Below are 70,557 nucleotides of genomic sequence, written 5' to 3' on the forward strand. Positions count from 1 at the left end.
TATACACACGTCGCATTAAACACTATGGAGCTACTCCAACTTCCAAAATTCCATTCCGACCCTCGGATCAAAATCTCTTTATCGAATCAGAAACATTAAAAATTCAACTTTCGGCATTTCAAGCCTAAATTAGCTACGGACCTCCAAACACAATCCGAACACGTCCCTAAGCCCAAAATCACCCAACGGAGCTAACGGAACCATCGGATTTCTATTTCGAGGCCGTCTTCATACTGTTCCGACTACAGTCAACTTTCCAACACTTAAGCTCTCATTTAGGGACTAAGTGTCCCAAAACTCTCCGAAACTCAAAACCCAACATCCCGACAAATCAAAATAGCAGAAATAAACTTGGGGAAAGTAGTTAATAGGGGATCGGGGTGTAAATTCTTAAGAAAGCCGGTCGGGTCATCACAGTATGACACTAACAGAAAAGAAGTCACGCCAGCGTGCACTTTCCAGAATATGAGAAGAGAAGGGTTTCGCAACAGTTTATATACAATTCAAATAATATCAAAGCGACATTTAGCACATTAGGCCCAAACATGTAAAAATTAGATAATGAATAAAGCCAAGTATAACAGTTATTCTAAGCTCGAATTCTTGAACCCTGAACCAGAGATTCTGGGTTTTGGTCCCCAGCAGAGTCGTCAAAGCTGTCTCACCTCTCTTTTTACCACCCGAGGGGGTATAAGGGAGTTTTTTCAATTAGAGTGACATAAATTGATATGGAATTATTTTATTTAATTCAGAGTCGCCACTTGGGATAATTTATTTGGTGTCCTAAGTCACCGATTTATTTTAAAATCCCAAATCGAGGAAATTTGACTTTATTTAAAAGTCCGCGAACCAGAAATTCTAGATAAGAAATTCTGTTAACCCTGAAGAAGGTGTTAGGCATTCCTGGATTCCGTGGTTCGAGCATGGTCGCTTAAACTATTAATAATTGGCTTATTATCTGACTTACTACATGTTTTAAACCTATTGTGCATTTTAACTTTATAACCGCTTTTAATTATTTTAAACTGCTTTTTAGGATTTATGGATTTATTTCTTGAACAAGTTACGATTGTCGTACACTTACCGTTTTGGAATACACCGCAAATCATGCTACATGAAACGCACCCGCAATTTGCGACATGTTTATTTTATTTAACATTATTGGAAAGTGAAGTCGGGTCACATGAAATGTACACCCGGGTTTACAACTTGTTTATTTTTATTATTATTATTCAAAATTATGGCAGGTCACATGAAATGCACACCCGAGCCCCTTTAATCTAATTTGACGTAGTTCAGTTGATGAATGGCAAAATACATAAGTTGGCACCCGAACAATGGACCAAATCCCTGTTACACACTTTCTGTGGACAGAAATAATATTACATACTCAACCTTTTAAAAGTGTGTCTAATACACACCGCTTTTGACCAGGACTCAGTATGTGTAAAACACCACGATAGAAGCGCGTCTACTAATAAAAATACTGTCTAATTATTTATTTAATGCCACATGTCTGCAATTTCCTCATCTTCCCCACCCTTCCTCTATCTCTCTCTTCCGCCAGCCAACACCTCCCCCCCCCCCCACCACCAAATCCCTTCTTTTTCTTTTTCTTTCTGATTTCCTCTTAAATATACATATTTTGCATTAATCTCAAGCTTCCAATCTATTTCCGTCTCCAGCCTCCTTTTTATATGTTTGATTTCATTCATATTTAATAAAATTTTGTCATCGTCGCCAATTTTTCAATTAATATAGCATTTTTTTCCTTGTGAGTAATTTCGGCTACATCTATCGCGTGCATCTGCCTTTTCCTTAAATTTTGCGGTTATTTATCTCAGATTTAAGATTCTTAGCTTCTCACGTTGAAGAGGAGGCTGAATTTTTTATTCTGAAAGTTGGTGGTGGCGATGACAGCCATGGAAATGACAAACAAAATTTTGGAAGAGAGCTATAAATGAAAATAGTCCGTTTATGTCTTTGTTGATGTAGATAAGCTTCAATAGATATGGCACCCAAGCAGTTGTAATTTTCCATCTACCTTTGCCATTGTTGCATTTTTTTAACAATGGCCTTGTTGTGGTAATGATACGGTGGTGTGAGCCATGGCTTATTGGCTTTTGATCTTTTTATTTCTTTCTGGGATTAAATCACTTGGGCTCCTAATTTTTGGATTGAATTGTGTGTTCTAGTTTTTTGGGTGGTCCACGGAAGAGGAGATGGAGGTGGAAGAGATGGGGTTGGAGAAGATAAGGGTATATGTGTAATTTTATATTTTCGTTTTATTTATTTATGTTAATGACACGTGTTACGACCTTATTGGTGCGTGACAATACCCATATTTAGGTAAAGTGGTCAAGAAAAAAGTGGGTGTATTAGACACACTTTTAAAAGGTTGAGTGTGTAATATTATTTGTGTCCACAGAAAGTGTGTAACAGAGATTTGGTCCATTGTTCGGGTGCCAACTTATGTATTTTGCCGTTGATGAATAGCAACCCAATTTCTATACTGTGACAAGATCATGTTTAGCTATAACCAATTCGAGTAAACATACGAGCAAAAAACTAAGTGAGCAAATTCAAAACTATGAAAAACAACTACACAAACAACGGGATCATATCACCAAACAAACATTTAACATTAAGCTTGAATAAAACAGATAGAGGATGATATAATTGGACCTCAATATAGTCGGAAAATTGGTTGTTTCAATGTTTAACACTCAAAATGTGACGAATTGCGGACGGAACCCAAATTAGCACCGGAAAGCTCGAAACCAAAATGACCTCAATCAAACTCGATCTTTAGAACCAAAATTCAACGGACAGTACAAACGGATTTGGACCTAATGTAGGGAACTATCCTCTAGTAAACCCAACTCTATGCGAAGTCTAAACTTGATGGACATGAACATTTTATAACGACACTAGGTAATAGATGCTTCTTGAGCGTCAACATCACAGCAGAATCAGAATAGCATTTGAAATCTTCTTTCTTTTTCTTTTGGTTTTGTTTAACTTTTGGATTCAGATCTGGAACCTTTTAATTTCAAAATCCAAAGCTGGTGGAAAGGGGCTGGGGCGCAGCAGATTTCTGGCGGTGATCTCCAACGATTTTGAGAGGTGAAGGAGTTTTTTTCGGGTGAGGGTGATGGTGACTGTGATGGCTCAAGGGTGGTCGTTGGGTTGGTTGCCGGTGGTTCAAGCCATGGCTACTGGTTTTGCGTGTGATGTGGCTGGTTTCTCCGGTGGGGTTAGTTTCTGGCAAGGTTCTTGGGAGATAAAGAAGATTAGGGTGGTGTCGGGTAGGTCTCTATGGTTTTTCTTATGAAGAAGAAGATAGGATATGGTTTTTGTGTCCAAAAATCTATTGGAACGACTGGTGTGTGTGGGGTGTGACGAAGAAGATGAAGTTCCAGAGGGAGTCAAAGAAGATGATCTTCAGGGAGGGTCCTAAGTCTGCGGCTGTTAGCTCTAGCTGCTGCAGCTTTTTAGATTTTTTTTCTGTGTATTGGTTAGTTCTTAGGAAGATGATGGAGTTCATGTACAGGGGGTAGGTCTATAGTGTAAAAATGGCGAATTCAAAAGTCTTTAGGTTCTAGGTCTATTGTCCCCTTGATTTTAGGAGTTAGCATTATTTTATAGGGGTAGAAATTAGGTTAAGTCAAATGGGAAATGGGTATGGGCTCAATGTTTTGGGCTTGAAGGGATTTGGGTCATGAATTTAGGCTAATTAACTTTGGGGTAGGAAGACTAAATCAAAATCTTTTTTTTTATTTTTCTTTTTCTTTGATTTTAAAATCTAATAAAATCCTAAATCAATCTAATTTGTAAAAATTAAATTTTTTTATCTATTAAAATAACTAATTGACTTAAAACTAAATAAAAATACTACTTTCTAAAGACTAAAAGCTAAATATGTAAAAATGACCATTTTTTGTGATTTTTCCTTATAAAATTAATTCCTACATGCAAATTAGACCTAAGATGACATGAAATTAAAATGTGACATTTTTTATCATTTTTCTATGATTTTAAAATATTAAAAATGCATGAAATGCAACTAAATAAAGAAAAACTTCTAAAATACCTTAAGAATCACTTTTGATTTATTTTTAGGAGTTATTTTCATGTAGGGCAAAAAGTAGGTGCTCACAAGGTTGTTAAGGTTAGCCAAGGCGCGAGAAAAGAAGGCTCGTGACTTTGACCAAGTGAAGTGCATCAAGGACGAAGAAGGTAGAGTTTTGTTGGATGAGGGAATTATCCGTCAAAGATGGCAGACCTACTTCCATAGCCTTTTCAATGAAGATGGGGACAGGAGCATTGTACTAGGTGATTTGGATCTCTCTGGGAGTCGTTATGACTTTGGGTATTGTAGGCGGATTAGAGTTGATGAAGTGGAGGGGGCTATGCGTAAGATGAGTAGGGACAAAGCAACCGGGCCGGATGAAATTCCGGTGCAGTTTTAAAAGAGTGCGGGCAAGGCAAGCTTAGAGTGGCTCATTAGGTTATTTAATGTCATTTTTAGAATGAAAAAGATGACCGAAGGATAGAGGTAGAGCACGATGGTTCATGCATACAAGAACAAGGGTGACATCCAAAATTGTAATAACTATTGGTGTATCAAGCTGCTTAGCCATACTATAAAAGTCTGGGAGAGAGTGGTAGAGCTAAGGGTGAGAAGAAGTGTATCTATTTTTGAGAACCAGTTCGGGTTTATGCCGAGGCATTCGACTATAGAATCCATCCACCTTGATAGGATATTGATGAAGCAGTATAGAGAGAGGAAGAAGGACTTGCATATAGTGTTCATCGACTTAGAAAAAGCATATGGTAAAGTTCCAATGGAGGTTTCATGGAGATGTTTGGAGGCTAGAGGTGTACCTGTTGCCTATGTTAAGGTGATTAAGGACATGTATGATGGAGCAAAGACTTGAGTGAGGACGGTGGGTGGGGAATCAGACCATTTTCAGGCTATGATGGGGTTGCATCAGGGGTCGGTACTAGCCTTTTTTTGTTTTCCCTGGCGATGGACGTACTAACGCACCACATCCAAGGGGAGGTGCAGTGGTGCATGCTCTTTGCAGATGATATTATATTGATTGATGAGACATGAGGCGGTGTGAACGCACAATTAGAGGTATGGAGGCAAACCTTAGAGTCTACAGGTTTCAAGTTGAGCAGGACCAAGACAGAATACTTGGAGTGTAAGTTTAGTGGTGAGACTCAAGGATGGGAAGGGGAGGTAAGTCTTGACTCGCAGATCATCCCTAGGAGAGGGAGTTTTAAGTACCTTGGGTCTATTATTCAAGGGGATGAGGAGATTGATGAAGATGTCACACATCGTATTAGGGCATGATGGATGAAATGGAGACTCGCTTCCGGTGTTTTGTGTGACAAGAAGGTGCCACCGAAACTTAACGGTAAGTTTTATAGAGTGGTGGTCAGACCGACAATGTTGTATGGGGTTGAGTGTTGTCCAATCAAGATCGCTCATGTCCAGAAGATAAAGGTAACAGAGATGGGGGTGTTGAGATGGATGTGCGGGCACACCAGGTTAGATATGATTAGAAACGTAATTCGCGACAAGGTGGGTGTGGCCCCTATTGAGGATATGATGCAGGAAGCGCGACTTAGGTGATTTGGTCATGTGAGGGGGAAGAGCACAAATGCCCCGGTGCGGAGGTGTGAGAGATTGACATTTGAGGATCTACGGAGAGGTAGAGGTAGGCCAAAAAAGAGGTGGGAAGAGGTGATTAGGAAAGATATGGCGCAGCTTCAACTGACAGAGGACATGACTCTTGATAGGAAGGTATGGAGGTCGAGGATTAGGATAGTAGAGTAGGTAGTATAGAGTGTTCATAACAGTGTATTGGCACGCAGTCTCGCTTTATGTTGGTAGTAGATTTTTATGACTAACCATTATTATCTTTCATTGTTGATCACCTTGCTCTTTTGTTGTTTTATTTTGCTTTTATATGGATTTTTGGTGTTGTCCCTTCTTGTCTATATTTTCATTAATGTGGTGCTTATACTTTCCTGAGCCGAGGGTCTATTGGAAACAACCTCTCTATCCTCCAAGGTAGGGGTAAGGTCTGCATACATACTGCCTTCCCCAAACCCCACGGTATGGGATAATACTCGGTATGTTATTGTTGTTGTTGTTGCTATTAGTGCACATAACATAAACACAAACAAAATGAAGTAGGATTGTGAGGGTATGAAGTACTAACTGGTTGTAAACAAATCGAACAAAGAATGAGAAACTCAAAATCTCAAAAATAGCGACGATTGCAGGAGTATAATGAAACCCCAAATCTCCAGTGCTTCAAAGTTCACACAAGCCTTGAAGTGGGCTCTGAGCAGTGCTTGCACTAAAGGAGGCTAATGAACAGATTCTGGTGGCCTTGGCTTCCAACCGGTCAAAATGAAAAGTCTTAGAATAGTATAGAATGAGTGAGAGTGAGAGAATAGTAGTAGTAACAGTAGTTTAGTAATCGTTCTTAAAACTTAGAAGGGGAATGTGGAAGGGGGTTTATATAGTAGTAACAATTGAAAGAACACAAGGAAACATAGCTAATGAAACACAAATAAGGAAAGAGAATCATGCAAATCAATTCAGAATCAATTTAGGAGAAAATCAGGTAAACCCTAGTTCCAGATGGAGAATAAAATAGTCGGAGGATCTCAGTGAATCGGACCCATATAACCTTGCTATAGATGTATATAAACGAAACACCGTCCAGATCTTGAAGATCTGGAAATGATTGTACTTGATTTAAGACCCGGTACTTACCAAAAATAGGCAAGTACTAGGTGATACCATAACCATGTAAGTAACAAAGAGACCGAGCATATATGAAAGGAAAATCACGAGGAGATTCTATATTAGGATCAGAGTTAGAGAGTATAAGGGAGGTGGCTGCTAGGGTTTCTCAGAAGAGAGAAAGGGAGAGTTGAGAGTGTTTGGGGGCGGCGGTTCAGAGGGAAATGTGTGTTAGGGTTTGGGGTTGGTTAATTACAGATGGTAGATGGTTTGTGTTTGTGCCGCCCTTTAAAGGAGCGGGCGCAGTGAACTGTAATTGTGAAAAGATTGGCAGATCTACCGTTGATCTCTGAGATCAACGACTGAGATAGAAGGAAAGAGTGGGGCAGGTCGCTTAAATGGTTACCGACCGGGATCATTAAAAGGGTCGTTTGGTTTGGGCTTGGGTCTAGGTTTTGGGTCCGAAATTAGCTCAAAAAATTGGGCCATAGTTTAAATACATGAAATTTATTAAAAATAATTTATAAAAGTAATTAGTAAATAATAAAAATATTATTGATGCAGTGAAATTCTTGAAAATAATAGCTTAATATTATAAAAAATATAAAAATACTATTTTGGCATAAATAATATAATAAATATAATTATATACAGAATATAGGCTATTATCAAAAATTATGTAAATAGCTAAAAACAATACAAATGTAATTATATGAAACGAATTAAAATACTACAAAATATACATGTGGGTGTAAATAATAAATTTTGATGATTAAGTCATCATAAAATAATTTGAAAGAATAATTAATAAATATTTGAACAAGTTAAATGCAAGAAAATTAATTTTTTAAAGCTTTAAAAATTATGCAAAAGTATAGAAAATACTTACATGACTCTTGTAAATTGGATAATAATGCGAAATGATATTTTGAAAAATATATATAATATTTTATAAAATGTGAGGCAAAATTGGATATCAACAATCGTAATCACGGAACGTGGGCTGCGTTCGCAAAAAGAGAAGACTTGGTGGACTTAGTCAACTTTGTTGACTTATGCAATAGCGAGGAGGAAGTCCATGGTCGTAGATAGGCTTGACCCAACTAGTCTCACGATCGCTAGAGGTTGCCATCATGGTGTGGGAGACCTAACCCACATAGTTTTTTGATAACGATAAAATGTGATGACCCAAAAAGTCATCACTTGTGTTGCAATAAAATTTTACGTTCCGAGACCTTAAAAACCTCCCTTAGAACAACCTCGATTTGCGTTCTCAGTCCGAGCGCGTAGCCGGAAAGCTTAAATGTGAAAATATGTGAAAAATACTAAGTTTTGACTGTAAAATGAATAAATTTGACTTCGGTCAATATTTTGGATAAACGGACCCGGACCCGTGATTTGACGGTCCTGGAGGATCCGTAGGAAAATACGGGACTTGGGCGTATGACCGGAATCGGATTCCAAGGTCCCAAGCCCGAGAAACAAATTTTTTAAAGAAAATTATTTTCTGAAATTGTTTAAAGAAATTTGAAATTAAATTTGCTTAGAACATGGTGGTATCGGGCCCGTATTTTAGTTCCCGTACCCGGTACAGGTCTTATATATGATTTAAGATGTTTTTGTGAAATTTGGTGAAAAACGGATGTCATATGATGTGATTCGGTCTTAAATCGCAAAGTTGATGTTTAAAAAAAAAGTTTTGAGAAAAAATCATTGATCTCAAGATTTATTTTGATGTTCTTGATGTTATTTTGATGATTTGATTACACGAATAAGTCCGTAGGATGTTTTTGAGGTCTCGTGTGCGCTTGGTCCGGAGTTCCGAGGGCTCGGGTGAGTTTCGGGTAGGTTCTGGGTGTCTTAGGCTTAAAAACTGAGCTGTTGCAGGCTCAGAGAGGTGGAGGGCCTCTGAACAGGCCAGTGCGGTCCGCACGATATGGACTGTGGCCGCGGAGAGGCCTGTGCGGCCGCACTAGTTTTGGTGCGGTCCGCGGTGAAGAACAATTCACTGGTCCGACTTCGGAAGCCTATATCTTTTGATCTACAAGGAATTTTAAGATGATTCAAAAACAAAGTTGTATCCCTTCATGTCTAGTTTCCAGAAAGGTAAAGAAATCACAATTTGGACATCTGTAGAGAACGTTATGGCCAAAATACTAAGACCTATCACTGCAGAACACAGGAAGCTTGTGCGGTCGCAGTTGATTTTGTGCGGTCCGCACAGGGCATCTGAGGGCAGTATATTTAGACGGGATTTTCAGTTATTTTTCATTTTTTTAAGACCCCAAAAACATAAGAGGCGATTTTTCAAACAACCTTTCTTCTCCAAACCAATTGTAAGTCGTTTTTAACTAGTTTTCTTCGATCATTAACATCTTTTAACATGATTTCAACTTCAAATCAATGATTTTCATGGGGGAAATTGGGTGTTTTGGGTAGATCCTAGGTTTTTCAAAAATTGGAGATTTGGACCTCGATTTGAGGTCCGATTTAAAAAAAATTACATATTTGAGATCATAGGGGAATGGGTAATCGGGTTTTGGTTCGAACCCCGGGTTTTGACCATGTGGGCCCGGAGCGATTTTGACTTTTTGGGTAAAACTTTGAAAAACTCATTTTCATGCATTCAAATTGATTCATTTAGCGTTTATTTATGTAATTAAGTAACTTATGGCTAGATACGAGCGAATTGGCGGAGGAATCAAGGGGTAAAGCTATAATTGAAACTTGAGTTGTGTTAGAGGCATCGAGGTAAGTGTTCGGTCTAACCTTAGCTTGAGGGATTAGGAGTTGAGTCCTATTTGTTAAGTGATTCTTGTTGAGTACGACATATAGGCATGGTGACGGCTATCTATACGTTGGAGTCGAGCATGACCGTGAGTCTTAAATTGATAGTTGTTGTGTTCTTAAATGTTACTACGGATGCTTTAATTCACGATTCTCGATATTGAGGAAAGATTTAGTTTACTCTCGTGGATTTTATTTATGATTGAGTATTGGTATTAATTGAGCTTATTAGAAGTTGAGTTAGGATTGGTTATAGTTGATTCTCCCTTACCGGGATGATTGTTTAAATATTGTTGCTCCCTTGTCGGGAAGTTATTGTATTGCTTTTGTTCCCTTGCCGGGATTCCTTGTGATTTTGTGCTGGCTTGTAAAGGGGAGCGAGTGGTACGTCTACCACAAGATATAATGAAATGGGAGCAGGTGGTACGTCTACCACAAGATATGATGAAATGGGAGTGGGTGGTATGCCTACCACAAGATATGATGAAATGGGAGCGGGTGGTACGTCTACCACAAGATAAGATGAAATGAGAGCGGGTGGTATGCCTACCACGAGGTTTGATAAAATGGGAGCGGGTGGTACTCATACCACGAGATTTAATGAAATGGGAGCTGGTGGTACGCCTACCACGAGGTTTGATGAAATGGGAGCGGGTGGTACACATACCACGAGATTTAATGAAATGGGAGCGGGTGGTACGCCTACCACAAGATATGAGAAATGGGATCGGGTTGCACGCCTGCAACAAGATGTAAACTGAAAGTGAAATTTGCCTTTATTTTCCTGTTCCTTGTTATAAGTTAAATTTTGGTTTCCTTATAATTTTATTGAGATTCTGCCTTATCTGTTATTTCCCGAAGCATGTTTCCCCTCCCCAGTTTTAATTGTTCGTTTCCATCTATCTTTCCGCTATATATATACATAACTACACAAGTTTATCTGGAGTCTGGTCCTAGCCTCGTCACTACCTCGCCGGGGTTAGGCCAGACACTTACCAGCACATGGGGTCGGTTGTGCTGATGCTACACTCTGCACTTATGTGCAGATACAGAAGCAGCGCTTGGTCAGCAGCGGTAGGGGAGCCAGCCTTCAGTCCACCGAGACACCGAGGTAGCCCTGCAGGCATCCGTAGGCCCAGCGTCTCTTCTATCCATTTAGATGTTCTGTTTTCTTTTGTATTCCAGACAGAGTATATTTCCTTTTTCAGACACTTGTATATATCATTCCTAGACAGTCCGTGAATGTTGTGACACCAGTTTCTGGGTAGAGATATATGTTGGATTTTTATTTGTATCAATTTTAGTAAAATATTTATCTAAGTCTTCCGCTTAAATTTCATATTTCGTCATTATTTAAATGTTGATTACCTGCTAATTTAATTGGTTAAAAAGTCTAAAATGAAAGTGGTTGAATTTTCCGCATTTCGTGGCTTGCCTACCTTCTATGAGTAGGCGTCATCACGACTCTCGAGGGTGGGAAATCCGGGTCGTGACAAGTTGGTATCAGAGCTCTAGGTTACATAGGTCTCACAAGTCATGGACAAGCTCAGTAGAGTCTGAGGGATCGATACGGAGACGGCTGTATTTATCCCCTAGAGGCTACATGGTTAGGAAAAACTTCATATTCGTTCTTTTTTGTCGTGCGATTTGTTTCTCAATGCTAATTAAATTTCTACTCTGTTCTTTTGCAGATGGCAAGAACATGCGCTTCCTCATCCACCGCTCGGCAGCCCGAGCCCCAGCAGCAGCTCCCACAAGGGGCAGAGGGCAAGGCCGAGGCCGTGCTAGAGGCTGAGGTAGGGGCAGAGCTCAGCCCCGAGAAACAACACCAGTGATGGAGCCTCAGGTTGATTTTGATGAGGAAGTTCCGGCCCCAGCAGTTTCGATAGGCCTAGCTCAGGTCCCAGAGGGGTTTATTGCTACCCCAGTTCTTCAGGATGCTCTGGTCCGATTAGTGGGCCTCATGGAGAGTGTCACCAAGACATGCTTGCTTCTTGTAGCACCAACCGTCTCTCAGGCTGGAGGAGGGGCCCAAACTCCTACTACTCGCACTCCGGAGCAGGTAGCTTCCCAGATTCAGACTCCAGCGGTTCAGCCAATTGGAGCAGTTCAGCCGGGTGTGGTAGCTCAGACCAGCAATGGAGCGGCTATGTCCGCTTATGCTTTGTGGAGGATGGATAGGTTCACCAAGCTCTTTACTTCTACTTTCAATGGTGTATCTACTGAGGATCCCCAGGATTACCTAGACAACTGCCACGAGGTTCTCAGGAACATGGGTATTTGTTGAGACCAATGTGGTCGATTTTGCTACGTTTCTCTTGACTGGATCCGCCAAGACTTGGTGTAGGTATTATTGCTTAGCTACACTAGTCGGATTGCCGGCCTTGACTTGGGAGAAGTTCACACAGCTATTTCTGGAGAAGTTTCTCCCCATTACTCAGAGAGAGGCCTATCGGAGGCAGTTTGAGCACCTCTAGCAGGGTTCCATGACTGTTCCCAATATGAGACCAGGTTCATCGACTTAGCTCGCCATGCTCTTGTCATACTTCCTACCAAGAGATAGAGAGGGTGAGGAGGTTTATTGATGGTTTTATTCAGCCGATTCGTCTTTAGATGGCTAGGGAGACTAGGAGTGAGATATCTTTCCAGGAGGCGGCCAATATGGCTAGGAGAGTGGAGATAGTCCTGTCACAGGAAGGTGGTCATGGGTCGGATAAGAGGCCCCGTCATTCAGGCAGATTCAGTGGTACCTCATCTGGAAGTAGAGATTCATATGGTAGAGGCCATCCCCCTAGGCCTTTCCAGTCAGCACTCCAGGTTTCTCACAGTGTATTAGGTAGCTGTGGTCCTCAGATGCAGTATTTTGATCAACAGTCCTACAGTGCGCCACCAGCACCTATCAGTGCACCACCACTTCAGAGTTTCTAGGGTCGTCAGTCCCAACAGCCGAGGGCTTGTTTTACTTGTGGAGACACGAGGCACATTGCTAGGTATTGCCCTCGAGCTTCGAGCAGTTCTCCGCATCAGGGTTTCCGTGCTATGGTTCAGGCACCAGGTGTCCCACAGGCCGCCCAGCCAGCTAGAAGTGGGGGTAGAGGTGCTAGAGGTGGACGTAGAGGTGTTAGAGGTGGAGCTCAGGCCGCTAGAGGTAGAGGCCAGCCAACTGCAGGTCGTCCTAGAGATCTAGTTCAGGGTGGTGGGGCCAAGCCCCGATGTTATGCTCTCCTAGCCAGGCCCAAGGCTGAGGCTTCAGATGTAGTTATTACAGGTACGGTTCTGGTTTGTGATAGAGATGCTTCAGTGTTGTTTGATCCAGGGTCTACATACTTATATGTGTCATCATATTTTGCATCGTATTTGATCATGCCTAGTGATTCATTAAGTGTTCTTGTTTATGTGTCTATACCGGTGGGTGATTCTATTGTGGTCGATCGAGTCCATCGTTCTTGTGTTGTGGTGATTGGAGATCTTGAGACTCGTGTAGATTTGTTGCTTTTAGACATGGTCGATTTCAATGTTATATTGGGGATGGACTGGTTATCACCTTACCACGCTATCTTGGACTGTCATACCAAGACTGTGACCTTAGCTTTACCGGTATGCCTCGTTTATAGTGGAGAAAGACTCCTGGTCATTCTACCAGCAGTGTTATCTCGTATGTGAAGGCTCAGCGTATGGTCGAGAAGGGGTGTTTGGCCTATTTGGCATATGTTCGCGATTCCAGTGCTGAGGTTTCATCTATTAATTCTGTGCCCATTATTCGTGAGTTCCCTAAGGTATTCCTTCAGACCTAGCGGGTATGCCACCCGATAGGGATGTTGACTTTTGCATTAATTTGGCTCCGGGCACTCAGCCCATTTTTATCCTGCCGTATTGTATGGCCCTGCCTGAGTTGAAAGAACAATTGCAAGACTTGCTTGAGAAGGGTTTCATTAGACCCAGTGTTTCGCCTTGGGGTGCGCCAGTGTTGTTTGTTAAGAAGAAGGATGGATCGATGAGAATGTGTATTGATTACCGGCAGTTGAACAAGGTTACGATCCAGAATAAGTATCCATTGCCGAGGATTGATGATTTGTTTGATCAACTTCAGGGTCCCAAGGTATTTTCAAAGATTGACTTGAGATCTGGCTACCATCAGTTGAGGATTAGGGACTTGAGATCTGGCTACCATCAGTTGAGGATTAGGGCATCTGATGTCCCTAATACAGTTTTCTGCACTCGGTACGAGCATTGTGAGTTCTTGGTTATGTCATTCGGGTTGACAAATGCCCCAGCAGCTTTTATGGATTTGATGAACCGAGTGTTCAAGCCTTATTTGGATTCGTTCGTGATAGTCTTAATTGATGATATTTTGATATATTCCCGTAGCCGGGAGGAGCACGAGCAACATCTCAGAGTTGTTCTTCAGACCCTGAGGGATAGTCAGTTATATGCTAAGTTCTCGAAGTGTGAGTTCTGGCTGAGTTCAGTTACATTCCTAGGTCATGTTGTATTAGTAGAGGGTATTCAGGTGGATTCGAAGAAGATTGAGGCAGTCAAGAACTGTCCTAGACCAGCATCAGCTATAGAGATTCGGAGTTTCTTGGGATTGGCAGGCTACTATTGTCGGTTCGTGGATGGGTTTTCATCTATTGCAGCCCGATGACCAGGTTGACCCAGAAGGGTGCCCAGTTCAGATGGTCGGACGAGTGTGAGGCGAGCTTTCAAAAGCTTAAGACAACTCTAGCTACGGCACCGGTGTTGGTTTTGCCCACAAGTTCAGGACATTATACAGTTTATTGTGATGCATCACGTATTGGACTTGGGGCAGTGTTGATGTAGGAGGGCAGGGTTATTGCCTATGCTTCGCGGCAGTTGAAGATTCATGAGAAGAACTATCCGGTTTATGATTTGGAGTTGGCAGCCATTGTTCACGTAATGAAGATTTGGAGGCATTATCTATATGGCATGGCATGTGAGGTGTTCACGGATCACAAGAGTCTTCAGTATTTGTTCAAACAAAAGGAGTTGAATTTGAGGCAGAGGAGGTGGTTGGAGTTGTTGAAGGATTATGATATCACTATCTTATATCACCCGGGAAAGGCCAATGTGGTGGCTGATGCCTTGAGTAGGAAGTCAGCTAGTATGGGCAGTCTTGTTTATATTCCGGTTAGTGAGAGGCAGCTTGCTTTGGATGTTTAGGCCTTGGCCAATCAGTTCGTGAGGTTGGATATTTCTGAGCCTAGTCGGGTATTAGCTTGCACGGTCGCTCGTTCTTCTTTATTGGAGCATATCCGTGATCGGCATTATGATGATCCCTATTTGTGTGTCCTTAGAGACACGGTGCAACGCGGAGGTGCCAAGCAGGTTACCTTAGATGATGATGGAGTTTTGAGATTGCAGGGTCGAGTGTGTGTGCCAAATGTGGATGGGCTTCGGGAGTTGATTTTAGAGGAGGCCCATAGCTCCCGGTACTCTATTCATCCGGGCGCCGCGAAGATGTATCAGGATTTGCGGCAGCATTATTGGTGGCGCAGAATGAAGAAGGATATTGTTGCATATATGGCTCAGTGTTTAAATTGTCAGCAGGTTAAATATGAGCATCAGAGGCCTGGTGGTTTATTTCAGAGGATTGAGCTTCACGAGTGGAAGTGGGAGCGGATCATTATGGACTTTGTTGTTAGACTCCCGCAGACTAGGAGGAAGTTTGACGTAGTATGGGTCATTGTTGATAGGTTGACCAAGTCAGCATATTTCATTACTGTGGCAATCTCCTATTCATCTGAGAGGTTAGCTGAGATCTATGTCTGGGAGACTGTTCGTCTTCATGGTGTGCCTGTGTCTATCATTTCAGACCGAGGTACGTAATTTACCTCACGTTTCTGGAGAGCAGTTCAATGAGAGTTGGGCACTCAGGTTGAGTTGAGTACAACATTTCATCCTCAGACGGACGGGCAGTTTGAGCAGACTATTCAGGTTTTGGAGAATATGCTCCGAGCTTGTGTCATTGACTTTGGGGGTTCGTGAGATCAGTTCTTGCCTTTAGTAGAGTTTGCCTACAACAGCTACCAGTCGAGTATCCAGATGGCTCCTTATGAGGCTTTATATGGTAGGCGGTGTCGATCTCCGATTGGATGGTTTGAGCCGGGAGAGACTCGGTTGTTGGGTACGGATCTGGTTCAGGAGGCCTTGGACAAGGTCAGGATTATTCAGGATAGGCTTCGCATAGCTCAGTCCAGGCAAAAGAGTTATGTAGACCGCAAGGTTCGAGATGTGGCTTTTATGGTCCGTGAGCGGGTATTGCTCCGAGTGTCGCCTATGAAGGGCGTGATGAGATTTGGGAAGAAGGGCAAGCTTAGCCCTAGGTTCATTGGCTCGTTTGAGATTCTTGATCGAGTGGGAGAGGTAACTTATAGACTTGCTTTGCCGCCGAGCTTATTAGCTGTGCATCCAGTGTTTCATGTGTCCATGCTTCGGAAGTATCACGGCGATCTACCCCACATGTTAGAATTTAGCACTGTCTAGTTGGACAAGGACTAATCTTATAAGGAAGAGCCGGTGGCTATTCTAGACTGGCAAGTTCGTCAGTTGAGATCAAAGAGTTTTCCTTCTATTCGTGTTCAGTGGAGAGGTCAGCCTCATGAGGCATCAACCTGGGAGTCTGAGTCCGATATGCGGAGCCGTTATCCCCATCTTTTCCCCGACTCAGGTACGTCCTTCTTCTGTCCGTTCGAGGACGAACGGTTGTTTTAGAGGCTGAGAATGTGATGACCCAAAAGGTCATCACTTGTGTTGCAAATGAAATTCTACGTTCCGAGGCCTTAAAAACCTCCCTTAGCACCACCTCGATTTGCATGCCCAGTCCGGGCGCGTAGCCGGAAAGCTTAAATGTGAAAATCTGTGAAAAATGATAAGTTTTGACTATAAAATGAATAAATTTGACTTCGGTCAACATTTTGGGTAAACGAACCCGGACCCGTAATTTGACGGTCCTGGAGGGTCCGTAGGAAAATATGGGACTTGGGCGTATGCCCGGAATCGGATTACGAGGTCCCAAGCCCGAGAAACGAATTTTTTAAAGAAAATTGTTTAAAGAAATTTGAAATGAAATTTGCTTAGAACATGGTGGTATCGGGCCCGTATATTGGTTCCGGTGCCCGGTACAGGTCTTATATATGATTTAAGACATTTCTGTGGAATTTGGTGAAAAACGGATGTCATATGACGTGATTCGGACTTAAATCGCAAAATTGATGTTTAAAAAAAAGTTTTGAGAAAATTTCATTGATCTCGAGATTTAATTTGATGTTCATGATGTTATTTTAATGATTTGATTACACGAATAAGTTCGTAGGATATTTTTGAGGTCTTGTATGCGCTTGGTTCGGAGTTCCGAGGGCTCGAGTGAGTTTCGGGTAGGTTCCGGGGAGTCTTAGGCTTAAAAACTGAGCTGTTGCAGGCTCAGAGAGGTGGAGGACCTCTGAACAGGCCAGTGCGGTCCGCACGATATGGACTGCGGCCGCACTAGTTTTGGTGCGGTCCGCGGTGAAGAGCAATTCACTAGTCCGATTTCGGAAGCCTATATCTTTTGATCTACAAGGAAATTTGAGATGATTCAAAAAAGAAAGTTGTAGTCCTTTGTGTCTAGTTTCCAGAAAAGTAAATAAATCACAATTTGGACATCTGTAGAGAAACTGATGGCCAAATTACTAAGACCTGTCACTGTAGAACACATGAAGCATGTTCGGCCGCAGTTGATTTTGTGCGGTCCGCGCACAGGGCATCTGAGGGCAGTATATTTAGACGAGATTTTCAGTTATTTTTTATTTTTTATTTTTTTTAAGACCCCAAAAACATAAGAGGCGATTTTTTAAACAACCTTTCTTCTCCAAATCAATTGTAAGTCGTTTTTAACTAGTTTTCTTCGATCATTAATATCTTTTAACATGATTTCAACTTCAAATCAATGATTTTCATAGGGGAAATTGGGTGTTTTGGGTAGAACTTAGGTTTTTCAAAAATTGGGAATTTGGACCTCGATTTGAGGTCCGATTTCAAAATAAATTACATATTTGAGCTCGTGGGGGAATGGGTAATCGGGTTTTGGTTCGAACCTTGGGTTTTGACCACGTGGGCCCGGGGGCAATTTTGACTTTTTGGGTAAACTTTGGAAAATTCATTTTCATGCATCCAAATTGATTCATTTAGCGTTTATTGATGTAATTAAGTAACTTGTGGCTAGATACGAGCGAATTGGCGGAGGAATCAAGGAGTAAAGCTATAATTGAAAGTTGAGTTGCGTTCGAAGCATCGAGGTAAGTGTTCGGTCTAACCTTAGCTTGAGGGATTAGGAGTTGAGTCAAATTTGTTAATTGCTTCTTGTTGAGTACGGCGTATAGGCATGGTGATGGGTATCTATACGTTGGAGTCGAGCATGACCCTGAGTCTTAAATTGATAGTTGTTGTGTTCTTAAATGTTACTACAGATGATTTAATTGACGATTCTTGATATCGAGCAAAGATGTAGTTTAATCTCGTGGATTTTATTTATGATTGAGTATAGGTATTAATTGAGCTGAGTAGAAGTTGAGTTAGGATTGGTTATAGCTGATTCTCCCTTGCCGGGATGATTGTTTCGCTATTGTTGCTCCGTTGCTGGGAAGTTATTGTATTGCTTTTATTCCCTTGCCGGGATTCCTTGTGATTTTGTGCTAGCTTGTAAATGGGAGTGGGTGGTACGCCTACCACAAGATATGATGAAATGGGAGCGGGTGGTATGCCTACCACAAGATATGAGAAATGGGAGCGGGTGGTACGCCTACAACAAGATAAGATGAAATGGGAGCGGGTGGTTCACCTACCACTAGGTTTGATAAAATGGGAGCGGATGGTATGCCTACCACGAGATTAAGTGAAATGGGAGTGGGTGGTATGCCTACCACGAGTTTTGATGAAATGGGAGCGGGTGGTACGCCTACCACGAGATTTAATGAAATGAGAGCGGGTGGTACGCCTATCACAAGATATTAAAAATGGGATCGGGTTGCACGCCTGCAACAAGAAGTAAACTGAAAGTGAAATTTGCCTTTATTTTCCTTATCCTTGTTAGAAGTTAAATTTTGGTTTCCTTATAATTTTATTGAGATTCTGCCTTATCTGTTATTCCCCGAAACATGTTTTCCCTCCCCAGTTTTAATTGTTCGTTTCCGTCTATCTTTCCGCTGTGTATATATACATAATTGCATAGGTTTAACTGGAGTATGGTCCTAGCCTCGTCACTACCTCGCCGGGGTTAGGCCAGACACTTACCAGCATATGGGTCGGTTGTGCTGATGCTATACTCTGCACTTATGTGCAGATACAGGAGTAGTGCTTGGTCAGCAACGGTAGGGGAGCCATCCTTCAGTCCACCGAGACACCGAGGTAGCCCTACAGGCATCCGCAGGCCCGACGTCTCTTCTATCAATTTAGATGTTCTGTTTTCTTTTGTATCCGAGACATACTGTATTTCCTTTTTCAGACACTTGTATGTAGTATTCCTAGACAGTCCGTGAATGTTGTGACACCAGTTTCTGGGTAGAGATATATGTTGGATTTTTATTCGTATCGGTTTTGGTAAAATATTTATCTAAGTCTTCCGCTTAAATTTCATCTTTCTTCATTATATAAATGCTGATTACCTGCTAATTTAATTGGTTAAAAAGGCTAAAATGAAAGAGGTTGAATTTTCCGCATTTCGTGGCTTGCCTAGCTTCTATGAGTAGGCGTCATCACGACTCCCGAGGGTGAGAAATCCGGGTCGTGACATAAAATGTATGTCTTATAATACCCCTTGATATGTAAAGGATATTATCAATTTTTAGAAGTGTGTTTTCAATTTTGGGCAAGGTAACTCACGAGTTTGAAGGTTTTAAGCAATGTACTCATAATTTAGACTAAGATAATGACTTTAAACCATTATTTAAGTTGATTACATATTTTTATATGGATTTTGCATTCAAAATATGAGATTAGAAATGGATAATTATTATTTTGAGCCCTAAATCCCCAGTTGAGAAAATTGAGGATTCGAGTCACTAATTGAACGCCGATTACTGAAGCCATTCATCTTATTAGGAGACTGGTGGAGCAGTATAAGGATAGGAAGAAGGACTTGCACATGGTATTATTTGACCTAGAAAAAGTTAACGACAAAGTCCAAGGGAGGTTCTATAGAAATATTTGGAGGTTAGAGGTGTGCTTGTAGCATATATTAGTGCGATTCAGGATATGTATGATGGTGCTAAGACCTATATTGGGACAGTGGGAGGGAACTTGGAACATTTTCGGCTCGTGATGGGTTTGCATCAGGGATTCGCTTTTAGCTCGTTTTTATTTGCCTTAGGAATGGATGTTTTAACGTAGCATATTCAAGGGGAGGTGACATGGTGTATGTTATTCGTGGATGATATAGTATTAATTGACGAGACGTGAGATGGTGGTCTGGAGACGAACCTTGGAGTCAAAAGGTATCAAGTTAGGCAAGACTAGAATAAAGTACTTGCAATGTAAGTTCAGCAGCGTGACTCATAAATAGGACGTGGAAGTGGGGCTAGATTTACAAGTCATCCCAATAAAGGGAGTCTCAAGTACCTCGGATCTATAATTTCTAGTAGTTGAGAGATAGACGAGGAAGCCACGCATCGGAACAGAGTGAAGTGAATGAAATAAAGGCTGGCTTCCAGAGTTTTGTGTAATAAGAAGGTGCCACCAAGACTCAAAAATAAATTATACAGAGTAATAGTTAGACCGACAATGTTGTATGGAGTGGATTATTGACCGGTCAAGAACACCCATGTCCAGTAGATGAAAGTAGCAGACATGAGGATGCTGAGATGGATGTATGGACATACCAGGCGAGATAAGATTAGAAATGAAGTTATTCGAGACAAGGTAGGAATGACTTCTATGGAGGATAAGATGTGAGAAGCTATGTTGAGATGGTACAGGCATGCGAAGAGGAGTATAGATGCCCTAGTGAGGAGGTGCAAGAGGTTGACCATGGTGGGGCTGATGAGAGGTAGAGATAGGCCCAAAAAATATTGGGAAAAGATGATTAGGCATGACATAGCGCTAGGGGTGTCAAATGGGAGGTTGGAGAGGTTTTGAGCGGGTCAAAATGGGTTGAAAAATAATTGGGCGGGTCAAATGACCCATCCAAAAGTCACTTGGGCTAAGATGGGTTGTGTCAAGATAGGCTAAATTTTGAGTTATAACCTAACCCGCCCAACTCTTATCAACATGTGCTTAATATGTATTGTTTTCTTATAAATTGTATAATTACTAAATAAGATTTTTTTTCTTTTGTTATAGTCATATGTAACATATCAAACAAAAAAAATATTTCTAAGATATTTTGACAAAGTTACTCATGGATCAATTTGGGATAAAAATCAACCCAGTTTTAAATGGGTTGAGATAGGTTGAGTTTAATAAATTGACAGGTCAATAACCAGTCCAACCTTGGGCGGGTCATTTAGGCTTGGGCCAAATTTGACAGCCTTACATAGTGCAACTTCAGCTTACTGAAGATATGACCTTTAATAGGGGTGTGAATGTTGGAAATTCGGGTAGAAGGTTAGTAAATAGGCGGGAGTGTCTCCTTTTCATGTCGGTAATATTAGTATTAATCTCTTATTTCCATACCTTATTATCCATAGGTTTCTTTTACTATATGTTGATTATTCTTACCCTGTCATATTATCACCTTATCGTATTGTTGTTACTACCTGTTGTGTATATTTTCTTTACTGTTACCTTGAGTCGGGGGTCTATCGAAAATATTCTCCCTACCTTAACAAGGTAGGGGTAAGATCTGCGTATACTTTATCCCTCCCAGACCCCAGTTTGTGGTATTACACTCAGTGGAGTTCATGATTCAGTTTGGATTGATTTTTCTCTAAAAGAAACCAAATCAGGTAAGCCGGTTTTCCAAATATTTATACCAAACTAGACCAATTAAGTCAGTTTTTATCGATTCGGTGTATGTCGATTTTTCGATTTTTTCGGTTATTTATCGATTTTTTCTTAAACATGAGACATACACAACCAAACACATATTCACTGACTACATTTTCAACATAACACTATCAAACCAATTGCTCTTTGAGAAATCTATCATTTATCAAGATATATTGATTATAATTGAACTAAATAGTGATGAATAAGTTTAGGGCTCAATTAAAAATAGATTATTTTTAACATGAAATAAATTCTTGTACTTAGCAAAAGAAAACTACCAATCAAACAAGAATGTAAAGGCGAAGAACTGGATTATTATAATAGCAAAGAACTAGAAAAATGAAAACTATTAAAATGTAACATAAAATTTTAGAAACTTTATATAAATATATATATATATATATATAGGTGTAATAATAAATTTTAAATAGCTACTTTGATATTCGGTTTGGTTCGATTTTTTTGGTTATTTTTTATTAAACGAAAACCAGACCAAATTTGATCGATTTTTAAAATTCAAAACTAAACCGAAAAAGTATCGATATTTTTAGTCGGTTTGGTTTGGTTTACGGTTTAATTCGATTTTTCGGTATTTTACGAACACCCCTAATTACATTGGATTTGTTGTTGTATATTCAGACGCCTGGTTAAGAGTACTAATTATGAAATGTACGGGGGCCAGAAATTTTACCTTGTTTGTCGAGAATTGCCTTTTTATTGTTGATTTCGACGTTAGCCAATGTCTAATTTTATGAGATGAGCCTAATGTGTATAATTAACCGTGAAAATTCATAATTTGCATTGATCGAAGGCATTTGAGCTAAATTAAATACAGTAAAGCTTTGTTTAGGGATGCCGTTATGTTATTTCTACATTTTAGATACTAGGAGGGATTAGTGGTGGCAAAATAGATAAATAAATAGTTATCCATCCATATTATCCACTAAAAAATGAATTGGATAATTAACCTTCTAAAAATGGATCAAATATGGATAAGATCCATATTATACACTTAAAAAATGGATAACCAATGAGTTTAATTTTTACATTTGCAAAGACTCAAATTGAGGATTCCTCAAGTCTTAATCTCCCAAAAGTGATCATATTTAAGAAGCCATGGATAAATATGAATATCTATACTATCAACTGATTAACCTATTTTCTATCCTTATTAAATATGGATTGAGTCGAATAATTTATCTGTATTTATATTACCTGTTTTGACCCGTCTATATCCAATTCAACCCGTGCGTTTGCCACCTCTAGATAGGATGCATCTCACTTTGTATATGTTTATGACTTTTAAAAGCTCCAATACCTTTTGCATCTATCTTAAGCACTTTAAGATACCTAAGTTGTCATATGGCTTATTTGTCCCTACCAATATTTGTTTGTAATAATATGATAATCCTAAGTTAATTGAAATGTGCGTGCATGTTGGGTGATTATTATAAATATTCTATGGACTGGTGTTACGTTATTGCATGTTATAGTTGATAACTTGATATTTGGAAAGATGGATGAATGGTTCCCCTAACAAGTTACATAGTCACAAGACGTCGATAACAATCGTTTAGTTTTGGATTGTCACGCAAAAATAGCTTTAAGACAAGAGTTAGAGTAAAAAAATAAGAAATATAATAATACAATTCTAAGATAATATAAAAGAAATATATAATAGAATATAAAAATAATACAAAGAGTTTTATACGTTTAATTAAGAGAACGGTTGGCATTTCTTTATTCTCAAGTTTGTGTATGCATCAAATTTGTACGACTACCCAAAAAAGGTTTCAAAATTCCAATTTCTATTTTTGCCCCCCCAAAAAAATGTCACTTAAAACTTGATCAAGTAAACAAAACCTGACCCGCAAACCCATTTTCAGTTGGAAAAAAATCCGACTGGACACGATGGTGAAGGGGTAGGGGCCGAGGAAATCCCGTGATTGACTCTTGGTCGCATGCACCTCTGAAAACGACCTTACTCTCCCACCCGTCCCACCACCTAAAACGACGCCGTTCTATTCTCCCCCATATTCCCCACTCCTCTGGCGTACGTTAGCTGGCACCACCCCTCACACTCATTCTTTGCTGCTACTGACTCATTTCATAACTCCTTTAGTAGTACTTCTTATCAGCTCATCCAAGTCCCCAAAAGCACAAAAAAAAAATCGGAAAAATTCAAGATTTTTGGTTGTTGAAGCTCACTTGAGTATGATGCGAATTGGGTTGACTTCAGTTTTGACTTTTAGTTGACTGATTGATAGATCCATCTATTTCAACCAACCCGTTTAAGGAAAAAAGGTTCTTTCCCTTTCTTGTTGTTTTTTACTTGATATCTTTGTTAGTTTTATTAGAGTTTAGTAAATTCAATAATGTATGTTAATTGGTGATTTGGAGATCTGCATTTGTTGTTGTTAGTTGTTTTTTCTACTGGCTTTACCTTTAGCTTACAAATAGTCAATATTTTGGTGAAGGGATTTGTAAATTGAAGTGGGTTGCTGTTATTTTTGGTTTATGATGACCCTAAATTTGGGAAATGAAAATTACATGTAATTCGTTGTGGAGTTCAGCTTAGAACTTAAGTTTGAAACTTTGGGTTTAGATAGTTAATATATAGATAATGGTCAATATTTTGGTAAAGAGAATTGTAAAGTGAAGTGGGTTGTTCTTATTTTGGGTTTATGATGACCCTAAATTTGGGAAATGAAAGTTGCATGTAATGTGTTGTCGAGTTCAGCTTAGATTGTAGTAAAGTTTGGAACTTTGGGTTTAGATAGTTAATATATAGATAGCTCTTGACCCTTGTTGAGAGATGTATGGCATTGTGGAAATCTGTTGAAACATTCTTAAGGGAATGTTGAAGTTACGAGATTTAAGGTACATTATGTGATTATGAACATGTCATGTGCTGGAGAGTTCGTGTAATAGACCAGTGAACTGAGTGACTTTGATTTGACTTGTGTTTGTTCTGGAGAATGGGTATAAAATAAGGGGAAATGAGTGACTTTGATTTGTTTTAGTTGTATTGACATAATGTACGTGTTCCAGTACTAATTGAAAAGATGGTATTATGAATCCTTGGTCGCAATATTGGTGAGCGATCACTTCGAAGCATGTTTACATTTTTTCTGATCATAATTTGGTCAATAGATAGAAAGGAACAACAGATGTTTTGAAGGCTTATCAACTCCAAATCATTCCCTCAAGGCTGGATGTCTTTTGTATCTTTATAGCTGGCATTACCTTTCTCCCTTAGATTCTCCCTGGTACTAGAATAGTCTTTTTGTAATTGAGCTAATAAAGTCTTTTTTGCTTCCATAACTTTTGTATTATTATGCATCTTCTTGATGCCAGCTATGAAATCTATTATTACTTCATCAAAAAATTTTGGTTAATAGATAGAACTATTTTGTTGATCTTAGGGGCCCCTTCGCCGATAATTAAACTGTATATATAAGTTAAATTATTTTTTTCATGTATATGTATTAGGTGTTGAATTTCCTTAGTTTTTGTGTGTTTATTTCTTTTTTAGTTTTTTTTTGAATCCCCTTGGTGAAAATCCTACTTCCGCCACTGGTTGATCAATTCTCTACTTTTTGTTTTTTGATAGCCATCTTTGGAAGTTACTCTACTGATATTGCCATTTTGGCTGTTGGTCTTGTGCATTGTCTTCATAATGTTACCTGTTTTCACGTCTTGGATAAGCTAGATATTTTCTATATTCATCCTAGATTTCAAGCATTCCAGGTTTGCCTCTGAATTGAGAACTAAAGAACTTCATCCCTCTATCTCAGTTATTCTTAAGCAGTCCATTGAGTATTTGTGTTAGGCGGAACCTATCATAAAAGAAATTGATGTTTGTTGGTTGTCATGTGCTCTTTCTTCTGGATTGGTACTTAAGGTTAATCAGTTCACGAAATTACTGAATTCGTCAACTTTCCTGTTTCAGTGCAAGTTGGTAGAGCCAAAGTTAGTATAGCATGGGTGTCTCAAGCAAATGGATCAGAGCATTAGTTGGTTTAAAGAAAGCAGAAAAGTCTCATTCTTCAGAAAAAGATGAAAATGTGGGTAACATTTTCTTTTCTATGTTATTTCTTTCTTGCATATATCTTTGATAGCTGACTGATTCGTTGGTTTTCGATGGGTATCCTAATCAATGCTTATCTCAGCAAACTACTTGTATAATCTTTGGTGTCATCTTTACATCCTAAAGAGACAGGCTTATTCTCGAGTAATATCACTTTCTCTTTTAAGTTAGCTTTCGTCCTTTCACCTCTGTCATCTGGAGCCTGAAATGCAGTGATGTTGATTGTGTTCTCAATCGGTTATCTCATATCTCACCAATTGGCACATATCAAACAATTTACCAACACGAAACTTCAGTGTTATAGATGCTAAGATTATGATGGGATCTATTAATTGATTCTGAAAACATTGTAAGAAGATAAAAGCTTATCATTGAAAAAAAAAAATTATAAGAAGATTTTTTCAGTGTGTTGGTTAATGAGATCATATTTAACTTATTTCTGGATTGTCAATGCCTGTTTATTTCAAGGTACTGCAAAGGTAATTATGCATATTGGATGAGCATGTGTACTAATCTTAACTCGTTCATTATAACAGAAATCAGGAGGGACTGGAAAGTTTTGGCACCGGAGAAAGCACTCAGTTGAGATTGATTCTGACCTACTTCAGAGAGAGCTAGCTCATAATGATGCTATTGCAAGATCAGTTGAAGATATCAGCAGCACATCAGTTCCAGTTGCTGCCAGCTCGCCTTCAAGTTCACATCAATTGCACCATGCCCCACAAATTCAGCAGAGTATGATAGAAGAGTCAGCAGCTATACGCATTCAAACAGCTTTTAGAGGATTTCTGGTACTGTGTCAGCCTGTAATTTTGTTAATTGAAATATATGACATGCCTGCTTGGTTGTGCGTTTGGTCCTCGTATCCTTCTTTTCCAAGACTGAGTTTTGACTATGTCAATGGATCGAGCACTTACCACAGCTTAATTGAAATAGATTTCTCAGTAATACGGAAAAGACAATTGCTAGTCGTAGAATATTATTCTCATCAGACTTAAACCTCAGACTGAAACCAAGGGTTCGGAAAATTTCTTCTCTTTAGGCCAAGTAAATTAACCTAAAGTTAAGTAATCTGAGTTTGATCTGGATTTCCCCCATTTTTGTATCATAGACCAAGGATCTATTTTCATTCCTTGTCTACTCTTTTCTTTCCAATATTTTCATTATGATTTTTTTTAGTATTCTATTTTACGCGTCACAACAATTAGGAATTGAGAATCTATATCTTTAGATCAAAGAAGGGTCTAGTTGTTGGAATAATGGTATCCATTGCTATTTGAGCACTCATTGTTACTAAAATTGGTGAATTAAGCGAAGGTACCGAACAATGTTTTTGAAAGCGAGAAGCGCAAAAAAGCGACAGGGGCTCGCCTCGCTTCAAAAGCGAAGCGCAAAGCGAAGCGCTCGCTTCATTGAATTGAAGCGCAATTTTTAAAAAACATAATGTAAACATTGCAAAGACACAATAAAAAATCCAAATTCAATTTAAAAACTTTGGGACATTTTTAAATCCCTATTAATATAAGAAAGCGAAGAGCACGCTTCACTCAATTTTTAAAAAACATAATGTAAACCTTGCAAAGACACAATATAAATAATCAAAAAATTCAATTTAAAAACTTTGGGACATTTTTAAATCCCTATTAATATAAGAAAATACATAATCAAATAAACTGAAAATACATATAAAATTAATCAAATAAACTGAAAATATAACATATATATAATAATTAATTTTATAAACTGAAATACACATTAAACAAATCAAATAAACTGAAAATATAACATATATATAATAATTAATTTTACAAACTAAAATACATATTAAAATTAATAAATAAGAAGAATAAAGAGCATTTTGAAATCCCTATTAAGATATAAGAAAATACATAATCAAATAAACTGAAAATACATATAATATATATAATAATTAATTTTATAAACCGAAATACACATTAAAAAAATCAAATAAACTAAAATATAACATATATAATTTTCTAAAATGAAATACATATAAAATTAATCAAATAAACTGAAAACATAACATATATATAATAATTAATTTTATATACTGAAAAATACATTAAGAAAATCAAATAAACTGAAAATATAACATATATATAATAATTAAATAATTAATTTATAAACTAAAATACATATTAAAATTAATAATTAATAAATCAGAAGAATAAAAGAGGGGAAAAACTAACGCCTGCCCTAACGCAGTCGCTGGTCCAGAAAAACTGAAAAAGAGGAGAGAGAAGAAGAAGAAGAATAAAAGATGAAAAATTAAATAGAGGCTGAACCTAGTTGGTTGTTGCTGCTACTTTCAGAATCAGCAGCAGAAGAAGAATAATAAAACAGAAAAATTACCTGGAGGTTGAACCCTCGTTGGCTGCGGCTGCTAAAGCTCAATTTTTGGCAAGACAAAGAAGGTCTTTTCACTTTGGGTCTGTTTTGTAAAACAAAAACAAAGACCCAAACTTTTTTCATTTTCAAAATGGCCCTCTGAACAGAAGCGAGCGCTTCTGCGCTTCTCGCTTTTGGGTCGCTTCTCGCTTTTTTGGCCGAAGCGATCGCTTCTGCTGGTCGTGTCGCTTTAGTAAGGAAAAAGCGACAGCTTCTCGCTTCGCCTCGCTTCGCGCTTAAAGCGACAAAGCGCTCGCTTTTCAAAACACTGGTACCGAAAGAGAGGGATTCGAACCTTGGTAAACAAAAGTCTACATAGTAGTTCCAATGCTACGCCTTGAACCACTCGGCCATCTCTCCTACATAATGATAAAAGGAAGTCACTTAAAATACAGTAAATCCAAGTCTGAATGTACCCTTCGCCAATCAAACAATTGGAAAACAATAATCTTTCTTCCAGTAAGTAACTGGTTTATCCACTTTATACTGATAATTGAGCATCAGTAATAAGACTCTTTCTTCCCTCAGAGAACCTAAAGAGAATCAAATTAGGAAAGACTGATCCTAGAGAAGTAAGGAACTAGAGCAATATAACCTCCTGAAGAGGGAGAAATATAAGCCATGGGGAGGTGCAAAGTCAAGATACGTTTTTGATAAACGAAAATCAAGAAAGATCTGCATAAATAAAGAATAGGATACAACCAGATTATCGAGGTTAAAAGAACTGATGAGCTGGATGAGATCTTTGATCCCTTTCGGAGATCCCTTTAACACTAAGTTCCAGAAACTAATGCAACAAGGTCTACTTTGTACTTGCTAACTACGATAAGTCCACCTATCCTGATCCTTAGGCCTTCTTTGATATCAGACCAGTGACAACTAGGAGGAAAAAAAAAGATTGGTAATAAAAAGTACCAATGGGGGAAGAGCATAAAGAATTACTTTTGTCACGAAAGTGAAATAATAGATCATGAATTGCACATTTTAACATTAAATACATGTTTATTTTCTTTTTTTCATATTTAAGAAACTTATGTTTGCCATTTTAGGTAGGGATACTTTGTGCTATGGTAAATTCCTAAGCAATTTTTATGTTAGGCATGTTCTGCAGAGACTGGAAATTTGTATAAGGTTAAAAGAATGTATATCATATAGAACTTACTTGCTTAAATGGCGAAAAATGGTGTTTTATATGGTTGCAACTTTTAGTCAGGGAAAACCTGCCTGACTCCAGTTTCTAAGTTGGTATCTGACTCATAGATTAAGCTTTTGGACATAAAAGAACTTTCTGACAACTGAATATAGGTATGTTAACCACCGTGTTTTTAATTTCTTATGAATCTTATCAGTTGGTGAGTAGAAACAAACATACTAGGGGAATTGAAGAGATAATTGTTAACTAGGAAAAATTACAGCCATTAAATCTTATTTGATATCTTGGCACTGGTCAGGCAAGGCGAGCTCTCCGGGCTCTAAAAGGATTGGTGAGACTACAAGCCCTTGTTAGGGGTCATGCAGTGAGAAAGCAAGCTGCGATTACCCTCCGTTGCATGCAAGCTTTAGTGAGAGTTCAGGCACGTGTACGAGCAAGGCGTGTTCGCATGGCACTGGAAAGTCAAACTGACCAGCAGAAACTTCAACAACAACTAGAAAATGAGGCTCGTGTACGAGAGATCGAAGTAAGCAACTTCTAAATTGTTATTACTTAAGATACTCGTTTGGCGTTTCCATAGTGCCCACTACTTGTTTTAATGGCATTTATCACTAGATTATAATATTAATAAGTGGTTAATCATGTCTTTTTTCTAGTGGAAGAGTCTCTTTGTAGTGGCATGCCAATTTTGCTTTAGGGGTTTTCCACGGATTCTGCGCATGGTGGATGTTGTCCTACAATATATGATATACACTAAACTATGTGGAACTTTCCTGATAGGTTCTTCATGGATGTTCCAGGGGGACTATCGGGCCTCAATCATTTGAATGTTGTGGCCAAGAAATTAGGTTATATCATGGTTCATGGTTGTTCTTGTCATTTGTCTCATATGTTTGGTTTTTCTACTTTATGTGGTGATTCGAGTTGTTGTCATAGGAATCTTTATCTTGCTGACATGAGCTTTCTTGCCAAAACATGCAAAAAGAAAAGTTTCACTCACAAAATTACGCATTACCTGGTGGAATCCATGTAGGTTGACCCAAACTGTTCCCATTAACATGCTTCTCACCTTTTTGCTACTGACTTTTCTAACAGGAGGGCTGGTGTGACAGTATTGGATCTGTTGAGCAAATTCAAGAAAAGCTGCTAAAGAGACAAGAGGCAGCTGCTAAGCGTGAAAGAGCAATGGCCTATGCTTTGGCTCACCAGGTAAGCATCTGATTGTCCTTCTCGACGATGTTTGTCCATTGATGTATCAGTTCAGTGAAGGCAAAACTTCAGATTAGATTTTAAGTGGGAACTTGTAAGAGAAGCAGCCGTTTATGTTAGCTTTGCTAATGATATTTTGAAATATGATCTGTGTAGTTTGATATGTTATACTGATTCCTAGATCACTAAAAAACCTGTGATGTTGTGTCTTGATTGAATATTAGAGGAGTGAGAGGTCTTTCCAACTTGAACGTGTCACCGCTAGGGGAAAGACACAAGTTTCCGCTTCCAGTTCGCAACAAGCTATGAAAGTCCTCCATGAAGGAAGGAGATGGTTGGATGTTATCGGTAATCTAGAGAGAAGGGGAACCATCTCTTTCTTATGACATTTGACTTGTAAATTTTACCAAGGCCAGCAGACGCTTAGGGTCGGGAATATGAAGAGTAAACTTATAGTTTTGTGGCCTTGTAGGTATTTTTTAATGATAGGTTTGACAGGAATTGGATGATCCATTTTGGTCAAGTACCTAACAACAAACTCCTATGTTTCTTTTATTATGATATTTCTAAATAATTTCCTGTATCCACAAGTTCCCTCATTTCCCAGAACTTCTTACATAATTGTTGGATCCAATTGTACAATGGAGCTTTCAATGAAATTGGTTCTAGAGTCAATCCGCTCAAACTCATAGCTCCCTTTCCCTTTCTTTCCTTCCAGGGGCCCTTATCATTTGTACTTCAGAAAAAAAGTCAAAGAAAAAGAGTAGTAAACATGATCGATTAAGTTGGTTGTTTGATATATACCACACACACTCTCTTATTGTTTATTTACTGAATGGATAAACTTTGCATTTTGGCTACGTAGAGGTTGCAACCAGAAATACCCTGGTGCCTTGGTTAAAAAGTAATATTATGCAAGAGAATTAGCAGAAGGCTTTGCTCAAGTATAAGCTCTAATTTATGGTAGAGTAGGTAAAAGCACAAATCAAGTTCTTTAAGGTTTAAAGATTGAGAAAGGTTTTTGTAGGGTAACTTAGATCTTTAGGCTTTCATCTGTTCAAGTTCTTTGTCTTTTAACAGAGAATTAATAAATTGAATGCTAGTTTCCGCAAAGGCTGGAACAAGGGTGATCAAGGAAAATGTTTTGTCATGAAACTAGGATATTTGCAGGTGGAAGAAAAGTTCAAAAAGAGAAAAAAGATAGAATTTAAGAGAAGCAGGCACGTTACTGTTCAAGTCCTATGGAGCAGAAGGCTCATTTTATGTCTAATGGCTAGGGGTGAGGGATCATCTGTTGGAATTAAGTTTAAAAAGTTGATTGAAATTCAGAAGGGCAAGTGCAGATATTTTCCTTGTGTGATGTTTTATTTTTCTGGAGTTTGCTGTCTTAAAGTGCTGAAACCTTTTCTGGTAAAAACATTACACAGAGATTAAAGAAGTCAATAAGGCACCTATTGGTTGTTTTATGGGGAAGTTAGCTTTCCTACATTCGTGTGTTTTATAGGTAGGAAAGTTGTGGTAAAAAAGTTTACCTCAAGAAGCACTTCCCTTCAAAGCAAGTCTTGCAAAAGAGTGTGGAAGTGTCACGGGGAAAATGGTTACTTACTCATTTTAAACATTCCTTTTCCTTTCAACAAATACCTGTAAGAATATTTATTTTCTTTGTTCCACCAGTGGTCATGGAGAACAGATTCCAGTTACGTTGTAAGGACATCCAAACAAAACCCGGGCCCTTTTGGAAAGTCTTAACCACTAAATGAAATTGCACTCTAGTGCCCAGCAAGGGAACTAACCAGTACTACTAGTAACACCACCTGAATCTGATGTTAGCTGAATAACCATTGTTATTGAATTCGATGATGTAGAGGAAGACAATGAAATTGTTGATGCATCGAATACCATGCCGTGTTGTCTCTTGGGAAAGGAGAGTGATTGGCATGTAAGCAAGAAGCCAATTCTAATAGTGTCAACCCCCATCACTGCTATCTCTTACTCTGACCTAGCAATGCCCGTCTCATCCCAGTTTCCTTTTTTTTTCTGATGTGCCCATATTCCCTCCGTTACCAGCTATTTTTGTGGCCACCTTTTTCCCTTCTTATAAATTTCACCATTAAGTTGTAGCACCTTCACATTGTATTGTGGTTAGTACACATGTTCTCTTCTGTTTGAAGAAATCTGTTCAATTAAACACGGGATAAATATAAGAAAGCTGATCTTCTACACAGTTTTTCCCGACAATTGTTCTTAGCATAAAAACTTTTCATGCTCAACTAAATGGAACCTGTAGTTTTGTCCAAGTAGTTATAGACATTGGAACTAGTTAAAAATTCGCCAATGCTTTTGGAAATGTCTTGAAATCTGCTTATAGATGGGAATATCCAACAATTAAAAAATCATAACAAAATAAGGAATAACCATGTGTTTTTATGCATTTCTTCCTATTTAGGTTTTTAATGGTAGCCTTTTGATTTTCTTCTAGGAAATTTAGTCATAACTGCTTCTAATTCAAGAGCATGATCAAAAGGTGTTATTTGTAACTAATAGGTCGGATATGCATCACTAGTAATGGTTTTAATACTAGTAAACCGACTATGATTTTCCTCAATGCTGGTGCATCTTGGTCAGCCTGCTTTCTTGGCTAAAATGTATCTGAATCTAAATATACAATAGCATTTGTATCAGCTGCACTAGTAGAGCAAATACCTGGCAACCAGCTTATATTGTAGCTCATAAAGCTCAGCTGCTGGGTATTTTCTCCTCTTCATTTCACTTGCTATATGCTATTTGGGTCCTTTCTCTTCTTCGTTTCCCTTGTTATATGCTATGCGTACTTTTATGGACACATGGTGCCTCTAGTTAGAATTCAGGAACAACTCTAGAAGAACAAAAAAATAGCTGCCAATACTGGAGACCTCCTAACTCCCGACGTCATTTTATGATACTGGTCACGATCTAGTTAGGCAAGGTTCCAATGCTTTCATTTCAAGGCACCTTTTCTTTTTCTTATTGAATCTATTTTATGCTGCAGTGGCAGGCAGGATCGAGGCAGCAGGCTACCCCTTCTGGGTTTGAACCAGATAAAAGCAACTGGGGTTGGAACTGGTTAGAGAGATGGATGGCAGTACGCCCGTGGGAAAATCGCTTTCTCGACATTAATGTCAGAGATGGAGTCCTGCCTCCTGAAAATGGATCAGCTGATCCCAAGAACGGGATAAAGAACCAGGCAAAATCTGCTGGGAAGAAACCAGCAACTGCAAATCTTGCAAATGAGAGAGCGGGTCCATCTCATTCAAGCAGTAACTCGAAATCAAATGAGAAAACAGCAGCATCTCTCTCTGATGGCTGCAGCAGTTCTTCCCCAAATGTGTCAGCAAGCACACAAGAAACGCCTGCAGCATTAGTTAACAAATCAAAGTCTAAACCAAATCTTGAAGATTTAGTTGAGGAAGCTAGTTCAAGACCCGCCCTTGGTTCTAGATCACATAGCAATCCTAAGGAGAGATCCACTCCGTCTGATAAACAAGGAAAACATAGATTGTCTCTGCCTAGTAGTGGTAAGTCATCTTTCCTTCTCTTCTTTGCGTTTTACTTTTAACTGATATTGCCTTGCGTCAGACACTAGAAATGTTAAGCAATATAGACCCTCTTTGTTCCATCCACTTTCTTCTCTCCTGAGGCTTCATATATGCTTTTTCTGGCTTGGTATAAAGGCAAAATTATAAAAAAAAAAAAAAAAAAAAAAAGGGCAGCCCGGTGCACTAAGCTCCCGCTATGCGCGGAATCCGGGGAAGGGCCAGACCACAAGGATCTATTGTACGCAGCCTTACCTAGATTTTTGCAAGAGGCTCTTTTCACTACTCGAACCCGTGACCTCCTGGTCACATGACAACAATTTTACCAGTTACAACAAGTCTCCCCTTCATAAAGGCAAAATATTGTTAATTAATTACTCTCTTCTCCATAAATACCCTGAGTCAATATCTGTGTGTTTTATTCCCTCTGCGCATATCCTATTCTCCTCATTTCAATTGCCCACTGTCAATAAGCAAAAGTAGCATAGTAACTTGTCTCCAGTCCCCCTCTCTCTTTTCTCGGGTGAATCCCCAGAACACCCCGCATTTTGTGTATTTCTTTGCAAATCCCTCACACAGTTAACCAATTTGTAGTGCTATGCTGAGGGAAACTTGTTTATGCTCTTTTATTAGCCCTTCTATAATCGAAGAGGACAGTAAGAAAGGATGCGAGCGGATATTTACTCGATACATCTTTTCAGGCAAATATCTTAGTGCAGTCGCAATGCACATTAGTAGCCACTCTAGTGAGTTCAAGTTTTCCTGCGATTAGTGTTTCATACACTCTAATTCCATGATATCTATTTTGCCAGGTCTTGCACCTCAGACAACTAAACAACCCAACAGAAGTGTTAAAAAGACATCTAGTGCACAGAAGCCTTTGAAGGAGAAATCCAAATTAAATGGAACTGATACTAAATCTACAGAACCTGTTCCACAGGGTGCTGATTAGTTTTTAGGTACTCGTTGAAGATCCTGATTTCCGATCCAAGTGTTGCCCTTGCATTGTAAATAGAGGGCACCTTCTTAAAGGAGATGGAATGTTCTTCTAGGGATGTGTCCGTGGCAGAGTTGAGAGACTGGCTTGCTATCTCCTGAATAATGTATCTTGGTATTTATTTTAATTCTTGTCATAATTATTACGGAATAGTGGAATTTACTTGCGATTGCAGATTCGTTGAGGTTCTAGTAAAGAGGTCACTTGTATGTGTTTTCTGTTTCCTCTCCCTCCCACTGTAAAAAGGTTGAATTTGCTTTATGTGCGACTTTTCTTGAGCTGAGGCTGGGGTATTTGGTGAGTTTGATTGGCAACGTCTTGTAAGTTTACACTTTCTTTGTTGAGCTGCACAAGATCTGGATGTAGTATTCATTCATTAAGCTAAGATGGTAGACCAGATTGTGCGCTGCACTGTAACATATACTATACGTTGATATTATTAACACCAAAATCTGAGTACCATTGGTTGTAGGCGCAATTCGCCGAAGGTAGACTATTTACTGAGAGTTTAATGGGCTAGTCGGATAATTCAGCTTGTAATTCCTAACCAAAATGTAGGCAAAAAGTAAGTAAAAATCGTGTGGGGTAGTCACTTTTTAAAGTGTTATTTACTTTTTATCCCGCATTTTTAATGCTTAGCAATAACAGCCACTAGTCTATTAAAATTAATATGAAAGGATTCTGTTACCCTTCTATCTCTTTCATGTGTTAGGGAGAAGAACAAATGGCAGACTCTTCTTCATCTTCAATGGGTTTGGCTCGTGTCGTGTATGCGTCTGCCATGAATTAATTCCACTGATGCACGTCGGCTCTTTTAACTATCTAAGCAATTATTTCTTATACTTTCACTAAAATTCCATAATACATGACAAGCTTCCCAAAATAGAGATTGGAGAAAAAAAATGAGGTAAATGCTTACCTTAATTCGACAGTAAACATATGTTAGATTTTCCACACATAAAGTCCATATTATATATTAAATTTGCTTTAATATCTACATATCATAAGCTTCAAGTAAGACAGTATTGATAATTAAATCACATTTTCGTAAGTTTCAACTGACTAACTGGATGAGCACTGACAGGTATGAAACTAGACTTATTTTGATTTACTTTGGACACTTGGTCCTGAACTTACAGTTACAAGTTCAAAAGTTAAGGACACTTGGTCCTGAATTTAGACTAACAAGCTCGAAAGTTAAGGACAACAGGTCCTGAACTTACAATTACAAGTTCAAAAGTTAAGGACAATAGATCCTGAAGTCCTGAACTTAGACTAACTAGCTCAAAAGTTAAGGACAATAGGTCCTGAACTTAGGCTAAGAAGCCCAAAAGTTAAGGACAAATAGGTCCTGAAATTACAGTTACAAGTTCAAAAGTTAAGGACAATAGGTCATAAAGTCCTGAACTTAGACTAACAAGCTCAAAAGTTAAGGACAATAGGTCCTTAACTTAGGCTAAGAAACCCAAAAGTTAAGGACAATAGGTCCTGAACTTAAACTAACAAGCTCAAAAGTTAAGGACACTTGGTCCTCAACTTCGAGTTCCAAGTTCAAAAGTTAAGGACACTTGGTCCTGAACTTAGACTAACAAGCTCAAAAGTTAAGGATAACAGGTCCTGAAGTCCTGAACTTAGACTAACTAGTTCAAAAGTTAAGGACAATAGGTCCTGAACTTAGGCTAAGAAACCCAAAAGTTAAGGACAATAGGTCCTGAACTTAAACTAACAAGCTCAAAAATTAAGGACACTTGGTCCTGAACTTCGAGTTCCAAGTTCAAAAGTTAAGGACACTTGGTCCTGAACTTAGACTAACAAGCTCAAAAGTTAAGGACAACAGGCCCTGAACTTACAGTTACAAGTTCAAAAGTTAAGGACAATAGGTCGTGAAGTCCTGAACTTAGACTAACAAGCTCAAAAGTTAAGGACAACAGGTCCTGAAGTCCTGAACTTAGACTAACTAGCTCAAAAATTAAGGACAATAGGTCCTGAACTTAGGCTAAGAAACCCAAAAGTTAAGGACAATAGGTCCTGAACTTAAACTAACAAGCTCAAAAGTTAAGGACACTTGGTCCTGAACTTCGTGTTCCAAATTCAAAAGTTAAGGACATGTGGTCCTGAACTTAGACTAACAATCTCAAAAGTTAAGGACAACAGGTCCTGAACATGAAATTAAGTTCAAAAGTTAAGGACAATAGGTCCTGAAGTTCTGAACTTAGACTAACTAGCTCAAAAGTTAAGGACAATAGGTCCTGAACTTAGGCTAAGAAGCCCAAAAGTTAAGGACAATAGTTCCTGAACTTACAGTTACAAGTTCAAAAGTTAAGGACAATAGGTCTTAAAGTCCTGAACTTAGACTAACAAGCTCAAAAGTTAATGACAATAGGTCCTGAACTTAGGCTAAGAAGCCCAAAAGTTAAGGACAATAGTTCCTGAACTTAAACTAACAAGCTCAAAAGTTAAGGACACTTGGTCCTGAACTTACAGTTACAAGTTCAAAAGTTAAGGACATGTAGTCCTGAAGTCCTGAACTTAGAGTTTCAAGTTCAAAAGTTAAGGACATGTAGCCCTGAAGTCCTGAAATTAAGTTTAAAAGTTAAGGACATGAGCAGAAGGTATTTTCGTCCGGACAGTTAAAGTTTATTAAAGCAGTGGTTAAAAACTAAAGACATTTTAAACAGTAGTTTAAAAGTAAATACATGTGTTATTAGTGGCTAACCATGCACTTCCCTAAAAAAGTGTGATCGTAGATACTTTACAACAAAGATTCAATCAAGTAAAAGCATAAACAAATAAATGTAAAGAAATCAACAGAAAGACGAGAGATGGAAGATTGCTAAAGGTTTGTAAAAATGAGTAAATATAATTTTTCAGCCTCTTGAGTTCTGAAATTGCTAAAGGTTGGCAAAGTAGTAACACCAAATATGAGTCCCTTGTCGGGTTGAGCATGCAATTGGGCCTCAATTAGCCCTTTAATGGTAAAAATGGCGTGATGTAGCCACTATTTAAGGTGATTTATTTTTATTCAGCAACTTTAATGTTGAGCAAAAATAGTCACTACTTTATTAAAATTAATATGAAAAGACATTTTTACCCTTTTTTCCACATTTCTTTTCTTCCAAACGCTCGCTTCTCTCTCGATTTGTCAAAACAACCGAGAGAGAACAAACATGAGATCTGCACAACACCTTCTCCACTAACCCTTCACAATCCATCGGTGATAGTCTTCTTGGAGATATTGGCACTCCAAGATACTTAAAAGGCAGCTTACCTTCTTTGTATGCTGAAATTTCACAAATATCTTCAATGCATTTCTTCTCCATATTTGCACAGTACACATTTGACTTATCATTGTTCGTTGTCAGACCAGATGCCGTAGAGAATTATACCATTGTAACTTGGAGGTACAAATTCAGATTGCGGAGTTAGATGTGTCAATGACAATTAGTCCTGAACTTAGAGTTGAAAGTTCAAAAATTAAGGACACTTGGTCCTTAACTTAGAGTTACAAGCACAGGAATTAAGGATAGACAGTTCTTAACTTAGAGTTACAAACATAGAAATTAAGGACAGGTAGTCTTGAACTTCGAGTTCCAAGTTCAAAAGTTAAAGACATGCATGTAGTCCTGAACTTAGACTTACAAGCTCATAAATTAAGGGCAGCTAGTCCTGAACTTACGATAACAAGCTCATAAATTAAGGACATCTAGTCTTGAACTTACAATAACAACCTCATAAGTTAAGGACACTTGGTCCTGAACTTTTATGAGCAGAAGGTATTTTCGTCTGGACGGATAAAGTTTATCAAAACAGTGGCTAAAGACATTTTAAATAGTGGCTTAAAAGTAAATACATTTCTTATGAGTGGCTAACTGTGCACCCCTAAAATGCATGCCGGCAAAAGGTTACTATGATCAACATGGCTTTTACAGAGAAAGACGCAGTCTTATTCTTCACACTAATCGTCTCATCTTAGGTTGCATTACGTGCATAATTGGAGGACTGCACAACATACATATATTTTGTTTTTTTCATGCACGTTTTAGATTAGGTTTTCATGATGCAGCAATTTCTTTGCTTATCGTTTGTGATATAGTCCTATTACACTTTTATGGTTGTGCAAAAACTATACCCAAGATACTACTTTATATAACAATACGTAAATGAAATAGGAGTATATCTTTTAGAATCTCATTTCCAATCTAATGGTGGTGTATTTACTTATTTATGTTCTCAAAATGTTTTGAATAGAAAGCTCTTGAAAAACTTTACAATTTTAAAAGTTATATTTAGATCGAGATGTTTCGTCTTGGCTACATGAACGTAGGCACATGTAGTCAAGCATAGATTGGGTTGCGTCTATGTTTTTTCCAAGAAAACACAACAAATGTAGCACATCTACGAGGTTAGGTGATATTGCGTATTGGCATCTCTACTTCACGAGGTTGTCATGCTCATTATTTTAATTTATTTTTTTGCTTTGGGTACACCCATTAAGAAAATATTAAATTCTAGACGAAAATAGTTAGTGTGACTAAACTACCCTTCATTAAATGTTGCACCATAGTTATAGTAGCACTTACTTCTCTTCTGAAATGTGAGGAGTAAATGACTTTTTAGGAATACGTACGTAAAGATAATTTTGAAAAAACAAATTGAATTTTTTCTTGATTATATAAATGGATATTTATTTTGGACCAAAATAAAAAAAAAACTGGTCACTTATTGTGGACCGGAGGGAGTAACTTTTTTTGTGGTCCATAATATTTAATTTTTTCAAATATCAAGAAAGATTTAATTTGTTTTCTTCTTAAGTTGCCATTGGAGTATTTGTTATATTTCTAATAACCAAATTAAGGTTAATATAGTCAATTATATTATTAATTAATGTTAAAAGATGGATTTTTGAATACGTATGAAAATAATCAAAAAATCACTTAAAGTGAACAGAAAAAAATATTATTTTTGAATTCCAATTAATATAAATTCGTGCCGCATAAAACCTATCAAACAAAGAAGTATTTCCTACCAAAAATTTTGCTATTCCCAAAGTTCATATGCAAAACTTTAATAGTGAATGAATCCTATCCAACACGAGAAATTTTATTTTGTCTCATACAACTGACACTAGTTGTATGGAGCTCTTTTTTGTCTTACAAATTTGTGGACCCCAATCTTATACTTCTGGGTCCACAAAAATCTGGATTCACAAAATTGTAAGACAAAAAAGAGTCTCATACAACTAGTGTCAGTTATATGAGACACAAAATAAAATTTTCCATCCAACACAATTATTTTTGTATTGTAAAATATTTTACTTTTAAGTTTGGGTATTGCTTATGAGCAGTTTTGGGAGATATGGCAGAATTTCAGAGTAAGGGATAGGCACATACTCCCATCACACAACGACAAACCGACATGCACCATAATCTATGGCGACTTTGTTCTTGTTTAATTTGTAGAATTAGAAAATAATAATAATCTAGTTTTGCATTATTTTGTTCGAGAACAATGTAGGTTTAGATAAATATTTAATGAATTCTGAAGTTTTAGATGCAAACACTCAATTAACTATACTTTAATTTCTGACTACTTGAGATTGGTTATATAAATTTTCTCCGTCTGTTCAACTCTATTTTGAACCAATTCCATTTCAATATTAAATATCTTGACTCGATGAGTACAAAACTAGAGTAGACATAAAGTTCAATTACTTATTGTAACTTAAGCAACATTATAAAGATGAGAAATTTCTATTGTTGTCTTCTAGTTGACGTTGAAAATAATATTTTCTTAATTACTCCCTCCGATCCAAAATAAGTGATTTTTTTACATTTTTTTTATGGTCCAAAATAAGTGATTTTTTCGGATTTCAAGAATGAATTAATTATTTTTTTCCTACATTGGCTTTGGAGTAAATAGTGTTGGAGTATGTGCTAGGAGTGTTTATGTGAGATAGTAAAGGTTAATATGATCAATTTTATTGTTAATTAATGTTAAAAAGTAGATTTCTTAATTTGTGTGAAAATATTCAAAAAATCACTTATTTTGGACGGGATGGAGTAGATATTTGGTCCTATAAATTCTCAGTTTCGCACATTAGTATTAGGTTGACGTGCTGTACCTGTTGAGGAGCTTATTAATTTGCGGAAATTATAATTGACCAATAATTTCAGCAACTTAGATGAGATGGCCTTTTTCTATATGCAGACGTGTAGGACCAAACTGAATTAATTTTGTCTTTGTTCTATGGAAAACATGAGGATGGATTTCTTTTACTCCTATTAAAATAATTGTAACACATTTAATGCACTGATCTATAGGAGTGCTTTATAATATTTGATAAAATAGTTTACTCAATAAAAATATCCATTAAACCATGCTATTAGATCTTACGCGACTATTCTGAACATCATTAGAGAAAAAGAATCACTTCCAATTAATTGAAAACTTTAACTTTTGGGCTAGAAAATATTTTTTTATTTTTTTTCATGTTTTGATTGACTTAAATATTATGAAAAATATTTCCTCATCAACTTATTTTTTTCTTACCGAGAGGAGGAAATATATTTTAAATTTTTTACTCACCAACTAAACATAAAAAAAAAAGTAATAAAACAACCCATTTAAAAAAAAAAAGATATTTTCAACAAAAACATTTTCCTTCGTACCCTACATACCCTTGATCTCAAAGTAAAGAAACACGAAAACACGACGAACTTTCATTATGTAAGCCATGCCCATTTTTTCCTCTAAAACAATGCTTGCACTTTTACAGCTTGTTTGGATGGTTGTTACCAGTTATATCGTATCGTATTGTTACTTTAAATACAATATTTGTTTTGATTGTTACTTAAATTTTATTATATCGTATCGTTAAATCTATCGTTACGTAACGATGAAATGTGTCACTTTATGTAACGACCGATTTGGTGTGGTCGCATCGTTTCTTTGTGTTTTTCTCTCAATCTCACCCTTCATTATTGTTAAATAATTTTATTTTATCATTTACCCTACCTTTTTATATACCATCTCATAATTTTTCTTTATAATATTGCAAGTTTATTCATCATATTACTGGTGCATGATACCATGAAACGACGGCAAAACGACACAATCCATCCAAACATTGTATTCATCAAACGATACAGTACAATACAATATAATACAATACAATACATAATGAAACGATATGTAACAACCATCCAAACAAGCTGTAAGTGCACTAGCTAAATATTTTCCATGATGAAATCATTTACTAAATACTTTTTATTTTATTATACAATATTCGGTACTAATTAGCTCGATAATTCGTATTCATATACGGTAGTCTTATTATGAGATTAAACGTTCCATACCCAAAAAAAAAAAAAATCTAAACTTAGAACCTAAGAGTCTGGACATCTGGTTAAGGGTGGGGACCATAATATATACTGTCATGTAGAGATTTTTATTTAATTAAACCCAAAGGTATAAAGAAATTTGCATTAACAATTTATAATACTTAAATTTTGTCCATTTAATTAAGAACCTAAATATTACATGAAGAAGGGTAAAATAGAATAAAATAACTCAAAATAACATAACATAATCATTATCAACTCTGGGCGCTTATTCAACCAAAAGGTGTAGTATTCGCCAATGTTTTCTGAAAGCACCTAACATATTTATTTTTAGATTAGAGTTAAGATTACCACACGAATTTTTCTAATGTTATTGAATTGAAAATGTTGTAGGAGCCTTTGGTCCCCAGGGGAGTAACGGGGCATACCAACTATTGTCTAGCATTTTTTACACTTTTAGCTTCTTTAATTTTTCTGTTTTAGTTAATTTTTTTCTTGTCAAGTTTTACTATTTTTCTTTGGGGGTCTAATTAAGAGTTTTATCTAGTTTCAAAATTCTTGCATATATTAGGAGTTTTGCCTCATTTAGAGTGCATTGATTAGCAGTTTAATTTGCGGCGTTGGCCTAATTTAGGAGTTAAAATATAATGCATATATCCTATGTTATGCTAATGTTCATTTTTTTTTTTTGGAAAATTTTCAGGGAAACCCACAATCACTACTTTTGAGGTGCGATATTATTTTCAATGTACCAGGCGTATATCCTCACATATGTTATGCTAATGTTCCTATTTTTTTTTGGAAAATTTTCAAAGAAATCCGCAAACCGTCAAGTGCGATAATATGTTCACTGTACAATAGCTCGCAAACCATACAAAAAATATAAACCATACAAAGCAAGCTCGATGCGACGAACTCTGATTGCGAAGGCCGGTGATGGGGGAATCGATCCTAACTCTCTCCTATAGAAAATCACTCACCCAACCTGGAAGGTTGTTATGCTAATTTTGTTATACAGTACAATTTAAAAATCGAATAATTTATTAATAACACAAACTTTTATATGAAAATTATTTTTTTCAATTCAAAAGACCAAGCACCACCTAAATATTTGTACACACCCATTACCATCTAAAACTAATAGCCTATTTGGTCTCACTTTTTGGGGCCAAAAGTGATTTTTTTTCTAAAAATTGAGGTGTTTGGCCAAGCTTCTGGAAGGAAAAAAAATACTTTTAAAGAGAAGCAAAAGTAGTTTTGGAAAATCAGAAAAAAGTAGTTTCTTTCCAAAAAGCATTTTTTTAAAAATCACTTTGGAGAAAAATACACTTAGAAATAGATTTTGAAAGCTTGGTCAAACACTAATTGCTGCTCACAAGTGTTTTTCAAGTTAATAGTAGCATGTTTGGCCAAGCTTCTCAAGAGGCCAAAAATATTTTTTTTCTTTTCCAAAAGCACTTTTTTTCCTAACTTAAAGTGTTTGACCAAGCTTTTTGGGGGAAAAAACGCTTTTGAGAAGAAGCAGAAGCAATTTCTGAGAAGCAGAAAAAAATATCTTCTTCCCAAAAGCAGAAACAGAAGCAGTTTTGACTTTTCTTCTTACCTCAAATATCCTTAACAAAATATAGTATATACTAAAATAACCGTTAAACCTGATACTTAGGATATTAATGTATAAGTATTTCTTTTTATTTTTAGGATAACTTTCTAATATATTGTGACTTTAGAGGTGAATGTTTTTATATTTGTTGAATGAATTTTAATATATTTAAATAATATTAAAAGAATTAAGTATTTTTTAATTTTATTTTCATATTTTACTTAAATTATTGCCCGTAATAACAAAATTTTGAGATTATTTAGTTACTTATAATATTAATTATTAAGTAAATCTATTCATGTCCTTATTCGTAATTTGATATTCAAAAGCACTTTTTAAAAAGTTTGGTCAAACACAAAATATTGCTCAAAAGTATTTTTTAGGGTAATTAGTCAAATACAAACTGTCGTCTCTCCAAAAATATTTTTTTCAAAAGCACTTTTCAAAATAAGCTGATTTTTCCAACTTGCCCAAATATGCTATGATTAATCTAACATAAATTGCTTCTCACCAAAAATATTTTGGAAAAAAAATACTTCTCAAATTTTTATAGCTTGTGAGGCTGTAAATTCTGTTCAATAAGGGCATGAAATGCTGACGCAAATAACATAGATTTCGGAAAGAAAAAGAAAAAAACTTTGAACTCCGTACAATCACGGATTAAAATAGAGAAATTATATTTTCTTGTAATAGAAACAATTAAAAAAGTAATAATAAAGTAAACCAATAGTACCCCAAAGGTACGCCCATTCTATCATCTACACGAGTTCCTACACACCTGCAATTTCCTTGAACCGTCCCTATTTGTCAGTTTCCACTCATTTACGCCTCTTAAAGTCTTAACGCCGTCAATCTCCCCCATCTTCTCCGTTACCCCACCCACCCTATAAGCCCCACCCACCCTACACCAAACCTCCACTCTATTTCAGCCACTTTCACCATTTCTTCCCTTACCCCAAATCTCCCTCTTCCACTCTCAACCCTAATTTCCCCCAAACCCCATTACTAAAAATCCAAGATTCTTTACATTGATGTCCATTTTGGTGTAAAACACACACATTTTCTTGAAAAACTAGCCTATTTTCTTGAAAATATGTTCAGATTATCTATACTTATTCCTTCACTTACTCTCCTAATATCAGTCCCAATTCTCTTCTTATTAGCACCCAGAATCCTCCCTCCTCGTCAAATCTCAATCTCAGTACCCGACGAACTCGACGACCTTTCCCTTTTTCATAAAGCAATTGCCGCTGAAACCACTTTCCCTAAAAAACCTTCACACAAACTCCGGCTCGGATCTACTACCGTTCGCCCACCCAAAATTGCTTTCCTATTTTTAACAAATTCAGACATAAAGTTTGCTCCTTTATGGGAAAAATTCTTTAATGACAGTATTAACCCTGTAGATCCACATCTGTATAACATTTACATACACTCTGATCCTTTTGTTAAAATCTCACCTTTATTGGGTGTTTTTAAAGATCGGTTAATTCCTGCTAAAAGAACTCAACGTAGTTCACCTACACTTATTTCTGCAGAACGAAGGCTACTCGCTCACGCGCTTCTTGACGATCCGTCGAACACGTACTTTGTTCTTCTTTCGCAACATTGCATCCCTTTACATTCGTTTAGTTATTTCTACAAATTTTTACTTGATACACAAAAACTGTCAAGGAAAATGGAGTTTCCGAGTTATATTGAGATTTTAGATGAGTCTGATTCGTTATTGGATAGGTATAATGCGAGGGGGAAGAATGTAATGGAACCTGAGGTGAAATTTGAGGAGTTTAAAGTTGGGTCACAGTTTTTTGCATTAACAAGGAAACATTCTTTAATGGTGATTAAGGATAGGAAATTATGGAGGAAATTTAAGAGAAAGTGTATTAATGTTGAATCTTGTTATCCCGAGGAACATTATTTTCCTACTTTGTTATCAATGGAGGATCCAAAGGGGTGTACTAAGTATACATTGACAAATGTGAATTGGACTGATTCTGTTGATGGTCATCCACATACTTATTATCCTGCTGAAGTTTCTGCACAGCTGATTTATGATCTTAGGGTGTCCAATTCGACGTATTCTTACATGTTTGCAAGGAAATTTTCAGCTGATTGCTTGAACCCTTTGATGGAATTGGCAGATTCAGTCATTTTCAAGGACTAGTTCTTTGTTTGCTCCATTGGTAAGTCATACATACTCCCTCTATTTCAATTTATTTATGGTAGAAACAGGTCGCTATTTAGTAATTAGTGTGTGCGTCCTTAATTTCGGTTTTTCATCTCGGGACAAAAGTGCCATCAAGCTTAGATTTTTAGTTTAAAATTCCAGGACAAAATAAATAGTAGCTAATATTTAAATAGCATCCCCAGAATGACTATCGGTGCTTGTCCCTTATTTATGTGACATTTCTTTCTTATTAGTTCATTAAAAAAAATGATATTTTTACTGAGTTGGGTTGGAATTACTCAAATTTTACTGAGTTTACTTGGTAGATTTAGTACTCTAGAAGTTGTGCTGTTGGGATAGTTAGCTTAACAATTCTTTTGTAGAACGTGACTATTTGGGTGGTGAAAAAGTCTCTTCAAGATGCCATTTTTTTCTTATGGTGACATTATTTCAATCTAGCTAGGTAGGATTTTCACGTGAAATTAGAACATTTAATACTTTGTTTGTAGTAGCTGCCAGTAGTAGTTGTGAAGGTTTTACTTCTTTTTTTTTTTTTGGTGTGTGTGTAATATTTTAAAAGGGTATGTAGCCATCTCTGTTAGCAAGAAACTTGTAACTTTCACATGTGACATGATTCTTTTTTTCATTTTTACACTTTCGATTAGTCAAACTCTTGAATATACACAATATGAAATCTTGAAAATGATGCCACCTTGGCTCTTTGTTTGTCACCATTATCTCTTTTGCCACCAAGTCTTGAACTACAGCCAAATGTAAGGGTACTCATAGGTTTATCCATAATGTATGGACAAGAGAATGGACAATAATTGAATTGAATTGCATTTTAAGAAGATACTCTATTATGCACATAGTAACAGATGTTTCTTTTTTAAAATTTTTGGGATTTAAATTGGAAAGTTGGATCAAATGTCATAATCATTAGACTAAAGGAAGTGTAGTATATTACTTAAAGAATTAGGAGGAGGTTGGGTTTGGTATATAAATTCTAACACCTACCCTTATGTGTCAATTGAAGCAATAAGATTGTGTGAATATGATGTGATCTAAAACTAGACAATAATAATATACCCAATGTATTTCTACAAGTGGAGTTTGGGATGAATAGTGTGTATGTAGACCTTACCTTACTCTTACCTTCTGGAGGGCTAGAGGTTATTTGCGATATGATGTGATCTAAAACTGAGTATCTTTTATTTTTATAACAGGTGATGATGAAGGAGTGACTTTGATGATGTTGTTGACAAAGAATTGGGTGTAGGAGAGTAACACGTGGTGGGAATAAGGTTTTGAAGGGTTTGTTAAAAACAATATGCCCTCAAACCAAAGTAACCCCAAAGGAAAGTAGCTTGAGAAGAGCTTTCAAAGAAAGCAATGGAAAGCTAGTGTTAGTTGTAGTAGTCAAAAAGGTATCATTGAGGTGTAATTTAATGATGTATCATGTCTTAGTGGTAGTAGCTCCTGGAATGGAGGGTATTTGGCGTTGTGTGTGTGTTTTCTTGTACATATTATGCAAGAGTATATATGTGTTGGGTAAATTATGAGGATTGCTCTTATGATTTTTCAATCATGTTGGGCTTATCCTTAAACAAAATCAAGAAAGTGCTAATCCCCATATTGCTTTTTCCACTACTTGTGGAAATGGATCATTGTATCAATCGGAATTGCTATCCATTGTTAGTAAACAATTAAGAAAATACTCTATGTTTGCACCCATTTTCTCCTTTTTCCCTTGGCAACTTATCTGCGCTAGTGGTAGATTTTCTGATAAACAATTTCTTTTGCAAATTTTTAATTGTGGTAATGACTACAATTAATCATTATTCTTGAACCGACGGTCTTCGGCAACAACCTCTCTATCTTATGCCTGATTTTGAAACTTTTCCTCTCACTAGGTAATACATTGGATTTGCTGCCGACAGACAGGGTTCAAATTACTGCAACAACAACTTTGTCTCAATCATAAATAAGATGATTATATGAATCTTCATTTGGGATTGATTATATAAATCTTCATTGATAACTATGACACGATCCCAAGCAAGTTAGAATCGATATTAGAGTCAGCTAAATGTTCATTCTTTTTAGTTGAAATCTATAGGCGATATTAGTTAGTTGGAGAAAAGATTTAAAGAAAAAGCAATAAAAGAGAACATCTCTCCCCCATCCACTAGTTTTATCCTTTCATACAGCAATTCAGCGTAAAGTGGTATGTCCTGTCCCTTTTTCAGTTAAAATGGAGGTATGATATCTGAGAAATGTAGAGTTGAGAAAGGATAGGAAATTTGTTTGGGTCCCGTTGAGAACAATTAAAGGGAATGGCTTTCGGTAATACAAAAGTGATCACTGCAACTAGTGTTTTGCAGTAAGAATTTGCCTTTCGGCTTTTTGTCCAAGGAAAGAATCGTAATCTTGTTTCTGCGCTTTTGATTATTTTAAAATTTTCATCAATCTTTTCGGGGTTGAAAATGCTACTCCATGGTTAGTCAAACTTCAAAAGAGTGTTTTCTTTGCTTTAGTTATTCAAGTGTATTCTATCAGCTACGAACTCTTGAGGTGTGTTTGGTACGAAAGAAAATGTTTTTCCAAAAAATGAATAGTTTTATCTCTTATTTTCTCTTGTTTGGTTGGTGAGTGAATTTTTTTTCCGGAAAATATTTTGTAGTGTTTGGTTAGAGAGTAACAAAATATTTTTTTATGCTATTCTCCTCACCTCCGTCCCTCAAATCCCCATGTTTCCTGTGCTCTTCCCCCCTCCCCCCTGAAACACCCAATTTTCAAGACTCTATTTTCTTGAAATTTTTTATTATTCTTTTAAAAACTCACACAAACCAAAAGGAACTAATGTGTTGCTTTACTGCATCATTGAAAATACTTTTTACTGCATAATTTTGTTGAAATGAAAGAAAATACTATCATGTTGAGATGAAAAAGAAAGTACTCTTAACAATATTTCTAGTTAGAGTAAGGGTAGAGGGTCGGGGGTTGAGAGGTAGGTGGGGGTAGGGGTAGGGTTAGGGTGGGGGTAGAGGTGGGGTGACAGGGGTTGGTGGGGATGAGGAATAAAGTGGGGAAGTTTGAAAAAGAGTTTTGGAAAATATTTTCTCTTCTCTAGTTCTCTAGGGAAAACATTTTCCTCCAATTAAATGAGTTCATGAGGAAGATATTTTTCAAAATATTTAAAACAACTAAACATGAAAAAATTAGAAAATATTTTCCTGATCTTTACTTTCAATATATAAAATAATCGACGAGTCAAAACTTTAGGACTAACAAGGTATTGCTTCGATTCATACCAAACTTTGAAAATGAACATTCATCTCCTCCAATCTTAAAAAGAATTAGGACTATAATACGTTTTATACGATTTTACATTAAAGAAGATAATATATGTGTGTGTACTTGTACTATGCTGATTTGCAACTTGAGTAAAATGTTAAGTAGTAACTCTTTTTTATGACAGAGATAGTAAGATGCAGCTGTCCTTAAATATTAATTTTGATTCAACAAAGAGATCAAATGGGGCAGATTGAATAGGACTTTAACTCCCACATTTTCATTGACAAATGGATTACATTTGTGGACTTCTACAACAATTTCCCACCACAAACTTCTTTAGTGCCCTCCCCTCTGTCGGCGCACATAATTTTGTATGTATCACAATAATTAGAATTTGACTTATTATAGTATGTGTGGCCAAACTTCTTTTTGGTTGAAATTATTATTTTTGGTCAAAAAGTGTTTTTTCTTTGGAAGTTAAGGTGTTTGATTAAATTTTTATAACGAAAAAAAAAATACTTTTTGAATAAAAACAGAAGCAATTTGAGAAGTAAAAAAAAATAATTTTTCCTCAAAAGTACTTTTTTGAAAAGTATTTTTGAGAAAAATCACTTAGAAGAACCTTTTAAAAGATTGGCCAAGCACTAAGGGCTAGTTTGGCCATAATTTACTTTTTTATTTTTTTTCGTAACTAGTATTTGGTTGTGAAAATTTCAAATTTCACTTGAAGTTGATTTTCAGGATTTTCGAAAATTTGAAAAACTCCAAAAAGTTATTTTCAAAAAATCACTCACAAGGATTCAAAAACAACTCCAAATTGTATTCATGTCCAAACATAACTCTAATTTTCATATATCATTTTCACTTAAAAAATTAAACTTTTTCCCGGAATTTCACAATTCTTATGTCCTAATACCCACTATTTGATATTCAAAAGTGTTTCCAATTAATTATTTAAACATAAACTGTCTTTCACTAAAAATACTTTTTTCAAAAAGAGCTGATTTTAGAATAATAAAGGACTCCTTAAGGTTCATATTTCTTTTAGAAATTTAGCACATGATGAGATTGATGAAGTATTTAATTTGTGTTTTTAGAAATTTGTTCGTCTTTTTTTTCTGGTTATTGCAATATGCACGTTGAAAATTAGCTTAATAATACATTTTAGAAAACAAACTATTTCAGTGCTGGGAAGTCGTCTGCAAAATGGCATTTCTCCTTTCTTGATGTTGAGGTAATGGTGAATTCTTTTTTCCAATCGAACTAGGATATTTTATTTTATTTTTTAAATTTAATGAAGCCTTTAACATAGGATATGTTCACGTGAAATTGGAATTTTCAAGATTTTTGTATAATGATTATAAGGTTATGTAGCAATCGCATGGGGCGGATTTAAGAAGGCGGAAGGGTGTTTACTCGAACTTCCTTCGTCGAAAAATTATATATATTTTTTACATCTATATATTATGTTTTGAACCCTTTTGATATAGCCCAAAAATATAGCTTAATAGTCAAGGGAGTTCAAAATCTTTGTAAGGATTCTATTCCCACCGGCCACAACCTTTTGAACTTTTTCCTTTTTTCTCAACTCTCTTATTAGTAAACCTGCCTCCGCCACTGCGCATGTTAGTAACAAAAAAATGTAACTTTGACACGGATCATAAATTCATACTAACCTTTTTATAATCTCAATTAATTTCAATTAGTCAACTCTTGAAAATACGTACGATGCAATTCTTGAGAATGTTAACACGCTGTCTTTGTTCGGATTTTATCAAAATCAAACCAAACCAATTATATTAGTTTAATCGTTTTGGATTGGTTTGTTTTGTCGGATTTTTCGGGGTTTTTTTTTGTTACGTGACTTATATCAATCTTGTATTATTAAAGTTATAGATAGAGTTTTGATAAATGAATATATGTTTACTAAAAATTAAAAATTACAAACGTATGATCTACTAAAGTGATCTTACAAACGTAAAAAGATTACAAACGTATGATCTACTAAAGTGATCTTATGGGAGTCTTTTTTTTAGTAACAAATAATAGTTTATTTCCTTAGTCATTATAAATAATATTTGGTTAATGTACACTTTCAGGGTTAATCAAATTTAATAATTAAACATAAAAATCAATATGATATCTAAATAATAATAATGTTCTATGTAATTTTATATCATCGAAATACAACTTCAAATTCGAAAAAGATATAAAAAATCTTAACATATGAATATGAAAGCACAAAGAGATGATTGATGCATTTCATTAACACATAATAAGAAAGTGATACAATCTATTATTTAAAGTAAATAAAAATGAATGCACATTATAGTTCTATTAAATATTATATCCCATGAGAGGATCTCAAATATTTCTAGACATCTTTTAAATAAAATTCTATATAAAGTCTTAAAATTATATATAAAAAATTATATATTTGTATGTCGGTTTGGTTCGAGTTTTTTTTTACTTAATACCAAATCAAATCAAACAAAACCTCGTCAGTTTTTTTAATCGGTTTGGTTTGACTTTTCGGTTTGATGCGATTTTTCGGTTCCGTTTGTATACCCCTACTTCCAAGTACTCTTGAACCACAACTAAATGAAAGGGTTCTCAATAAATTAATTAATGAATAAATAAATAAATAAAAGAAACACAAAATACTTGCTATATAGTTACATCTACACAACAGTAACAACATACCCAGTATAGTCCCACGAACATAGTTGCATATGTTTTTTCTATTTTTTGTGGACTATATATTTAGATAAGATAAGTTAAACCAAATATCATAATCAAGAGGAGGTTGATATCATATTTGGCGAAATTTCTAAAATCAGCTTATTTTAAAAAATATTTTTCTCAAAAGTGTTTTTTAAAAAGTTACTTTTGGTGAGAAACAATTTGTATTTAGTTAATTAATTTGAAAAGTATTTTTGATGATCAATGAATGTTTGACCAAACTTTTAAAAAGTGCTTATAAATGTATTTTTCTCAAAAATACTTTTTCAAAAGGTGCTTTTGTGAAGAGCCTATTTTTTTGTTTCTCAAAAACTACTTCTATGTCACGACCCGAAATTCCCACCCTCGGGACCGTGATGGCGCCTAACATTTCACTTGCTAGGCAAGCTAACGTTAGAGAACTGTTAAGTCAATTATTATTCAAATTCAATAAGTAAAGCTAATTAAGCCAAAATGCAATAAAACTGGTTGCGGAATAACATAAATGCCCAATATCTACTACAATACGGATCTGGAATCATAATTCACGAGCTTCTAGAATTTACTACAAATAGAGTCTGAAAGAAATACAATTGTTTTGAAAGAAAAGAAACAGTGAAATAAGAAAAAATAGAAGGGGACTTCAAGGTCTGCGGACGCTAGCAGATCTACCTCGAGTCTCCGAACGAGCAAATCCAAGCTGCTCTAACTCACGGCAGATAGGGCCGGTACCAAAATCTGCACAAGAAGTGCAGAGTGTAGTATGAGTACAACCTACCCCATGTACTTGTAAGTGTCGAGCCTAACCTCGACGAAGTAGTGACGATGCTATGACAAGACACATACATAATAAACTTATGCAATTAATAGTATATGTACAAGATAACAAATAGAAGCTATACATGTATTATTAGGAGGGCATGCTAAGGGGATACCAGATACAAGAGATACAACAGAAATGATAACTAGAACAGTCAATATGCCTTTAACCAGTAAAAACAATTAAGCATAATGAAGAAAATTTACGGCATCACCCTTCGTGCTATTACTCTCACTCACAGTATGGATCAATAGATACGACACGACATCACCCTTCGTGCATTAATTCTCATAACATGGCACGACATCACCCTTCGTGCATTAACTCTCACAATATTGTGCGACATCATCCTTTGTGCATTAACTCTTACAATATGGCACGACATCACCCATCGTGCATTAACGCTCTCCCTTACCTCATATAATGAACAAGTAATAATAGGGAGATAGGATCAACAAGTATAAGCTTATTTTAACAACAGTTCTACAATACCAATCTCAACTCGAAATCAATACTCAATTATCATCAAAGCTCATAAACATGGTAAGAACGATTAATTTAACAATTAACTAGTCTAAGCATGGATAACATGATCAAGGAAAACAATAATTGTAAAGAACAAGTCTCACCCGCATGCTATAACCCGACAACAACGCATAAGTACTCGCCACCTCACATATACATTGTACCCAACATCTAAACATGTAGAAAATAGGCAAACAAGACCTAATCCCTCAAGTCAAGGTTAACCACGATACTTACCTCGCTCCAATGGATCAATTCAAAGCTCAACCACGGCTTTGCCTTTCAAACAGACCTCCGAACCAATAGAATCTAGAAAGTTACCAACCAAACGATTCAACTTAACCCTTAGGAATTACCCACGATTGCAAAGGATTCAATTTGAGTCATTATTTAAACAGTCAACTCCAGAGCTGTTTGGTCCAAATTTAAAATTTGGAACAAAACCCAATAACTCATTCACCCCGAGCCTGATTATGTAATTTGTTTTGGAATCTGATATCAATTTAAGGTCTAATCCCTAATTTTACAAAAAAAATTCTAATTCTACCAAAACCTCCAATTTTCCACCATGAAAACTCTAGATTTTAAGTTGAAATCTTAGGAAACGTAGTAAAAGATTGAAAGAAAATGAATTAAAATCAGTTACCAGTGATTTGGGGAAGAATAGCTCCTTGAAAAATCGTCTATAGGGTTTCTAAGTTTGAAAATTTGAGAGAATGAACAAAAATCCCATCTAACTCCCATTTTGATCAGTTGCAGATGTCGCATTTGTGACATGGGGTTCGCAAATGTGAACTATGCAAATGCGAAGAAACCATCACAAATGCCAAGCCCTTCCCATCTCTACTTTCATCGCAATTGCGATGAATTGTTCGCAAATGCGAAATGGTCAGATCACAAATGCGACCTGTTGATCGCAAATGCGAAGTAACTCCCCCCAGTCCACATCGCAAATGCGAAGACCTGGTCGCTATTGCGCAACTGGATCTCTTCGCAAATGCGAACATCATGGTCGCAAATACGAAACTGACAGATTTGCTGCCATATCGCAAATGCGAGGTCTGGTACCTGCACCAGAAACTGAATAACACCAACTGTGTTTTTCTAAGTCCAAACCACTCCGTAGCCTATCCGAAATTCACCCGAGCCCTCGGGTCTCTAAACCAACTATGCGAACAAGTCTAAAAATATCATACAAACTTGCTTGCGTGATCACATCGCCAAAACAACACCTAGAACTATGAATCGGACACCAAAATCAAATGAAAAGTTCAAGAAACTTTAGAATTGCTATATTAACAACCGGACGTCTGAATCATGTTAAACTAACTCCGTTGTTCTCCAAATTAGATATGCAAGTTATAAATATAGTATTGGATCTATACCGGATTTCGAAACCAACATACGAACCTGATATCCAAAAAGTCAATCATTGGTCAAACATTTCAAAGTCATTAAGCTTTTAACTTTCAAATTTTTAAAAAGTGCGATAACTTGGGCTAGGGACTTCCGAATTCAATTTCGGGCATACGCCCAAGTCCCAAATCATGATACGGACCCACCGGGACCGTCAAAACACGAATCCGAATATGTTTGCTCAAAACGTTTACCGAAGTCAACTCAAATGGATTTTAGGGCAAATTTTTTATATTTTCTCAGTTTTTAACATAAAAACTTTCCAGAAACACGCTTGGACTATGCATGCAAATCGAGGATTGCGAAAATGAGGTATTTAAGGCTTCAAAGTGCAGAATTAGATTCTAAAACATAAGATAACTTATCGGGTCATCACATTCTCGGTCTACTCAAAAGCCTCTCTTTTTTAAACTTTGACCAAACACTTTAACTTTGAAAAAAAATACTTCAGACAATAAAAAATTATATTTTTGACAAAGAAGAAGCTCGACCAAACAGGCTAGAAGTATATTTAAACCTATAAACGACCTTAATGCGTCAATTGAAGCTATGACATGTCTGATCAAAGCTATAATGAGTTGAAGGGGTGAAGACTATTATAAGGAAAATTTATGTGGTAATGAACTAACCCCATCTTAAAGTAAAGGAAGAGCTTTCAACGAACGCAATGGAAGCTTGTATTAGTATTATTTATGAGTACTAATAGTCAAAAAAGGTATTGTTGAGCTGTATTAGATGATGTAACATGTCTTTGTGGTAGGCTGGTAACTCAAAGGGTTTGAGTTTTTTCACTTTTTCCCTTCGGTGTTTTATTTGTGGGTTTTTTGGTACATATATGTAAAGTACATAGTATGTTTTTTGCATATGTTATGAGTGGACGATTTTGAGGTAATGACAATAAATATTGCTAAATGAGTGCCATTTTTAATGTACTAAAAAAAAAGTAAAAATATAAAGAAACAACTTGCATCAATGCATATATTATCAAGCGTTGTAGCTAGTAGGATGAATATATTTTTCTCTTTTTAATTAGAAGTCTCAGTTCGAATTGTTCTAACTGTGAATCTTTTACGGACCAAAGTGACCACTGCAACTACTGCTTTATTTTCTTTCTTTTTTTTCTATAGCGAATTTAGGTTTTGGCTTTTGCCAAGGAAAGCATCTTAATCTTCTCTCTGCGGCTTGTAATTATTTATCATAAATTTTTTGGGGTTTATAAAGGTGATTCAAAGTTCAGAAGGGCAATAATGCGTTTAAGTAAAAAAATTTTGTTAACCAAGAGTTGCATTCTAAATAAGACTATAGTCAGTGATCCAAGGTTATGGTGGGATCAATATGATTTCTGGCTCTTAATTAGAGATTTCGGATTCAATCTTTAAGAATAAATACATCTTGATGGAGAGTATTTCCTTCTTTAATGGATTTTATATGTCAAGAATCTGAATTAATGGAGCTCTAACGCAAATATTGGAGATTAGGTAGGAAACTAAAAAAAGAAGGTTGTAGTTAGTGATATTACCTTGAAAAGTTGCAAACATTCTTTGTCCTACATTACTTTTGATGCTTTAATTACAAAATCCCAGGCCTTTTACGTGAAGAAACGAATTTTTGGTTAAACTATTGTCATAATGATGCAAGCATATATATTACTTTAAAGTATGTATCTTCATCCCCACCCTTTCTGCTTCTAACTTCTAACCTCTAATATTATAATAATATTATATTAACAAGTGAAAACTTTATACTAACTAGTTGCAGCTTGTAGGTTCAATTCTTATAAAATCCGACGTTCAATATCCCATCCCTCACATCCTCAAAGGTGTGTTTGGATGTGTGAAATAATGATAATATAGTTGATTGAATATTCTTTCACTTTTATAGGTAAAAATTCGGTTCTTCACATTCTAATCCTCATTCCAGTTTTTCCTAAAGAAAAAAAATTACCACATTGGCACAATGTACACATTAATTAAATTGTGCAAGTTACATTCTAGTAATCACACAACGTAGTAATTATACACATTAATAATAACAATATTGCAGCAAGCATTCAAATCTATATATTGGTCCCTTTCCCCTTAGCACCATGTTGACTTCCGTTACATCAATTTGGCTAATTTAGTGTGATGGATCCTAATATTTCAATCAAATGTCAAATTAACTTCCATTCCTCTAAAGTTTGGTGAACTTATATGACAAGATTCAGTTTTGAGTAGCTTTGTTACATTGATTTGTTCACTTTAAGTATCAATATCTACGTACACTATCTGCTTGAATATAATTTCCTCAACGTTACCAACAAGGGTTGTGGTGGAGTGGTAAGTACTCATTCATCCTTAATCAGAGGTCTCGAGTTCGAGCCCCTGGGTATGAAGTCGCCTTTGTTAGGAAAAGCTTTACCCCCAATGTGGGACTTCCCGGCGCGAGTCCGAATTTAATCGGGCCTCAATGTGGGACCGAACACCGGATGAGAAACCAAAAAAAAATCCCAATGTTCACCTTATGCGACTATGAGATTTTGTTCAATTTCTTTTGTGCATAATGTTCTCTTGATATCGACCTAGTCTAACCTATTTAGCCGAATTTTCAGTTGATGAAAAGTAAATCACAATTCACAAACGTTTATAGTATAGGTTGAGGAGGTTCTTGACCAACTCCACTAGGGTCTTTTGGCTGCTCAAGAAAAAAAAAATCATGATTGCTTGATTGCAATTTTCAGTATTTTTTAAGACACGATTTAGAAGAAAAACACAACAAAATAATGATTTCTTTTATTTAGATTAATCTCTTGTCTTTTTTCTCACTTTACCTTTTAATAAATTTCGACATATTGGCCTTCAATGAAAAATATTTGTAGAAGGCATTATGTATTCAATTCCCCCACCCCTTTGTCATGGATGTTTTTGTCCTAAGTACCTCCTCTATAAAAATTTACTTGCCGTGTTATCAAATTGATCTCACTATGAGGTTGGATCCAAGGGATAAGTATAACAATTTTATAAATCCAATTTGAGAAGTATGTGAAACACGTACCTTAAAGTCATGATAATGTTCTTAATCTTTGGTGTCATCATATATTTAGTTTGTTAATTGAACTTTTATTTTTATTCATCCATAATTTAATGCCTTCGGGTGATCATTTATCTAAGTTACATGAATTAGTCTACATTAAATATATGCATGTTTCACAAATGTCAAAATTTAATAATATACCATACTCCAGTCCCACCTATTTTTTGGACTCTTACCAACTACCGGCCTATATGTTGGGTTGATAGTGATATGTGGGCAGTCTTATTATAAAAACAAAAACAAAAACAAAACAAAAAAAAAAAAGCACAAAGGAAAAAATAATTATCTTGAACATATCCGAATTGTCCGTTGCATGAGCGAACCGATTTTTTAATTGACCATTAATAATGTATTTGATTTGGCTGGTGTAGGTTCTTTATACCAGCTCTCAGCCACTATTAATTTTTTAGGTATTCGATTTGACTGGTTTTTTTTTTTTTTTTTTTAATTTTCTATTCTTTAAAGTAATGATAAATTCTAATACATTTAAAATCGGATTAGTTTTCTCTTCGAGTGATATTTTTAAAAGTAGAGAATAAAAGGAAAAAGTGGGTAACTCCCTCCAATAACAAGGTCTAACAAAAAACCAAGATATACATACATATTGATTTTGCCATACTATTTCCATGCACTATTCTTAGGTAGGAATAAAGTAGTAAATTTGGTAGACATCAATTTTCCATTTGGTGAGGGCCAAGCCACCAAACCTATATTAAAATTGATTCGGAGAACTTAGAGCAATAAGCATGATTAATATAACATTAATTTTGGAGATAAACAACAAGTTATAGTGAGAATAACAACTTAGAAGATAATAGACAAACTATCAATCAAATATCGATTTCTTATCTATTGTTTGGTGTGGTGTATTAAAATTATAATGCATTGCATAATTTTTAAGAAAAATAATTGTTTACAAAAATGCCCTTCATATTCTCTAACTTTAAAGGACTTTAAAGACAATTTTGTCTTTAAACATACTAATGCATGCATTAATAGCCTTGGTATTACTAATGTCATAGTTTTCTATGCATTATTAATACATATATAGGATAATACCAAATATGATGTATAACTAATATAAGTATTAGTTATATGTACACATATTAAAAAAAATGTATCAAACAAGGTATTAGTAATGCATAGAGCTAATGCTTGCATTATTTTTTCTAATACCTCCTACCAAACGACTCCTAAATGAGAACATTCAAGAGTCACCATGATTAATATATATAACATTAGTTTTGGAGATAAGTTAGTGAGAATAACAACTTAGAATATAATAGACAAACTATCAATCAAATATCGAATTATTATGGTTCTGGATTGGATATAGTCCTTTTTGATTTGGTTAAGCTAACATGACCAACTGCTAAACCTACTAAATAGAGAATAACTAAAGTAGTTTGAAAAACTATATACATTTAGAGCATTTATAAGATTTGAAAGCCTGAGTTTGAAAAAATAGCTCAGACATTTTTTTCCAAAAATAGCTGAGTTTTAAAATTGCAATTTTAGTTTTTGCAAATTCTAAAACAAACACAATTTTCATCCTCGCTCAACCAGTCGAATAGAGTAAATATTTATTCCCACATGATATTTACAATAAATTAAATGATTTAACATTATAAGTTTATTTAAGATTGGGATTGTATTGGTAGGGTATATAAGAATAGTATTGAATAAGGTGTATCAATAATAGTTGTGCTGTGATTATATATTTCTTATCGATTGTTTGGTTCGGCGTATTAAAAATCACACGCATTGCATAATTTTTTGAAATAATTGTTTGTTTACAAAAATACCACCACATGCGTCGAAAGGATTTGGAAAACGATTTAAAAGGACAGTTCTGTCTTTATACATATATATCCATGTATTAAAAATCATAATATTACTAATGCCATGGTTTGTTATGTATAAGAATAGTACTGAATATTGTGTTTAACTAAAATAAGTACTTAGTTATGTATAAATTGGAAAATACTGAATAATACCAAAGCTAATACATGATTTATTGATTCAAACACCTTTTTATTGATTCGATATTGTCCTCACTTTAATCCAAACGAAATAAAGTTGTTATTAATAGTAGACATTTAAGCCTTTATAAATCTATCAATCAAGACTTACTTATGGGATCTGGAATGATAATCCCTTTATTACGTTAAGTGAACTTATAGTGTTATTGTTTTTATTTGGCTCCTCCTAATTTAGAAAAATAAGCAAAATCTTTAAATCTTTTGCCGTTTTCACAAAAGGTAAAAACAGTAGATGCATAATGTTACCAAGTACTAACAGAAAGAAATGCATGGACTTTAGGCCAACAAATAACTTATGTAGTGCATTACTGTGAATTCAGAATTCTATGATGCTTCAGCTAATCTTATGGGCAAAGTATAAAACTAGTCGGTCGGTGAAAACTAGTTGTATTTGCTAGTTAAGAAGTTATAAAATATGTATACTATATGTATATATACACATATATACTGAAATAAAAAAAATTATTGGCTTTATTTTTGGGAGAGACTAAAAATATCCATTTCTCTAATCTTGGCCTTTGCTTCTAATGGAGTCTTAAATGGGAAGAGCTTGGGCTAAACAAAGTTAAGGGTACTTTCAGAAACCACTATGTTTTAGTGTTTATTAGCTAGTCGTAGCTACCATTTACTATATTACTTCCTATAGCTATGTCTTCAGATATTTTAGAGTGTATTCGATATATTTAAGCTATTATATTCATGAATATAGTAGCATTTCTAGGCGTGAAACTGGGGATTATAGCTAGACAGATTTTTGTATTCGAGTGTATTCGACAATATTCATGGCGTGAAACATGGGATTACTGCTGGACAGATTATTGTATTCGACTGTATTCACGGTGTGAAACAGGGGATTACACTGCTTTTAGACGGAAAGTGAATCAATTAACATAATAGACTCCTAATATAACTCAGCAAACTCAATTATAACACACAAATTTTGTACTTCTATTTATAAAAAAGATTCTCAACCGAGAAACACCCCAAAAATATAGCAATTTTCAGAGAAATTATATAATAAATCTGAATACATAAATTATATTAATTAAAAAAACATATGAATACATTCATGGAATATAGCGAGACAGTAAATACAATGAAATACATAGAATACAGCGGGATACATTAAAATACAATGAAAAAAAGACAATGAATACAATGAAATACATAGAATATAGCGAGATACATTGAAAATACAATGAAAAAAAAAGACAATGAATACAATGAAATATAGTGAGATACATTGAAATACAATAAAAAAAGTAACAGACTCTTCAAGTTCCTCAGCCCCAAACTTCGTCCCCAATCTACCGATATCCAGGTCTCTGATATGTGGGGCGTCACTGCCGATTAAATGAAGACAATTGTTGGAGAAGCTTATGTAATCTTTGTAAATTTGCAACCAAGGAACCAGAGACTCAAAAGTATCTAATCTTTAAGTCTGAAATAAATTCTTTTAGGCAAAGAAGCAAATGGCATAAAACAACATGTTTATAAGAAATGGCAGATCCAACAATGGGTTCGCGGTTCAGTAGTGCCAATGTTTTGGGGTTGAAACTAGTATCTATGCGCAAAAATAGAGTGCTAGGGTTTCTAAAAGTAGGGGAGGAAAAAATGGGGGAAAAGAGAAGAAAGAGGAAAGAGAAAGGAGGAGAGAGGAAGAGAAAGGGAAAGAAAAATAATATACAGCGTATTTAATGGCTTATAGGTAGGAAGTGACCATAAATAGATATTTTGCTATAAAAATTAAAAGGTAGTTATAGGAGATAATTTTTTAAAAGGGTATTTATTTATAATAAATAAGGTATCAACCTTTGCTATAGAGGTAAAATTTCCTTTATTTAATACCAGACTAGCCCAGGTCGAATTCACCTGGGCCATATCTCTCTAGCGCTCTCTTTCCATTTTGGTAAATTTCACAACTTTCAGGGTAAAACCAAGGAACTTTTACACTACACTAGGAGTGGCAAATGGGCGGATCGGGTCGGATATGGTTCGGGTCGAAAATAGGTACTGAAAAAGGATCAATTATCCGATCCGACCCATATTTAATACGAATAAAAAATGGGTTAACCGGCAGATAATATGGGTTATCCATGAATTCTTACATATGATCACTTTTGGGAGAATTCTTAGTCTCCTTAACTTGAGGAACCCCCAATTTGAGGCTTTACAAATATAAAAGTTAGACCCATTGGTTATTCATTGGATACTCATCGATTATCCATTTTTTATATGGATAATATGGTTCTTATCCATATTAATGTTAGGAGGGTGAATATATAGTTAAAATATAAAAAGCACCAAAAGTAATACTTTCTCCATTTTGTTATAAAATAAAGATTGTAAAGTAAAGACAAGTATAGAGAGAAATTGATATATTATTAGAATTCAAAACTGATGTACATAATGAACTAAAATCTCTTCTATTTATAGAAGAAAGAAAGTTGATGTGTAAGCTGCTACTGCAAGCTGCTACTATACCAGATATGGATAATCTTCTACTGAGAGCAATGTTTATCCATAACGGAGTACTGAATAGATAAGCTCATTGTACCCAGTATAGATAATCTTCTACTAGGGGTAATGATTATCCATAACGGAGTACTGAAAGGATAAGCTCATTGTACCCGGTATGAATAATCTTCTACCGGGGGTAATGTTTATCCATAACCGGGTACCGAAGTGATAAGCTTCTTCAGGAAGCTTATTTCCAATAGAGTACTAAATAGATAAACATATTTACGGCGGAGTCCCATATAGATAAGCTTCTTCAGGAAGCTTATTTACAATGGAGTACTAAATGAACATCCATAATATAATATATTTATAACACTCCCCCTTGGATGTTCACTAAAAGATAATGTGCCTCATTAAAACCTTACTAGAAAAAAACCACGTGAAAAAAATCCTAGTGAAGGAAAAAGAGTACACATATTTAGTAATACGCATTGATATGTGCCTCATTAAAAACTTTATAAGGAAAACCTCATGGGAAAAAACCTTAGTAAAGAAAAAAGAGTGCATCGCATATTTTACTCCCCCTGATGAAAACCTTGTTTTAAATATTTGAGTCTCCGCATTCCAATCTTGTATACCATCTTCTCAAAAGTTGAAGTTGGCAAAGATTTAGTGAATAAATCTGTTGGATTATCACTTGAATGGATTTGTTGCACAACAATGTCACCAATTTTCTGAAGATCGTGTGTAGAATAATTTTGGTGAAATGTGTTTCGTTCTATCTCCTTTTATAAATCCTCCATTCAATTGGGTTATGCATGCATCATTGTCTTTGTATAAAATTGTGGATCTTTTCTCACATTCAAACCACATTTTTTTTGAATAAAATGAATTATTGATCTCAACCATACGCATTCCCTATTTGCTTCATGAATAGCTATTATCTCAGCATGATTTGAAGAAGTAGCAATAATAGATTGCTTTGTGGAGCGCCATGATATGACAGTACCTCCATATGTAAACACATACCCGGTTTGAGATCGAGCTTTATGGGGATCAGATAAATAACATGCATCTGCATAACCAACAAGATCTGCACTATCTTTGTTAGCATAAAACAAACCCATATCAAGAGTTCCCTTTAAATATCGCAATATATGTTTAATCTCGTTCCAATGTCTCCGTGTAGGAGAAGAACTATATCTTGCTAGTAAATTAACAGAAAATTCTATGTCAAGCCTTGTAGTATTAGCAAGATACATTAGTGCACCAATTGCACTAAAATAGGGTACTTCGGGACCAAGGAGTTCCTCGTCCTCTTCTGGAGGTTGGAACAAATCCTTATTCACTTCAAGTGATCGAACAACCATTGGTGTACTCAGTGGGTGCGCTTGTCCATATAAAAGCATTGTAAGACTCTTTCTGTATAGGTAGATTGATGGATAAAGATCCCGTCTGCTAAATATTCAATTTGCAGACCAAGACAAAGTTTTGTCTTTCCAAGATCTTTCATCTCAAATTGTTTCTTAAGATATTCAATTGCCTTTTGGAGCTCTTCTGGAGTTCCAACAAGATTTATGTCATCAACATAAATAACAAGTATAACAAATTTTGATGCCATTTTCTTTATAAAAATACATGGACAAATAACATCATTTATGTAACCTTCTTTCAGCAAATATTCACTAAGGCGATTATACCACATGCGCCCAGATTGCTTTAAACTGTACAAAGATCTTTGTAACTGATTGAATACATTTCCTGAGATTTTGTTTCAGGCATTTTAAATCCTTCAGGGATTTTCATATAAATTTTATTATCAAGTGAACCGTATAGATAAGCTGTAACTACATCCATTAGATGTATTTCAAGCTTTTCATGTAGTGCTAAACTGATGAGATATCGAAATGTTATGGCATCCATAACAGGAGAATGTGTTTCATCAAGATCGACTCCAGGTCGTTGTGAGAATCCTTGTGCAACAAGGCGAGCTTTGTATCTTTCAACTTTATTTTTATCATTCCTTTTTCGCACAAAAACCCATTTATTAACAACCTGTTTTATACCAGCAGATGTTTGGACTACTGGTCCAAAGACCTCTATTTTAGCAAGTGACTTCAATTCCGATTGAATTGCCTCTTGCCATTTTGGCCAATCAGATCTTTGTCGACATTCTTCGACAGATCGAGGTTCAAGATATCACTATCTTGCATAATATTAAGTGCAACATTATATGCAAAAATATTATCTACCACTATTTCAGATCGATTTAAATTAATCCCATCACCGGTAGAATTCATTAAAAGTTCCTCACTTACTTGAGCTTCAGGTTCATTGATTTCTTCAGGAATCTCGGAACTAATCAGATCTTTGGTCTCTTCAAGAGATCCCTTCATAGTATTTTTTTGATCATTTGTCGATTTTCTTTTTCGAGAATTTCGATCCTTAGAACCCAAAGGCCTACCACGCTTTAGGCATGCTTTAGGTTCACTAGCTGTCATACTAGTAGATGGTCCTACTGGGACATTAATTCGAATAGGCACATTCCCTGCAGGGATATGTGACTTAGTTATCCTTTTCAAATCAGTAAATGTGTATGGTATTTGATTTGCTATATTCTGTAAATGGATGATCTTCTGCACCTCCTAATTATATATAGGGGTACGTGGATCAAAGTGAGATAATGATGAAACTTTCCATACAATTTCTCTTTTGATTTCATTTTTCTCTCCCCCTAATTGTGGGAAATTGTTTCATCAAACCGACAATCTGCAAATCGAGCAGTAAATAAATCTCTTGTCAATGGTTCAAGATAGAGAATAATGGAGGGTGATTCAAACCCAACATATATTCCTATCTTTCTCTGTGGCCCCATCTTACAGCGCTGTGGTGGTGCTACTGGCACATATACAGCACATCCAAAAATTCGTAGATGGTCAATATTTGCTTTATGACCAAAAACTAATTGTGACGGAGAATATTTATTATAATGTGTCGGTCTTAGATAGATAAGTGATGCTGCATGCAAGATAGCATGGCCCCAAACAGTACTGGACAATTTTATTTTCATAAGTAGTGGTCTTGCTATCAATTGTAGGCGTTAATAAATGACTCTGCAAGGCCATTTTGATTATGAACATAAGCTACAAGATGTTCAACGTTTATCCCAACTGATAGACAATAATGATCAAAAGCTTGAGATGAGAATTCTCTAGCATTATCAAGGCGAATAGCCTTTATAGGATAATCTGCGAATTGTGCCCATAATCGAATTATTTGGGCTAATAGCTTTGCAAACGCCAGGTTGCGAGATGATAGTAAGCACACATGAGACCATCTTGAAGATGCATCTGTCACACCTCCTTTTTACCTGTACCCGCAAGGGCATAAGGGAGTTTTTTTCCAATTTTAAGGACAATCGAAATGAGATTAATTATTTAAAGATTCAGAGTCGCCACTTGAAAGATTTATGGTGTCCCAAGTCACCGATTGAATCCCGGATCGAGGAAAAATATGACTCTGTTTAACAGTCCGTGAACCAGAAATCCGAGTAAGGAATTCTGTTAACCCGGGAGAAGGTGTTAGGCATTCCCAAGTTCCGTGGTTTTAGCACGGTCGCTCAACTGTTATATTCGGCTTAATTATCTAATTTTAAAATATTTTTTGAACCTATGCATAATTTTAAACTTTTTGACCGCTTTCAACTAAGAAAATTATTTTTAAAACGGGTCACGCGTACGTGTACCCATTTGTTTGGCTCGTCAAAAAATCATGTCACGAGAACGTGTCCACAATTAATAATGTTTCGTTATTATTTAAGAAAACTTGTTCGATGTTGTGCGATCTCATATTCCAATTTTTTTATTTTATTTTTATATATATATATATAAAATGAAAATGAAAAAAACTGTAACTACGTCACGCGAATGTGTACATAATGACAATAATTTATTTAAATATGCTTAAAAGTATACTAGTGGTTTATGAGTTATATTTTTTTTATGTTTGTTTTAAGATTAGGATAGATGTGGAATTATTAAGCTCCCAAAGAAAGAGAATAAAAAGAAAAATTGTTATATATATAAAAATATATATAAGTGAACTTAATAATTCCAAATACCTTATCCAACGTTATTTTTTGTTCTTTTCCCTCTTTTTTTTTTAGGAAAAGTAAAAAAATAAAAATATTCTTACTAAATTAAGATTAGGAATTTCCAACTTTCATGGCTAGGTAGTTAAAAATTATAAATGTTCAATTTAGAGAAGACAAACTTTTCTTTATGTAAAAATTTACTACAATCTTATAAAGAAAGTTTATTATAGTTTATAGTCTATTCACAAGAATGACTAGAAAAAGTTAACCTATTTGTGACTTAAAGACTATAACACTATTTTTTGTCCATAATTGATAACTCTTTACTGCTAATTTAAAAGTTTAGCCGCAATTGTGCAAACCTGAAACTACGTACATTTGTCAATTTTGTATGATTAAATGGTAGGCGTCACACCTCAAACTATATGATCTAATTTAATTTAATAACCTCCGTAAACCCATTTTTATTATTAAGAAGGTTTGCTCGGAGTTGCGCGAACGCATACTCCGAATTAGTTGTAATCATGCCACGCGAACATGTGCGCAATCACAATTGTATTTTAAACGGTCTTATATGTTTTTCTACGAATATTCAACAATTATCCCTAAATCGAATTAGTATCGCTAGGGCCGCAAGTTATGGGCCAGCTACATTGTAAAAAAGGGCAAATGGGCCAATTCGAGGCACATAGATTTGTAACCAGGAAATGTTAATATGGAGAATGACCTGACAGCTTATTTGCTAGGCCCATGTCCTTTGTTTGAAATTACATCCTTTAAATCTGGTCACATGACCAGCTCGAAGATCCAGGCGAGCTGGACATAATCCTCAAGAATTAGCACAAACCATTGTCCAAAACATGATTTCTTAAAGCCCAAAGCTATTTCTCTAATAATTCATTTGAAATGCCCTCGCAAAGAATCATACCTCCGGGCATATATTAAAACTAACGATTAAATTGTGAAGACTGACAGTAAAGCTATGACTTGAATCCAGCAAATTTTAGCGGAATGGAACAAATTTCGATATAAGAACGTACAAAGACAACAAAACCCCAACTTCTGAAAAATAAACCTTACGAAGAACACATTAGAGCAAATGCATATTCCCTGAAAAATGCAGGTAGGTCCTGGGCGAACTCTCCTCAGTAACCAAACATATATCATGAGTAGCATGGTCTGAACCACATTTTTACATTTTTCTGTAAGGTTAAATAGGTACTAGAAATCATATTCGATGGGGACTAGCCAGCAAATCAATCCGATGAGAGCCACAATCAGAATTTACAATCTAGAATAATGCTATAATCCAATAATCTAACATTATTTATAACCTATTGATGAAAATCCCAAATCTGAAAAGGAAATAAACTACAAACTATATGACCAACTATTCATAATGATTGACGAGATAAATGTGCAGAAATCACAAGAAAAGCAATAGCTTCTGTTTGAAAGAACAAAACAACAATTTCAGCTCGATTTCATAGGCTTTTGATCTAGATTTACTTCAAGGTTCAAATGTCTTTACATACCTGGAAATGAAAGTCAAAAGGAAGTAAAGATCAACAAGCATAACAACAGCTATCACCAGCAGCAACAAACAGCCCCAATCAAACAATATCTCGTACAACTTGAAACCAAATTTGAAGACCAATTCTAAAACCTTTCTCCCTCAGGTGAGTTGAGATTGTTTCAGAAGTTTAAAAACAATTCTCAATCAATAAAAACTTCAATGGAACAGCAGAATTGTCTTCCTGTGTGTGTATATCCGTGTATGTCTTAGCCCTCAATTTTCAGAATTTTTAGAGTTTTAAATCTCTTTCTCCTAAATCTCTTAAGCTCTCTCTCTGTGTATCTTTCCTATCTCCTCCTCTCTCTTTATACAAATCTGTCCCCTCTTCTCAGTGCTGCCCGACCCCCCTTCATTTTATTTAAAACAGATTGTTTGCACTAAAATCTGATCTTTTCCACCTTTTAATCCCACTAAGGCCATCCTTTTTAATGATCAGCACTCCCAATCCCTTTTGTCCCCCATTATTACATTAATTAATACCCCATTGACAAAGCACTAAGGATAAAGTATCACACTTACTGTTTTATTTCCTAAATCACCCCTGAAATTCCCTTACTATTACTGCCCTAAACCAAACTGCCTAAACTGAACAATTATCTACTAATCTGCCTAACAGTTAACAACCAATTCCTAAAGTCTTACAGCAGAAAATACAAAGATTTCCAATTTAGGATAATATTCACAGAATTTCAACTAATCAGACAATTAACAATCAGAACTAAAACCAAACAGAATGTTGAATGATTCAATCTATAAAAACAAACTAATCAATGAAGCTTAATCAAATGATTACGTATTATAACTGACATTGATCAGCAAACAATGAAAACATGCAATTCAAATAATTTCAGTATTATTGCCAGAATCAAGGATTAAATGGAAACTAATTAATCGACGCAACTTATTAATCGATTACACACATAACAATCATAGCATACATAAACAAATGACAGAATTGGACAAAATAAAAAGTCCACTGAAGATGAGCAAAATTAATTGCTAGAAAAATGGAAAAAATTAATAAAACTAAATCAAACAGATACATAGATAGAAAATCATGAATACAAAAATGAAGGAAAATAAAGTAAAATACCTCAGAAATATTCTAACCCAGGCTCGAATCCAAATTTGGACACTTTGAGGTCGAACAGATTTTAATCGAAGTATTCTTAATTGAGAATACCTCGATTAAGGTCTATTAGACCCCAATCTATTATTTAATTTGGACAGATTCCATGGTTTGGATTTTTAGGGTTCCTGATTTTTCGATTTAAGATTCGAGCATTTCTAGACATATTTGAACAGAACAAAGGTCATTTATGTTATGAGGGAAGCCTAGTGGATATCAGGTGTGAGTTTGGGGTATGTTGGGGTAGGGTTAGGTTTTTCTCGAATCTTCGATTGAAGATTCGAGGAGCTTCGGCCTGATTCGAGCAAAATGGTTAAGGGATTCATGGAGAGGGCAGTTAGGTGCTCTAGTGGTGTGAATTTCACGGCCACCGGAGCCGGCGCCGCCGGGTTTACGGAGAGGGAACGGGGTGGCGGCTATTAGGGTTCCTCGTCTCTGAAAGAGACGAGGTTTGATGAGAAAATGAGAGGAGGGGGCTTGGTTTGGGGGGAGGGGCGGGGTTAGTTTGGACCCCTTATATATCGCACGTGAGGATTGGATCCAAGCCGTTCGATCTGATGAGATCAATGGTCTGGATTAACCGAGTAAGTGGAACGACGTCGTTTTGTTTATCCTTAAGACCGGATCAGTTTTGGATGGGAACGGGTCGGGTGTGGAAGAATTAATTTGGAGCGTTGATCAAGTGAAATCAACGGACCGGATTGAGAATGATGAAACGACGTCGTTTAATTTAGCTACAGGTGGACTGGATTTGGGACGGGTATGGGCTGGTTTTGGACGGGTTTAAAGGTGTATTTTGTTTGGGCTTTGAAACTTTTGGCCCAAATCCTGGTTTTCTAATTTTTCCTTTCTTTTTATTTTCTAAATTTTCTAAACTCAACAACCAAATTAACTTATTAGAATACTAATTATCCTTTAATAACATTTATTACATACAACTAAATGTCAATTAACAATAAAACCAACATAATTTATCAGTGCTAAAAAATGCAAAAGTCCCTATTTTTCTGTGATTTTCCGTTTTGTAAAACAAACCTGTTAATTTCTAAATTGTAAAACTAAATCCTAAATGCACATGTAACACATATTACATTATATATATATATATATACATATTACATTATATATATATATTTTTTTTGTATTTTTAATGCATTAATAAAACTACACATGCACACATACCTATGCAAACAAACAGGAAAACCGCACAATATTTCCTCAAAATAACACACAATTAAAGAAAAAACCTAATTTCGGGAGTTATTTTGGAGTAATTCGTATGAGGTAAAAATCACGTGCTCACAGCTTCCCCTATTTGTCCGGAAACACGAAGA

General features: G+C 35.9%; 2 protein-coding genes across 2 annotated transcripts; both read left to right on the top strand.

Moving 5' to 3' along the window:
* Positions 1-23,423: 23,423 nt before the first annotated feature.
* Positions 23,424-35,279, top strand: LOC107819736 (protein IQ-DOMAIN 5). Its single transcript, XM_016645879.2, has 7 exons — positions 23,424-23,839; positions 25,488-25,602; positions 26,162-26,416; positions 29,486-29,713; positions 30,283-30,396; positions 33,425-33,950; positions 34,781-35,279. The coding sequence occupies exons 2-7, from the start codon at positions 25,519-25,521 to the stop codon at positions 34,918-34,920; spliced, it is 1,347 nt and encodes a 448-aa protein (XP_016501365.1). The 5' UTR covers positions 23,424-23,839; positions 25,488-25,518; the 3' UTR covers positions 34,921-35,279.
* A 9,576-nt stretch (positions 35,280-44,855) lies between these two features.
* Positions 44,856-47,787, top strand: LOC107819735 (glycosyltransferase BC10). Its single transcript, XM_016645877.2, has 2 exons — positions 44,856-46,088; positions 47,299-47,787. The coding sequence occupies exon 1, from the start codon at positions 44,999-45,001 to the stop codon at positions 46,067-46,069; it is 1,071 nt and encodes a 356-aa protein (XP_016501363.1). The 5' UTR covers positions 44,856-44,998; the 3' UTR covers positions 46,070-46,088; positions 47,299-47,787.
* Positions 47,788-70,557: the final 22,770 nt, after the last annotated feature.

This window comes from Nicotiana tabacum, chromosome 18 (genome assembly GCF_000715075.1).
Source record: "Nicotiana tabacum cultivar K326 chromosome 18, ASM71507v2, whole genome shotgun sequence".
In the NCBI taxonomy this organism is placed as follows: domain Eukaryota; kingdom Viridiplantae; phylum Streptophyta; class Magnoliopsida; order Solanales; family Solanaceae; genus Nicotiana; species Nicotiana tabacum.

Coding starts and splice junctions, on each gene's coding strand:
- LOC107819735 (XM_016645877.2), top strand. CDS start 44,999: ATGTTCAGATTATCTATACTTATTCCTTCACTTACTCTCCTAATATCA.
- LOC107819736 (XM_016645879.2), top strand. CDS start 25,519: ATGGGTGTCTCAAGCAAATGGATCAGAGCATTAGTTGGTTTAAAGAAA. Junction 25,603..26,161: donor CTTCAGAAAAAGATGAAAAT/GTGGGTAACATT, acceptor TCATTATAACAG/AAATCAGGAGGGACTGGAAA. Junction 29,714..30,282: donor CTCGTGTACGAGAGATCGAA/GTAAGCAACTTC, acceptor CTTTTCTAACAG/GAGGGCTGGTGTGACAGTAT.